This window comes from Solanum lycopersicum, chromosome 11 (genome assembly GCF_036512215.1).
Source record: "Solanum lycopersicum chromosome 11, SLM_r2.1".
Classification (NCBI taxonomy): domain Eukaryota; kingdom Viridiplantae; phylum Streptophyta; class Magnoliopsida; order Solanales; family Solanaceae; genus Solanum; species Solanum lycopersicum.
In genome coordinates this window covers 11,306,223-11,378,311 of record NC_090810.1, presented here as the reverse complement: position 1 = coordinate 11,378,311, position 72,089 = coordinate 11,306,223, and the positions used below count along the sequence as shown (strand labels likewise).

Here is a 72,089-nt window from a genome sequence, read left to right as displayed (position 1 = left end):
TATCTTTCATAGAGTTCATGGGGAGTCGGACTATCTGAATTAATATTTATAGGACCGGAACGGGAAAAACTAGTTTCATTCACATGCGTAAATTCATCTGTATTTATTCTAACAAGAGGAATTTTAGATTTAGACGAACTAGCACCTTTGTTAGTTTTTTTAACTAATTTTTTTACTGATTCTACTAGACCTTTTTTACTTCCACTTTTTTTAGAAGACTCCATGATATAAAATTATAAATTATAAAATACGAAACTTAACAAGAACAACTTACAAGTTAAATAATAAATACAAAAAATAAATATAAGATTAGAGAGTGGAACGAAGTTACCAAACGTTTGTATAAGAACAAACAATTATAATGAAAATTAAAATATTGATGTCGAAACTTGAAATTTGAAGAAGATTCCTCCTCCGAAATACACCAAATGACCAAATGATATAAGTTATACTTATAAATATGAATGTAATTTGGAAATATATATTCTCTCAAATACTCAGATTATATTTGTAAGTTGTAAACTTGTAAATAAAAAGTTTTTACACACAACTCTAATTTATACAACAAAAAAACTAGCCGTTTTAATTTTTCCGTTTAAAATTTAAAGCCGTTCTTGGGAAAAGGGTAGGGGGCGGGGGGGGGGGGGCCTGCACTGCAGCTGCAGTGCTGCTTTATGCAGACTGCAGTCTGCAGGCGCGGGCAGGGCGGGCAGGCGCGAGATTTTTGAAAAAAATTTAAATTTTAAAATATAATTTATAAAAAATATAAATATAAATTATATAAAATATAAAAAAATTAATATATATTAAATAAATCGGACCGGAACCGGAACGGACCGGACCGGAACCGGAATGAACCGGGATGAACCGGTACCGATACACCGGTACGAAACTACGGTTCCGTCCCGTTCCGTGTACCGGTTTAGAATATCCCGGCCCGTCCCGTAGGCAACCGAAACGGGACGAACCGGAACGAACCGGAACGGTACCGGTACGTCCCGTTCCATTGCCCAGTCTTAAGTGGTGATATAGCGTCTCGCCCACGCTGCCAGAACTGTCCTATACTTTACCGTCACATAGGACATCCCCAACTTAGTCATCCACTGCTAAACTTACGTAATCATTTAAAAAGTATGACCCGTAAATATCCATGATGGCTACATGGTTTACATGGAGTCATTAGTTAATACGATTCTCATCCCCACATGGATGCTCAATACTATTCTCAAAATATGTTTTAGCTCATGCTTTTAAAATAACCTTTTTCCTATGGGTTGAGATATTTTTCTCAACCCTTTTTAGCTTTAAAAAGCCCTCTTTAAACAATGTTCCCCTTTTTCTTGTTCAAATCTCTTTTGGGAAAAATCATAGTTTCTTTTTAACTTAAATGTAGAAACATTTATAGACTCTCTAGGGAATACTTGGTGCCCTTATATATTTTGAAAAATGAACTCAACTCTTTACTTTTTTTTAATTCAAAACTCGAGTCTTGAAACGAAGTTAAAACGTCTAGACAAGACTCTTGGAAACTTCAAGAAATTTTATTTTAACTTACTTCATAGCTTTAGACTTAACTTCTTAACTCCCTTGACTTTGATCTTAACTTTCTTGAGTGGATTATTAATTCAAGGTTTTAATTTGAGTTCTTTGATGATTTCTAGATATTTACAAATCATTTGAAGTAATTGAAATAATTGGAAGATGTTAATGTACCTATGAAGGACTTAAAAGGACTAAACTACGAAGACCGGAAGAAAAACGCCGGTTTGGCGTACTAGTGGCGTGCCGCGTCAGTCTCAGTTGACTGAGGCCTGATTCTAGTGCACTAGTGGCGCACCACACCAGGACTTGGTTGACTGAGGCCACTTTCTGGCGCGCTGCGCTTGCCCCTACCCAGGTACGTCTGACGAGTTTTTTAAGTACATTTTTCATCGATCTCCAAACTCTCCCAAACCTTCCTAGTTATTTCACCAAACGATTGGGACTATCAATAACTATTGAATTCAACCCAAAATAACTCGAAGAAACAAGAATCTAACCAACTATGGCAACCAACAATCAAATCAACAAAAAATCAAAACTTTCCTCTAAGAACTTAACTCCTAACATGAAATCAATCCATAAATTCGCCGAATTGTAAAAAATTGGTGTTTGGGTGAACTATTCCAACAAGAAAGATCTCACATACTTAGAGGGATCACCCCTGATAAAACTCACTCAATGATCTTGGCGAAACCTTGGTCGTTTCTCTTTTCTCCTTCTTCTCTTCTCTTCTCTCCTAAGCCCTAAGGGTAATCAATCTTCTAAAACTGGCTTTAGGCTTAATTTTACCCTTAATAAACCCTTAAAACAAATTAGGAAATACTAGGGTGAAAAGACTAGTTTACCTTTACTAAAATCCATATTGGACTTTCCTTAGTCCAACAATCCAACTTCCGAAAGGCATATCTCCCTCATACGACATCAAAAATGAGAAAACTCAGTGCCATTGGAAAGATCTTACCAAGTCCTTTCCATCCATATAAAGAATTGCTCCTAACTCCTTCTGAGATAGAAGTTATGACCTTTGAAAATGGTCAAAACTTACTTTCTAAAAATAGAAAATTTCCAGATCTTTCCTATTCTTTCCAAAAATAACTATCCTTAGTTTTTTTTTGTTTAATCCTAGCTAAGGATAACGAGATGTTACAATATCTTCCCCTTAGAAACATTCCTCCTCGAATGAGAACTCTTTCACTAAGCTAAGGATAATGACATCACTTCAGCACTCAACCAATAAAAACGAGTAATAGCATGCTTAGACATAGTCATTATAAAACGCTAAAAGAGAATTTAATACCTTGATCTGCATTCTCCTCAGATTCAAAGAGATGTGGATATCTCTTCTTCATATCCTCTTTAGCTTTTCAAGTCACTTTTTCAATGAATAAGTTCCTCCAAAGGACCTTGAGTGATGCAACTTCCTTTGTTCTAAACTTGCGAACTTGACGATCCAAAATTTGAACCGGAACTTCTTCGTAGGATAAGTTATCCTTAATCCCAACATCCTCAGTTAGTACAAACACTGAAGGATCGCCCAAGCACTTCTTCAACATAGAAATATGGGATACTGGATGAACCACCGCTAATTATTGGGGTAGCTCTGACTCATAAGCAACATTTCCCACTCTCTTAGAGATTCTGTAAGGAACAATATACCGGGGACTAGGTTTCCCTTTCTTATCAAACCTCATAACATATTTAATGGGTGAAACTTTCAAAAACATCCAATCATCCACCTCTAACTCTAATTACCTTCTCCTAACATCTGTGTAGGACCTTTGGCGACTATGTGTCGTCTTCAATCTTTCGTGAATCACTTTCACCTTCTCCATAACTTGGTGGATGGGGAGGTCGACGATAGGGGTGAAAAAAAATGAAATTTTGAAGTTGAAAATATTTTTAAAAATAAACTTAAATATTTTTTGAATGGGTGTGGGGGTAAAACAAATAAAAAATTGAAATTATAAATATTTTTTAAAAACAAATTTTAATATTTTTTTTTGTGGGGGAGGGTGGTAGAGGTCTGGGGGTAGGGGTGAGGGTGGGGTAAAAAATTGAAGTTCAAAATATTTTTTTAAAAATAAGCTTTATTTTTTATTTTTTTATTTTTTTGGAGGGGGGTGGGTGGTTGGGGGGTTGGAATAGATTTTGAAAAATATTTTCTTAAATTTTAAAGAAAAATCATTTTCTTAAATTTGAGGAAAACGAATTGATTTAAAAATGATTTTCCAGAACATTTAAACCAACCAAATATAAAAATATTAGAAAATATTTTTCAATTTTATTTTCATTATACCAAATACACCTTAAAAAGAAACTATGACAACTAAATATGACCACTAAAGTATTCGGTAAATCACCTCAATAACATCCGGGGGGGGGGGGGGTAAATAGGGTGTTATTGGAGTCACTCCTAGGGAAACCTGGGTTACACCGGACCCAGGTTCATGACCGAAAATAGGGTGTTACCGCACAGCGCGGGAGAAACTCAGAGAAAATAGAAAAGGAATCTTTTTTGTATTTCTTAGGAGACACTCTAGGGATTCATCCTACGATGAGTTATCCGACTCCAATAAAAAAATAAATAAAAAAAGTATTTGGTAAATCCAATTATGATACGACGGTGGAAGCTAATTTCTGCCACGAATAGTTGATAAATTTAAAACTCATTTTGAATTGTTACAAAACTTATTTCAGTATAAGGATTAAGTCTACTGAAACTAATAATTAAAATAGAGAAACTCATCGGTCGATTGATTACATTCAGCATCTTCTTTAATTATTATTAATGTTTTTAGTAGCTTTTTTCTTGGACAGCAAATCGCAACGTAATTGTCTACGTCATACGAAACACCGACAAATTTGAAAATGGAACTTATAAAAGAAAATGTTTGTTAGGAAAAGTAGAAAATAAGTACAAGAAATATAATCAAATAATGAAAAGCATAAAGGAACTCCAATTGTGCATGTTACAAATAAACTAGATACAAACGCTGGTGCTGGTATATTTTAATTTTTATCTCAATTTATGTCATAGAAATTAGAGAGTTAAATTAAAATTTTATATGATTTTAAAATATGAAATATTTTAAATTGTTAATTAATTTATAATTTTTTAATATAAATTTTACATAATATATGATACTTTCTGTATCTCAATTTATATAATATTGATAAATTTCTTAGAGTTGAACAAATTTTCTACATGTGCTAAAATTTTTAAGTTATGGTTCATGTTACATTTTGGTAATACTCTCTCCGTCTTAATTTATTTTCTTTTTCCTAATTCATATGTCACTATTGATTTGAAGAGTCAATTAAATCTTTTATATGTTTTGAATATGGAGAGGCGTCTGATTTTTTTTATATAATTTTGTTAGTTGTTAATTATTGTGAGTCATATTATTATTTTTATATATTTTTAAATAATATATATTACTTTTATTATCTAAATATATGCAGTACAGGTAAAATTTTTGAGAGTCAATAATTTTTTTCAATATTTCAAATTGTTATTTTTGAAAGACGTATACTCCCTTTGTTCAACAACAATAGTTGTCCATTATAATATTTTAGGAAATCTAATGATACTTGTCTACTTTATGAAATCAATTGATTATTTTATACTTAGTTTCTAATTTACCCTTATTATTAATCATAGTCATTCCTCCATATATTTTTCAAGACATTGTATTTATTATATTCAAAAGATAATATATTAAAATTACCCTTCTATTTATAAATTCTTAAAAGGTATGCAAAATCAATAATGGACAAGTATTGTTGGACAAAGAGAGTGCTTCTTACTTTGTTTCCAAATAATAATTGTTACGCTAAATTAAATATGTTTGCTTTAAGGTTTACTGGTTCAAAGGAAAAGGAACTCTTTTTAATGTACCAAACAAAAAGGCATAAGGCACAACGTTCTAAAGCAAATTAATTATTTTACTAATATATATATATATATGTGTGTGTGTTGATTTATTGTTTCAGTTTGATAAAATATAGAGTTAATAAAATTTTAATATAATTTTTACATATTAAATTATTTATTATTGTAATTTGCGCTGCTTTTTCATAATTTTTAAATAATTTTTTTTGTTTCAGTTTATGTGACAGTAATATTTGAATTATTCATTATTGTAATTTATAGTGCTTTTTCATAATTTTAAAATAATTTATTTTAGTTTTTTTATTTTAATTTATGTGACAGTAATAGAATTTCGAGAGTCGAGTAAAATTTGTTTTTGTTTTTAAATATTAGAAGTTATTAATATTGTGATTAATAGTACCTTTTCACGTCATTATTTTAAAGAACAAATGTTAGTCTTTGGAAATAACTTCCCATTTTTTAAAAAGCAAAAGGAATATCAAGGAAGTCTTATTTGAAGACGAAATTAATTGACAATTTTTTACGATAAATATTTCGAGTATAATTTATGTTAGAATATATTTTTATCATAACATGAAGTATAATATACATTTCACAATTTATGTATTTTATTTTTTAAAAAAATCTTTTTAGTTTTAATTTATGTGACATAAATAAAATTCGGAGAGTTTATTAATTTTTATTTTGAGATATATAAAGTTATTAATTATTATAATATTTCTACGTAATTTTTTTATATGTCTTCTAAACATGTAAGTTGTTGATTATTATGATTTATAGCGCTTCTTATGTCATTTTCAATAGTATATTACCTGTTTTATTTAATTTATGTAGCGTTGATGAAATTTGGAGGGTCAATCAAATTTTTTATATAATTTTTAAATATTTAAGTTGTTAATTGTTGTGATTCTTGTTACTCCTATTTAATATTATATTGTTAATTATTATGATTTATATTGTTTTATGACATTTCAAATAATATATATTATTTTCTTTATTCTAATATATGTAGTACTAATAAAAGTTTTACAATGCATTATATTTTTTAGGCCTTTTAAATATATTTTTAGTTGCTAATTATTATTATAAGTAATAATTTTTCATGTAATAATGCATAGTGCAATAGAAATTTAATTTGCCTTTTCAAGTAATCTTTCTTAGAATATACGTGACTGACAATTAAAAAAAATTAAAGACAGAGGCAGGCAAAAGCTACATAAGATGTGATGAGCAATTTTGCCATTACACTCAAAAGTATGCCATTAATAGACAATATTAGTTTCTGTAGACCAATGATATGATTCCATGTTTTTGAAATTACAAAATTATCCTCTAAAGTTGTTAGGCAGGCATGTTGGCCTCCAGCCTGGTTAAGCTGGCTCAATCCCCTTTTAGGCCTAAGTCATCTTTAGTCACTCAAAGTTGTCCGCATAATTTATTTAGACACCTCAATTAATTCTTGTGCCAATTGAACACTTGATTTGTTCCAAAAAGTCATTCCTATTAGACACAAAATACTGACATGGCAAAAAACGTGTAATTCACTTTTCTTGAGCGCGTTAATTTATTAAAAATAATATTATTTTTTTCTTAATATTTACCCCTAAGTTAATTTTTAAAAAAATAATTAACAAAAAAGAAGAAGAAAAGTTGTCTTCTTCTTTCTTATTTCTATCAATCCCACCCCACCCCACCCCAACCCCATACCCATGCACCAGTGGTTATCTTCTTCCCCCACCATTCTAATGATTCAAAATTCTTAGCATCAGTGGTTATCTTCTTCCCCCACCATTCTAATGGTTTCAAAATTCTTAGCATTTTGTTTCACTTATAAATTTTTCGGAGAGATTTTTTTCCCCATCTTTCTCTACCTAAAAAACGAGATAAAGTAAAAAGTTATAATTAATAAAAAAACTGATGAAAAAAAAATTATCGGGTTAAAGATGGAACTGTACAGGGAGGGGAGGGTCGCCATTAATGGAGTTAGAGGGAAATGTATGTTTTGAATTCCAGTTGAAGGCAGGGAAGTGGGTGTTTAAGTTTTACTCTTTTTTTTCATTTTTTTTACTTTAAAATAATTTTTTATTTTTTTTCTTTATAATATATTGTTTAAATAATTTTTTGGATTAAAAAATAACACATGTCATTATTTAATTGGTCAAATTGACATGTCAGCGCGAGTGTATTTCACACATCTTCTATTTTTTGTTTATTCTCAAAAAAATGTTCAAATGGTTCAAATTCAGAATGGTTGAAGTGTTCAATAGGTAGTACGTCTAGTTGAGGTGTCTAAATGAATAATCGGGACAAGTTTGAGTGGCCGCATATGACTTTGGCCTTCCCTTTTATTATATAAGAGATTAAGAATATATATCAAACAAAAAATATATATTTAAATATGTTTGCTTTAAGGTTTACTCGTTCAAAGGAAAAAGAACTCTTTTTAATGTACAAAACAAAAGGCACAAGGCACAACATTCTAAAGCAAATCAATTACTTTGCTATAATATCTTTTTTTCTACTTCATTCAAGTAGGAAAAGGCGGGCAATTCATAATTATCATACCAAAATCAAATAAAAATCACAATGGGCAATGAAATATGATCTTTGAAGGGCTAAATATATCTCTATAGTAGAAAAAAATAAAACATCAATAATATTAATCAATTAGAAAAAAGAAGTCAGCTCAAATGACTACACTACCTTCAACAGGCAAGCAGGCATGTTGACTTGTTACCTGCTTAGGCTAGTGAAACTCGACATTTGATACTGATGGAATTCAATTTTCTTCTCCACCATCTTCTCAGCCACTGATAACATGTTCTAATTTCACCAAAGAGAAGATGAAGATGTCTAATGATGTCTTTGTTGAGAAAAGCAAATAGGCCTAAAGTGATATTTGATTGCTGAAGATGACTCGGCCTGAAATTAAACAAATAATGTATAGGTTAAGATTTATTTAACTTTCCACCTTTGTATAAATATAGGATCCTTTACGTAGAAAATACACGAGAAAATTTTCTATATGAGCTTTAATTTTTACAGGGTATCAGAGCGGTTAGAATTTTTCATCATTCTAACTCAAATCAGTGGAAGACAATTAAACCCTAGTTGCTACTACTGCTAGAGCATACCTTCAATTGATTCAAATCATCCTCTTTATATTCATGCTTCTTATAATCCTTGACTGACCTTGTTCAATAATCTATTTGATGGTAAAGGCTATCGTGGGTGGGGGAAGATCAATAATCATAGCACTATGGACAAAGAATAAAACAGGTTTGATCAACAGTACTCTTGTCATTCCAACAACAGGTTCTTCGGATCTGCAACCCTGGCATAAAGCCAACAACATGGTGACTTCCTGGCTCTTGAATTCTCTGTCAAAAAAATTGTTGATAGTGTCACCTATTCAAGAACGTCTCATGAACTGTGGACTAACTTGAAGCACAGGTTTGGCCAAACCAATGGAGCAAAGTTGTTTCAAATGCATAAGGAATTGAGTAGGACATCATAAGGAATAGACTATATTGTTGCATACCTTACCAAACTTAAGAAGTTGTTGGATGGGCTTTATTCCATCAACTCGAATGTTAAGTGTATTTGTGTGTGCTCTTGTGAAGGAAAACAAGAACTCCAAAAATCTTTGAAAGATGAGAGATTTATATAGTTTCTCATGAGTTTAAATGACACACATGCATAGGCTGGGGGGGGGGATTTGATGGTAAACCCCATACCAAGTATCAACCTTTTGCAAGATGATAATGACAGAGAGAGACTTATCTCAGTACTCATCTTTCATTTGATTCTTCTTCTTCTTCTTTCATGGTGGGTAATACCAATCAATACAAATATGAAAAGCAAACAAAAAAGTCATTTGCACCTTCACAAAAATCTAGGATGTCACAATAAAGAGACATCACTTCCCAGGAGGCACAAAGATTCCAGAAACAACAAAATCAATTTTAAAAATTCAAAGGAAAAAAGTTTAAGTATGATCCTAATGTTACCGACACATATTGTAGAAAAACAAGCCACGGAGAGGATAATTGTTTTAGAAAAATAGTTTTCCAAAAAAACTTTGTGTTCACAAATGATAAAGGAGTGCAGGGATTGATAGAGGAAATAGAGCATTTACTGAAGAAAATGAAAGACGAAACAATGATCAAACATATGTCACAAATATCGCTCACAATTATAACAAAGAGTAGTACAATCAACTACTTCAAATGTTTAGACAAATGAAATAGAGGAGGCATCACAGACTCTGAGAGCAACGGTAATGTTGTGGATGTTACAATTTCAAACTATTTTGGATTTATTTTTTTGTTATTCATTCTAGCACGTGGATCATCGATTCAGGTGTATCTGAATACATGTGTTATAATCCCCAATGTTTTACCTCCATGTCCCCTCTTAAATTTCCCTTGACCATTAATCTTTCTAATTATTAAACCATTCCAGTCACTTATACAGAAAATGTGCTAATATTCTTTGATATCATTTTACAAAACGTTTAGTATATTCCCAATAGAAGTTCAATCTCATGTCTGTTCATAAATTTGTGTTCAATTTTCTTACACATTATTTCTTACATCATATGTATGTTGCAGGACCTTCAATAAGTAGGGGTCAAGTTTTTGTGGAGCCAACGAGGGTCTCTACTTGCTAACCCAGTGCTCAGAAGTCTAGTTTTTTTAGCAATAATGTTTTAGTTTCACCACATACTATATTTAGTGGATCTAGTCCTTTATCTTTACCTATATTAGTTCCTATTTAATTAGTTTCAGTTTCTCACTCTGTAGGTACAAGTGCAACTTCAATTGTAAAATTGTGGCACATTAGATTGGGCATTTGTCTTACTCATCAATGAAAAATATCAGTTTTCTTTCTTTTTCAAGTAATTACGACTGTGTTTGTGATGTGTGTCCTAAAGCTAGGCAATCCAGACTATCCTTTTCCATTAGTCAAATTTCTAGCAAATTCGTTTTTTATCTTATCCATGCTGATACTTGGGGACCTTATAAAGTAGCCACTGAAAATCATTATAGGTATTTCTCTTAACTATTTCTGATGATTTTAGTAGAGCTACTTGGACTTACTTGTTGGCTACACAGAGTAATGCATTCACAATCTTGCAAAGTTATTTACAAATGGTGGAAAGATAGTTTAATGCGAAGGTTAAAATAATTAGATCGGATAATGCCTTAGAACTAGGAAAGAGTGAAGGGGGTTCTCAATTCTTTAGTTCTCATGGAATTGTGCATCATACCTCTTGTGTGGCCACTCCACAACAAAATGGGATAGTGGAGAGAAAACACTGACACTTACAAGATATTGCAAGGGTTTTAATATTTCAATCTCAGGTTCTTATCATTTATTGGTAAGAGTCCATCGTTGCAATTGCTTATTTAACAGGTTACCTTTTAAGGGGATCAAAGGAAAAACACCTTATGACGTAATATTCGGGAAGTCACCTTCTTATCAGACTTTGAAGTGTTTTGGATGTTTATTCTATGCTAACATTTTAGCTCATGGCAGTGATAAGTTTCAATCTAGAGCTATGAACTGTGTTTTCCCAGTGATAAAAAAGGGTACAAGTTATTGTATCTTGAAAATAAAAGAATATTTGTATCTAGAGATGTTCATTTCTTTGAGCATATTTTTTCCTTTGTGGATAAATTTAATGACATTCCTTCATCTATATTTTTAGACTATCACAATTTATCTACTGATCACCCTGATTCTCAAATTGATCCTATTCATCATACCATTTCATTTACTAGTTCATTTTCTACACCAGATTATCCATTCACTTCACCATCACATGATTCAACTTATACTCAAATTTCCTCCCTTGGTTTAGCCCACTCTCATATCTGATCTTCCCATTAATAATCCTAAAAGATCTTATAGACAGAACAAAGGAACTTTACCTTCATATCTTCAAGATTTTTATCCAACACCATTTTTAGTGATGTGACAAACTTTTGTTTTGACACTCCTTCTAAACCTAGTGTTGTGTAATTTCATGCTTTTTCTCCTTTTAATAAATCTATCATACAATCAGTTTCTACTATCACTAAGTCCACTAGTTATAAAGAAACTTTTACTCATCCAGGTTGAAGAAAGGCTATGGATGATGAAATGGAGGTTTTACAAGCAAATCATACATGTGACTTAGTTATTTTACCTCCGGGTAGATAAGCTTTACCTTAAAAGTGGATTACAAGGTGAAGCAATATGCTGATGAGACACTTAACAGACTGAAAGCAAGTTTAGTGATCAGGGATGGTATAATGAAAAAGGGTATACATTTCAATGAGACTTTTTCCACAGTGATCAAAATGACCACTATCAAATGTTTGCTAGCCATTGCAGCCAAGAAGAATTGCGAGATTTCTCAATTTGATGTAAACAATGCCTTCTCACTGAGAGATTTGCGAGAAGAAGTTAACATGAAGTTGTCAAGTGTTGATACTCCTAAAGCTATTCTAGTTTGAAGTTACAGAAATTTTTATATGGTCTCAAGTAAGCCTCTAGGCAATGGTATGCCTGACTTGCAGGGCCCTCAGTTTCAAAGGTTTTATTGCCTCTCAAAATGATTATTCTCTTTTGTTTAAGAAAGTAGGTTATACTACGCTATTGTGGTTGTTTATGTTGATGATATACTGATAACTGGAGATATTTACACAATGATAGAGTACCTAAAGATCTTTCTTAATTCAGAATTTATGATCAAGAGTTTTGGTCCTTGTATTACTTTCTTGGTATGAAAATCTTAAGGGACAATCATGGGATATACCAGTGATTTTTTGTGCGAATTAGATGTCTCTTATCTTTTTCCAGTTTTCTCTCCATTTGTCACAGAATCATTAGCGTATATGAAATACCCAACCTTAATTCTCGAGGCTCATTTCCCTATCTTTCGTTCCTTCCAAAGAGCAACTCGCTGACATATTCACGAAGCCTCTTCATGGCCTGCAACATCATGGTTTTCTATGCATGTTGGGTCTCACTCCAGTCCCCTCCACCTTGAGAAGGCATGTTGGAATTCAACCTTCTTCTCCACTATCTTCTCAACCATTGATAGGATATTCTAGTTTCACCAAAGAGAAGATGAAGATATTTGATGATGTCTTGTTCGAGAAAAGCAAATAGGACAAGAGTGATATTGGGTTGCAGAAGAAGACCAGGCTGGGCTCGACTTGGAATTAGACAATTAATGTATAAGTTAAGATTTATTTAATTTTCCATATTTGTATAAATTCAGGACTCTTTACGCTATAAACACACACGAGAAAATTATCTATACCACCTTCAATTTTTACAGGTACAAAAATTAAAAACACAAAAATTAATAATGCATGGATTAATAATGCATATATTAATTTTTAACAAGTTTTTGGGTCAATCTTTTTCACTTAGTTTTGTGTTTGGACTAAAACTCTAGCTACAAATAGCTTTTATCCAATTATACTCTTGAATTACCATGAGATTTCTAATTTATGCAATTAGTTAAGGTAGATAAGTGTCAGACAATATTTTTTTTTGTGACATTCTAACTAGCTAAAAGAAGAACAATTTTATGGTCGTATTTGCTATTTTCTTACTTAAATTATTTGAGGATAAATAGTTGTCATCTTCATAAATTGATTACTCACAAAACATCATTTTTCAATTTAAACAAGATAGACTACCTCTTTTAAAACCGAAAAGACAGTAAATGAAAATCAAATCAATCATATACGTTTACACATAAGAATTTCTAGTTGTAGTTTCAATATGTATCCAATTTATAAATTGTTCAAAATACAATTAATTAGAAAAAAACATATGTATCAACAAATAGCGCATTTCAATTAAGATCATAAAGGTCATGTAATGATATATTTGCCTTTTTAATTAGTAGATGTTAAACAAGTCACATTTCAAATATTGTATTGATCTGTGTTGAATTTATTTAGCAAAAAATAACTCTTTAAATAATAAAATTTGTAAGCTAATTTATTTAAATAAATTACTAGTATAAAATATAAAACATAAAATCAAGAAATATATATATATATATATATATATATATATATATATATATATATATATATATATATATATATATATATATATATATATATATATATATATAATGATTAAAAAGAAACTTACAGTGCAGTTCTTTAAAAAGAAAAATATAAGCAACTTTTTTCTCTCTTTAAAATATTTGCAGCGCAACTTTCTTCTTCTTCTTTTTTTTCTTTTAAAAAAACTTCAAAGCAACCTTCTGCACCTTCTCTTCATCTTTTTTAGTCATATTGGTCTTTTCTTCTTCATCTTTTTATATTATACTTTTTCTTGATTGTAGCATTTTAATTTAGAGAGCATGACTTCAAATGAGTTTTTTTTAGTTCAAGACAATTTTGGTAATATTGATTTTCCACTACATATATAAATTGCATTGTCTTTTTAGAAATAAGTCTTCTAACAACGAAATGAGTTTTTTTAAGTCCTCTTTCAATTGTTCTATGACTTGCTTAATTTAATTCACAGTAGTCTTTTTATCAATTTTTCATGTACTATGAATTTGTGTCTATCGAGAAACATATGCCCTCTACACACTATATACTTTTAAACCAAAATAATCAAAAAAAATTGAACCAAACCGAACCAAACCAACAATAACCAAACCAATGGTTATTTTTTTGATTTGGTTTTAGAAATTTAAAAATCGATTACTTTTTGTTTGGTTTTGATTTTAATCAATGACTGATTCAAACCGAACTATGAACACCCCTAATTATGAGGGTAGGAAAAAAATTAGTTCTCACGATAATATGACCATCAGGATTTACACTAAACATATTTTGTATCTACTAGACTATATAGGCAGGTTGTGGATAAAAAAATTCCATTTTATGAGAATTTCTAATGATCAGTAACGTAAGTTATGATTGTCATAGATTTATTTTTGCTAATTTTTTTTGGTAAATTTCTAAATCACTAGTATTTTTTATTAAATACTACATTAGGTCAGAACCAGACTTTCGTTCTAGTTATAGACCTGATTTATAAAATTATTGACTAAGAAATACTTATGTGAGACATTCTTTTGTGAGTAAAGCTCATGTTTACCCCCACCCACCCACCCCCACCCAATATTTTGATTTGACAAACAATACCATCCGGGGGTTCATTCATTATGAACTAAAAAGTGGTTGGCTGATTAGCTTGAAATTTTGAATGTGATAATGAATCATCTTAATCTTAAATTAATGACTAACAATGAGTTGATCTAGTACAAATATTTTTAAAATGTCAAAAATGACCTTCAATTGATATGAAATATAACATATACTAATTCTCTAAGTGGTCACCCGAGTTAAGAGAATTGTCTTGAAATATCATTTATATTTCATTTAAGACCAAAATATCACTCAACTATCACTATTTTCCTCCAAATATACTTGACATTTCAAAATCATCACTATCTCCTAATTGGCATGACATGTCATTAAATTTCTTTTTTAATAATAAACTAATTTAATTCATTGAACCCATTTAACTAAAATAATGATTAATTGATTATATTATTTTTTAATTTTTTAGTTTATTAAGAATAAAATTTCATACTTATAATCTTTAACATAATTAAACTTTTTATTTTTTTATGTTATGAAGAATACATTTTAAAAATGTACTATAAATACTTATAAGAACTTATATTTAAAAAAATATTGATATACAAATCACTCATGAACGCTAATTTTACATCAATTAATTATAAGTTGTATGATAAATCAATAATATTAAAGGTCGATTAATTATTAAAAAATAATTATTTGGATGCTTTGAAATTCATATATACTTACAATATCATTTTTAAAAAGAAAATAGTAACTGAATTTTACAATAATATTATTTAGATAATTTTATAATTCCTAATTAAATTACTTGAAAATTTTAAGCAATTTGTTCTGTAAAATCATTTAGATAAAATTATCCACTTACTATTTTCTTTTTAAAAACAATATTGTAAGTATATATGGATTTCAAAGCATCCAAACAATTATTTTTTTTAAAATATTTAATCGACTTTTAATATTATTGATTCATTATATAATTTATGATTAATTAAAGTAAATTAGCATTCATGAGTTATTTGTAAATCAATATTTTTTTGAATGTATGTGTTTATAAGTATTCAAAATTTATAAGATTATAGTACGTTTTAAAAATGTATTCTGCATAACATAAAAAAATAAAAGTTTAATTATGATAAAAGATTTTAAATATGAAAATTTATTCCTAATAAATTAATAAAAATTAAAAATAATATGATCATTATTATAATTAAATGAGTTTAATGAATTAAATTAGTCGATTTATTAAAAAAAGATTTTAATGACATGTCATGCCAACTAGGAGAGAGTGATGTTTTTGAAGTGTCAAGTATATTTGAAGGAAAATGGTTATAGTTATTTGATATTTTTGTCATAAATGATATTTCAAGGCAATTTTCTCAACTTGTGTGACCATTTTGAAAATTGACTCTCTAAATTATTATCTTTTTAAAAAGCAACCAATGCATAAAAATTAACTACGTACCTCTTATTTTTTTTTTCCACGAGAGGCCTTGCACACAACTTCACTAAACATTATTATAGAGGATTCCCTTTGTACATTGACATATTTGGAATACATTACATTTTTTTATTATTATTATAACCTTGATAGTTTGAAAATGATTGATTTTGTATACATACATGATACATTGACATACAGAACAAATGTTACTTATTTAGATATATAATTCAAAAAATAAAGAAGAATTATATCCACCTTGCTCCGTCACCTCCTCTAATGAAAAACCAATGCCATCATCAAAAAAAATTTAAACTTTCTGAAAAGTAGAGTGGAAAATAATATAGTATATTATTTTTCATGTATGAAGAAATATATAAGAGCAAAATTTGAGTACTAAATAAGAGTAATTAATATAGTGAGGATAAAGTTACAATTGATGGTGCAGTCAGAAGTCAGAACCAAATAGACCGAAAATATCGTTACGGAAGCTGTCAACTTAGCTAACCATTTTATATATACGTAGAATAGTAAGCTATATTGACCAAATTCGTCTATCATTTCTATTTTTAACCTTCAACCAGAGGTCATCACCCCACCCCCCCACCCCCACATCCTCTCCCTTTTAAGAAAAAAATAATAATTTGAATCTTCAAAGGTACTAAAATCAATAATCGTTTAATAATAAAGAAAATAATTTTTTAAAAGAAAGTAAAGAAAATAAGTTGATAAATGGTATTCCAAATTTATTGTCTTTTTCCTATTCACTTAATTCTCCCAAACCCCAATCCTTTGCCAACCTTGAACTCCCACTATCTATTTCATCCTGTCTCCATACAGTTTTAGTAGATAATATATAAATGGTCTTCAAGTAATATTTACTTGCTTATTCATCCAACGCTAAAAAATAAGTAAGAAATGTATTTGTTTCTAACTTAACATTTTCAAGGAAATATTTACTTCATACCAAATACATCAAATTATGGAGAGAAAAGTATTTAAAACACTCTTTAATTCCGTGCGAATTATTAATTTGAACTTTGAATTATTAACAACCTTAAAAAATATCTTTTTTTACTTGACTAACTGAATTTAAATACATCTATTTTGCAACTTGAGTGAAATACACCTTTAAATTTTTGTTAAGTTTAGAGATATTTTGGATACTACTTCTGCAAGCTTTTTATTACACTTGTTATATCATATGTGATAGTGTATTTAAATTTAATAAATATGCTATTAGGTCGAACATGAAATTAATAATTTATACATGATGTTCAGAGGTGTTGAGTGAAGATTTTCAAGAAGGCATATGGGCCCTTTGCCCATTAATTTTCCAAATTTCGTATGAAGGGACTTGGTCTTTGGTCCTCAGTCCTCACTATATGCCATTTCTAAATCCGCGTTTTCCTTTACTTTGATTCTTCTTCCAAATCATCTCTTCTTAAACCTTGTACTTCGAACATCTCATTGACAAAAATCCCCTTTTTTTCTAAAAACACCATGAAAGCATCTTTCATCTCACCATTTCTATGGCCATTCTTGCTCAAAAAACTCACTTTTTCTTTTCTTTAATTTTCATTTTTTCCCTTTCTTTCCAACCCATTTCTTCACTTTCCACTATTGCCATTTCCAAAACTTCTAATCAAACATTAGTTTGTGCATTGATTTCTTCTTCCTTATATCCCCAACAATCATCTCTCAATTGTACTAGTTTCCCTCAGGGTATTCAAATCCCTTTAAACCCTTCTGTTTCCTTCACTGGAATTGTGGGTGGAAATGGTTTCCTTTGTGGGTTAACCTCTTCTTCTAATTCAATCATGGTGTGTTGGAGGTTTTCAGATAATGGGACTGATTTGAATTATAAAAGGGTTTATATTGGTCCATTGCTTACAAATCTTGATTCTGGAAATTCCCATGTTTGTGGAATTGTTAATGGAACTAATAGGCTTCAATGTTGGCAGTGGCGTGAATTTAGTTCATCAAATAACAGTTTGATAACTTCAAATCTTGCTGTTGGAGAAGATTTCGTTTGTGGGTTGTTGCCATTGAGACAAATTCAATGTCTAGGAAGCTATAGAAATGTTACTGATGCTGTTCCTGTAGGTAATTACAGTGAAATTGCAGCTGGTTCTCAATATGCTTGTGCCATCTCCATGAATGGTAGTTTGGATTGTTGGGGAAATATGGTAGGAGAAAAGCCTGTTGACCAATTCAAATCTCTTGCTTTAGGTGATGATAGGGGTTGTGGTTTGAAGGTTGATGGGAAAGTTGTTTGTTGGGGTGAAAATGGTTTTAGTCTACCTTCAAATTTGAGTGATATATCTTTTGAAACATTAGAAGCAAAACAAGATATTTTTTGTGGCATTGAGACCTCAAATTATTCATTGTTCTGTTGGGGAAATGAGATTTTCAATTCAAATCCAGTAGTCTATGATGGTGTACAAGTTGTTCCAGGACCATGTACCACTTCATGTCCTTGTGCACCTTTAGGTAACTATGCTAGGTTTTGTGGTCAAGAACTAATGATATGTGAACATTGTGTTTGGCCAGGATTTGGTCAGAATCCCCCAATTGTTAACGGGTCAGGTCCTTCGCCATCGCCATTATCCCCACAGCCAACGCCAGCGCCATCTCAGTGGAGCACGAGAAATGTGGTGTTTCTAGTGGTAGGTTGTGTTGGGTCCTTAATGATGTTGAGTGTTCTTGTTATACTGTTTCTCAAGTATTGCAAGAGTAGAGGATGCAGAGTACACGACTCTGGCCGTCTTGATGAGGCTGGGACACCTCCACAGCAAGGCAGCCAGACATCTCAAGTTCAAGATCAATTAGGTCCTCAGCCATCAATCTTGGAGAAAAGACCAAGTAAATTCCTTAGTATGGGAAATGGGGGTCACTTGGAAGAATTTTCCTTGCAATTGTTACTTCAAGTGACAAATAACTTCTCTGAAGAGCACAAAATCGGGACAGGAAGTTTTGGTTCTGTTTATCATGCTACACTAGATGATGGTCGAGAAGTAGCCATAAAAAGGGCAGAAGCTTCAGCCTCATCTTCCTATGCTGGTGGTTCAAAGTATAGACAAGAGGACAAAGACAGTGCATTCCTCAATGAGCTAGAGTTTCTGTCTCGACTCAATCACAAGAACCTCGTTACCCTATATGGCTATTGTGAAGACAACAACGAACGTGTCTTGGTTTTCGAGTACATGAACAATGGCACTCTCCATGACCATCTTCACAAGCTTGAGACCTCATCACTAATATCATGGACTGCTAGGATCAAGGTAGCTTTGGACGCAGCCCGTGGGATCGAGTACCTCCATGAGTACGCAGTCCCAGCTGTCATCCACCGAGACATCAAGTCATCCAACATATTACTCGACACCAATGGGAACGCCAAGGTGTCTGACTTTGGACTGTCCCTAATGGGACCACAAGAGGACGAATCACACCTTTCTTTGCGTGCAGCAGGGACGGTGGGTTACATGGACCCTGAGTACTACAGATTGCAACAACTGACAACAAAGAGTGATGTGTATAGTTTTGGAGTAATGATGCTAGAGTTGTTGTCAGGTTACAAGGCGATTCACAAGAACGAGAATGGTGTACCGAGGAATGTGGTTGATTTTGTGGTGCCATATATAGTACAAGATGAGATTCATAGAGTGTTGGATGGTAGAGTACCACCACCAACACCATTTGAGATAGAGGCAGTGTCCTATGTAGGTTATCTTGCAGCTGATTGTACTACATTAGAAGGTAGAGATAGACCAACAATGACTGAAATTGTAAATAACCTCGAAAGGGCGTTGCAAGCATGTTTGACAACTCCAAATTTCTCTCGATCCAACACCGATTCATCGACATAATCATATCATTATTTGGCTTTGGTCTGTGTATATTGTAATTACAACATTTTTCTTATTTGTATTTAAATCATTTTCTCATACTTTACACACCATTTCACTCCTTTGGTTTCGATTCATGGCACTTTTTAGCTTGCTAATTAGCGCTAAATTGGATAATTAGATTCATTTTTATAGAAAAAATGGTCATTCTGACTGTAAAATTTGTAAAAGAAATATGGTTTATAGGCTAGTTTAATTTGACTTGAGAATGATTGTTGATTATATCTATCCAATGATCATGCATTACGAGGGTCCTCCATCTATAAAGTCCCCTATATAGAGGGGGTCTACCGGCTATCTGGTTACGAAGCAGCCTGGGTTATCCTGAGGCAGCACCAGTCTAAACCATCCACCCAAATTTTCTTAAGCTTCTCATCGATTCTCATTTATCCACATGTCATGAACTGACCCATCCTTTTTCTACACATGTTTTTCACCCATACAATTGATTCATTAAAATATTGATCTTGAACAATTACATCAAATGTAATGTTAACTATAGTTTTCCTCAACAAAAATAGTAAAACAATATACTACGTTTTGTTGTAAGTCAAAATTTACATTACTTTGAATCTAGGGAAGTAAAAAAAAAACAAACATTTTATGGAATAAATACCTACCACCAAGCGAACGTAAGAAATGTGGATGACAGAATTGGTTAATTCAAATTTTTCTATACACTTTTATTACAATATCAAAGTCGGTATTGGCAATTAATACCTAGAGTCAAAGAGGCAAACATTGAAAAACAAATAAACTATAGAGTTTACCAACTAGTTTGGCCCCTTTTTTGGTTTTATAGAGTGATTAGGTTACATAATAGAGAAAATGTGCATAGAAATATGAAATAATCTTTCAATTGACCTATCTTTTCTTGTTTTGTATGCTTGAACTAGCCTTTGGTTATTTTATAGTTTAACTATCATTAAAAGGTCTAAGCATTAGTGTGTACTTGAAGAAATTTTGTCTATAAAGTTTCTAGATATTAAAAGAGCATGTAATTTGGTTCCAAATTATTGAAAAAGTATTGATGAAGAAAAAGTCAACTCGGTATGACAAAGGCAGATAGTAAGGTCACCTTCTTCTCTTTTTAGTTTAATATTTTTGGCCAAGCCAAAATTGCAAATTCAATTATTTGATGGACGCTTAACGCGCCAAGTTTTTCTACTTAACCGCACCCCAATGGAGCTCCGGCTAAAGTTTATCGTGCATTGCAACCTACATATATCATTTTTAGATGACACTTTTAACATGATTTTCTTCATATTCATAGCTCAAACTCGAGACATTTAATTAATAATGAAGCAGCCTAATTACTTATATGTGTAAAAATTAGTAAATTCATATAAATAATAAATTAAATCATTAAATTAAAAGGATTGTTATAAAACCAAAACACATTCTTAAAATCATGAATAAGCCTCCGCAACCTACAGGAACCATTTTGGGCACTCCCAATATGATTTTATTTATATTCAGAGCTCAAACTCGAGATATTTAATTAATAATGGAGCAATCTCATTACTTATATGTATGAAAACTATTAAATTAATATAAATAATAAATTTAAATTCGTTAAATCAAAACACAAATCCTTAAAATTATGACTAAGCCTTAATTTTCAAAGCATTCAGCACGTAAAAGAAAAGAGCCTAACCTATTCAATAATAAATATTTTACATGTTTTAAATAATACAAACGTCTTCTAGGTATACAATTTTGATGGTTGCAAGTTTCTTCCCCCCTAAATGAGCTAGTCTATAATATGTCACATTTACAGGGAAACAATATTTTATACTAGTAGTCTTTTTGTTGCATATTTATCTCAAATAATAATGTATTTATTATATTTTTCATACGATCAACATATTTTACAAGTTTAGAAATTGATATTGTGCGTGATAAGAAACTTCTTGTAATGAATATAAGAAATTCTTACTAAACAAATATAATAAACTTTATCACATATAATTATAATTATATCTTGTTGTGCGATTATTAAAGAAGAGACTTTGAATTCAATAATTGAATACTACAATTTATTATAATTTATATCATGTTGTCCAATATTGTCTTTATTTATACTCCCTCTGTATATATTAGATGTCATCCAAATTATTAATTTAAATTAAGTATTATAGTCATAGTTTATTTCTATTGTAATTCATAGCAAATATTTCATTTTTTTGCCATTTGGTTTGATATATCATTAGTCATTTTTGCTATACAAATGTATAAAATGTGTTTGTGTTTATACAAAGCGAGAGAAAAGTACAAATATAAATATATATATTTCATCCTATACACTTATGATTATACAATTATAAATCTTATTATACAAATTACAACATATAAATGAATTTATACAAAACTGAACAATTTGTATAAAATTGAATGTATCTAGCGAATGATACAAATCAAAAGCTCCATAACAACATAAAATTTGTTGTGGAACGCAATTATGCAAACTATAACTATAACATACAAATATGATTTTTATGTTTGCTATGTGTGAAAGTTGTTTTTAAAAGAAAATAGATGTTCTTTAATACTTATGATCATTTCACAAAATCAATACATAAATAATACAGAATAATAATTTTTTTTTCTAATTTACCTTTGAGAGTTATTAATCCTGAAAACATGAATTAAGAAAACTAAATGATTAATTTATGTTCGTTAGTCAAATAAATTAATTTATGATCATTCATTGAAAATTTGATTTCAAATAAACACTAAATAAGAGTATAATGATAAACTTACCTAATTTCTTAAGGGACGTAAAATCTAAAATAATGTCATATAAATAGGAACATAGGGAGTAAGTTGCAAGACCAACTTTTTCCTTCATTAAATATGAGAAAATGAACTGATAAGTGTTTCATAATTTGATTTGTAGAAATGAAAGGTCTTAAAACCATGATCTATTTATTTTCATCTATCTTGATATATATTTTTCTCATTTAATTGCATTTAAAAGTTTATTCAGCTTTTGACTTAACACCTTCTCATTAGTATTTAGTATAATATATAGGAAAAATGATTAAAAATATCCTTAATGTATTTCAAATGGTTCAAAAATGTCCTCCCTTCTTTTTTGGTTTAACAATGCCCTTAACATTTTTTAAGATTTTAAAATTGTCCTTTTTAACAGCCTACTGACATGGCAAATGTGAAATGAATTTTCTTTACACATTCAAAATATATGACCTACTTTGTCTAAAAACCAATTTCGAAAAATTTAACTCGGTAGGCTGATGTTTTTGGATCTTTTGTTTCCATTAGCTCTAGTTTTCTTCTTTATTCTCCTTCAATTTATATGTTCTACATTCTCTAGTTAATTGTAAAAAGAAAAAGATCGAAGAACTACAATGTTTGAAACAATCAATTTCTTCTCTATGTTTTTGCACATGACTGCACTAAAAAATTGATTGTAATAAATATCGAATGGAGATTCTGCAGGTTTCCTAGCTTTATTGTAAGCAAGTTTTTGAATTCAATTCATTAGGCATATATTGAAGAAGTTATTTTGAAAGTTTAGTCGTTTAAAATTCAAATTCCTCATTAGAAACTTGAATGGAGGGCATCATGGTAAGGCAGAGTTGTAGCTAAAAGAGGATTTCAAGCATATAACCCTTGAAATGTTTGTGTCGGATATCAATAAACACATAGCTTAATTATTTCTATAATAAGATAGTTAAAGTTATTAACAATGCAAGAAGTTGTTATGTTGATGACTTTACTGACAAGTACAACAATCATGAATTTGCCATAATGATGCTTATTGAGCTCAACACAGTGGATAGGTATAACAAAATCAAAACCACCAGGCACCATCTTGGAAAAGGTTGACGTTATCCATCCTCGGCGGCTTCTTAAAAAAAAGCTAAGAATCGTGCTAAAATGGAGTTCAAGAATATGTTAGGTTAATTTTTAAATGAGTTTGTGGGTGGGTTTGAGTTTTTGTAGCATAGATGAGTTGGGTCATTGGGCTGGATTTTCAAAAATTAGGCGGACCAATAAGATGAAGATATTTGTCCAATTTAATGACTCATCATTTGTCAGGTTAGCAGGTTGTTAAAAAGGGACAATTTAAAACCTTAAAAAAATGTTGAGGCCATTTTAAAATCAAAAAGAGGATGGAGGACATTTTTAAACCATTTGTGATACGTTAAAGACATTTTAACCCTTTTCCCTAATATATATGATACTCCCTTCATCCTATATTAGTTGATTGCTTTTCGTTTTACACGGTTCTTAAGAAATAATAAATAAGAAGTTAATTTTACTAATTCACCACTTTAAAAACTTCTTGAAAATTTTAAAAATAAATGTGAATACTTTCAAAAGAATTTATTGCAAGGTAATATAGAAAATACTTAATTAATGCTTCTTTACCCCACCCCACCCCACCCCACCCCACCCCACCCCTAATGTGGGAATTTTGGAAGCAAATTCAAATTTAGTTGGGCTCCAATGTGGGTACCAGACATCGGTTGAGAAACCAAAAAAATTAATTAATGCTTCCTTGATCAATTGGTAACGTGAACAACTAATACATGACATCTATTTTTAGTATAATTGTTAAATAATATGAGACGGAGGGAGTTTTATTTAATACTCCATTTAACTAATTAGATATTTAATTTAGTACTCCATTTAATAAAATGATAATTCAACTTTACACTTTGGAGCTTCATACTTTCAATAATACTAGTAGTTAGAAACGTGTATTGCACATTTATCCAAACAATAGTGTATTCATCACATCTCCTATACAATAAAAAAAATTCAAAAGCTCAAAAATTGATATCGTACAATTTTATTAAAACATTGTTGAGAAGAAATAAGAAATTTTGTTAAATCGGAGTTTCAAAAAAACAAATAAAAAACGAGCAAAGGAAAGAGGTTCTCCAAAGAAACGGAAGAGGAGGAAGGGAAAAACAATTCGAACATCTTCAGAATCTGATTCTGACTTTGTTGATGAAATAAAAAATAAAAAATTAAAAAAATCAATAGATGTTGAACTTGGTCGACCAACAAGACGTCATCAAAAGAGGAGTCAGAGATACAAGCAACAAAGAAAGCCAAAAAAGTTGTTAAGGTCAGTAAAACAATTAATTTAAAATTTGGTTAAACTGTTATATGTAGGTGAGTTTAATTTTTGATTTTGTTTGACAATCGTATATTATATGAAATTTGTATGAGTTTTGTATGAATTGATTTTTTAGTATAGTATATGAGTTTAATTTTTGATTTATTTGTAGTTTGAAAGTCACAAAGTAGATTTTTAACAATCGTAGTATGTATCAATATTGTATAATTTATGTGTGAATTGATGTATTAGTTTGTATGACTTGTGTATAAATGTTGTATGAACTAAGATATGCATTGATGTATTAGTGTTGTATGAACTATGTATTAAAGTACCTTACAATTTCATTTATGTTTTGTGTATGAATTGATTTGGTTGTCCCTTGATATGACAGTGTATGAATGATATTTGTATGAAAATATAAATTTCGTTAAACGTCTTAATTTAGTATTTCCAAATTTTTAGGAGAAGAAGGTACACAAACATTGTTCTTCATGTAATAACATGAACGTGTTCTCTGATCTGTTGAACTTCTTCGGTCAAGATAGGTCCCAACAATTTCTGCAAGAAACACCACTTGATTTTTTTTATGAATTACATAACATAAAAGTTCAATGTCAATTATTGCGTCATATTTTTCTTCTTGAATCTGAAAACGTTAGAGATGACATGTTTGTTATTAACGTAAATGGTACAGAATTACACTTTGGATTAAAAGAATTTGTCGCTATAACCAGTCTCAAATTTGGACCACTTTCTTATTTTATTTCGGATTCGTCTATGTCAATTATATCTACTGATTTCATTAAAAATTACAACTTGATTTAGTTATTATAATATATCTTCTTTTATTTTTTACAGTGATTGTGATATGTACACATCTCTGTTTGCTGAATACATCAGTAATGGCGTTTTTGATATATCTGCTGTTGATATTGATGCAACATACCATCGACAAAAGTATGCAACAATATTATGGCACTACGTAAATCAAAAAATGAAGAGGAAGCAATAAGTGATAGTGAAGTTACTGGTACGGTCGCTAGCAAATATGGTGGACCACGTACACTAAAAGAACATGTTCCGGACACCACCAATTATTTGACACCAAGACCATGGACAAGAATATAGAAATAGTTTATTGCACTTTCACTCTTTTTTTTGGACTACATTTTTTTAAAAACTCTTGAACAATTTGTTTATGTTTAAGTTTTTCATTTTTTATAATATCATATGGCTTTTTTTCCAGTTATACCATCTTCATATGAACTACAGATTGGATTATACATAAATCATACCATATGCATTCAATAGTTCAAAGTAAAAGTTTCATTTCAAAATGTAACATTTTCATTAAATAAAATATGTATAAACTATGTATTAATCTTTTATCTAATTTTTTATTATTTCCATTTCATGATACTGTATATCAATGGTTTGTCAATATACCATTATTAAATGAAATATGTATGAAGTCTGATTACTAATTTTATGGGCATGATATTAAATTTCTAATTTGTTGGCTTTTTTTATGTATCTTTCTTCAATTATTGTATAGTCTGATTACTATCTGGATGAAATATGTATGAAGTGTGATTACTACTAGTGTGAACATGATATCACATTTTTAATTTATTATCGCTTTAGTATGACAAATATCATACATTTTTTTATCCATATGTATGAATTTTGTACGAAATATGTATGATCTATTTATGAACTAGTTTAACAAGAGTTTCATTGTACAATTACATGTTTAAAAAGTTCTTCCATATATATGATTTTTTTATGAACTCCATATGAACTTTGTCCAAAGTATGTATGATCTATGTATGAACTATTTTAACAAGAGTTTCATTGTACAATTATATGTTTGAAAAGTTCTCTCATATATATGATTTTTGTATGAACTCTATATGAACTATGTATGATTCTTGTATAATTGGTATACAGTGTGTTTCAATATCATTTATAGTTGGACAATATTAATTAGAAACCACAATTGCTCAAATATTAACAATGCCAAATCAATTCCATAAAACAAAACATGTTGCGTAACAAAAAGTAAAAATCAAGAGTCATTTTTTTTTAAATACTAACAGGTGGACACTTATCACTAACTTTATATTTTATCTCAATATCGTTTATATTAACATCTACCTTAATTTGCCATGTTATTGCACTAACTAGACCACTATAAAGACTAGACACATCGTATATGGTCCCCTCCATCTGAAAATCGACATATCTCCCTATTTAATTACAATAAAATAACAATTAGTATAACCATTACAAAACAATTAATAAAAATCATAATTTCATACAACCCAAATCAGAAATCATACATACATAATAATATTTCATATTTCATACAAAATTAATACACAATTCATACAACAAAATAAAAATATTTCATACCAAAATAATACCCATTTCATACAATAAATGTCAAAAAATACAAACATTGCATTACAAATCAGAAACAACAAAACAAACTGACATTTCATATTTCATACAATCTTAATACGCAATTCAGACAACTAACATCATTTTTATCAATTTTATATGCTTTTCTCACTAGCAATTCTATTAATATTGCATATATACATAAATAACAAAATATTAATTACCAAATAGAAAAATAAATATTATACATTCTTACAACACTTTTAATACAATATTTTTGAAATACAAAATAGCACACTGTAATATCATTTGTTTTATATTTTCAGAAAACAATTTTTACTCATATTTTTAATTTTAATAAATGTATATAATGTAACATGTTGTTGCAAGTATGATACCTACCAAAATGTGTTATGAAACAAAAACATCAAAAACTATATTATTAACAGAGATTACTAAAAACAAATCAGAAAACTATAATAAAATACCAACCTGGCGGATTCCAACTTCCACCATGTTTAATTAATATTGATAAATTGTTGTTCATCACAACAAATTACATTTTTTTTTTCACAACAAAAAAAATACTTTAAATAGTAAAAAAAAGAGGAGATTACGTTCTGTAAAAAATGGAGGGTGAGAAACGCGACCGAGAGAAAAAAAGAGAAAAAAAATCTTATTTTGATTTGATTACAACTAATTTGAGCGTTTTAAGGAAAATGAATAATTTTAATCTTTTTTGAATTCCTTAATAAGTGCTAATTTGTTAATTATCCATTATTAATTCAAATTATTTTAAATCCCACAAATTGCTCTACTTACCAATTAATACATAAACGTTTTTTTCCTCTTTATTTTATTTAAAAACAAATGTTTTCAATTATTTTAAACAACATTTTTTTTAATAGTATGTTATAACTTGAGATATTAAATATCATATATTGAAACTCAAATCTAATGCTATATCTTGAAAATATTACTATAAGAAATGCTATATACAAAATTCATACAAATATAACCCACACATATTTCTTATTAAAAAAAACTAAATTTTATGTTTAGTAAACATATAAATCATATTTGTATATTTTAGCTATAGTTTTCATAATTCCACTCCATAGCAAATTTTATGTTTGCTATGGAGATTTTGATTTGTAATTCGCTAGGTACATTCAATTTATATACAAATTGTTCAGTTATGTATAAATTTATTTATATACAATTGGACAATTTGTATATAAAACGTTTCAGTTTTTCCTATGCGTATATGTATACAATCATGTTCGTCTTTAATTATGATAATTACGTTTGTATATTCAATGTTATTTGTATATGTAGATGTGCTTTTTGTTACACTTGTCCATTGTATATGTATATATAGTTGTAATCAAATTTTCTTTTTTATACACAGTTATGCCTGAAGTAGACCGCCATTTTCTTGTATACTCTATTTGTCACGCCAGGAGCCTACACCCTAGACGTGGCCGACACCCAACGACCATTGCTGGCCTTGAGCGAACCCTTGACCTTGCTTACTTAACCCAGCGAAGATTATGATATACTCAGATAATGAATTAAAGACATTCTCATAAGAAAACTTAATAACTTGTCGTGGCCAAAATGTCACTTAAATTTCAATACTGCAACATACGAAGTATAAGATAAGTGAGAGTCTAAAATTGAACTATTACAATGTCTATGATGCCTCTAAACTGACTAAGATAGATGTTGGGACAGACCCCACAACATCCTAATGAATTAGGCTAGAAAATCAATAAAAGGGATGTCCTCTAGAATGCAAGGAGGCTCACCAAGTGACTATAGAATGCTCCATTGGATCAACGGTGCGCTGCGTGTTGATCCTGGTTACGTGTGTGTGCATCATGAAATGATGCAGGCCAACTGGCATCAATATATTGAATGTACGAGTATACAAGTTGGAATGCTAAACAACACTTAAGTTTGAAGAGGAGTAAGAAAGAACACTTACCTTGACTCTGCTCAACTCATGATCTACTGATTCTTATTCAATATACGCAGTTTAAAAGTAATTACAATATAAAGAAATGTTGATCGAAAACATGCTAAAAACTCTGAATGTATACAAGTATACAAATATTATCTGTGATGTATGCAAATTACAAATAACTGATGTATATGAAAATACAATACTTCTATGGGAGCTTCTCTAACCGACAACCATTACTTAAGAGTTATAGTGATGATACAACGTTACTCGGTCCAGGCTTCCCGACCATCCTAACCTTGCAAGAGCATAGGACCTGACCTGTGAAAAAGAGTCATATAAAACGTATGACCCTTTCAGAGATAGATTTTGCCCAGCTGTTGTTAGATCAATTCCCATTCATTTGGTTAACTAATGGACGGGCTGCGGGAATAGTGGAAGCCAGTCCATGATGGCTACATGGTTTTCACGGAGACTTGAGTTAGTCTGAAACTCGCATCCCCTCATCAGTTCTCAATACTACTCCCATATATATATATATATATATATATATATATATATATATATATATATATATATATATATATATATATATATATATATATTGGAGATTATGTGATTTGAGATTTGTGCTCATAACTTAGCTTTTAAGGAATATGACTTTCCTAAAATTAAGGAAAACATTTTCCAAAACTTTCCTCCAGTTTCAAATTACATTTTTTAAATTAAAAACATCAATTTTTAAAAAATATTTTCAATTTTAAAATTTTATTTTTTCACCCGATCCCTGACTCCACCCACCCACCCGCCAGCCCCCCAACCCTACCCCCCCCCCCCAAAAAAAATTTGCTTTATTTAAATATTTTTAACTTCAAATTTCTATTTTTAAACTCCTACCTCCCCCCCATCAGCCCCCACCCACCCACAACCCCCCAAAAAATTAAATTTGTTTTTTTTAAAAATACTATCAACTTCAAATTTTTAGTTTTTCACTCCTATCCCCCCCATCCACTCCCCCCCCCCCAAAAAAAATTTGTTTTTAAAAAATATTTTCAATTTCATAAATTATTTTGTACTCTAATAAAAATAAAAGATGTCAATATGGGCTAGGCCTGTTGGTCCGGCCTGGCCTAATCCGGGAGTGAATAGGTCTGGGCTATGATTTTGGAGTCCATTTGAAAAAGGGTTTTTCAGCTCGACCTGAATAAGTCTGCTGATTTGGGGAGCTTGAGAAATATCGATAGGGCAGACCAGTGGGCCAATAAAAATTAATGAAAATATATGATATAATATTAAGTTTAAAATTAAAGAGAGTCTAAACTCAAAACAATTAGGTTAATATTTCCATTTAGATATTTATACTTTTACTTCAAAAAGAACTTAATAAATATTATGAAGATAATTTTATTTGTGGATTTAATTAAAAGGTAGTAACATTAACATCATGAAATATTTTTTTGTTGATATTTATGATGATATTTTTAGATTATAATTTATAATTTAATTTAATAATTCTAAAAATACTATAACTTTTATAAAAGTGGGCTGGCCCGGCAAACCTATAGCCCATGTATTTGTGGGTTAGGCCGGTCGTTTTTCTAGCCCACACAAAAAATGGCTATCTCGGTCTGACCTGTAAAATGTCGAAACCTTTATGGGTTAGCCCGGATGGGTTGGGCTAGCCCATATTGACAGCTCTACTTTTAAGAATGAACTCAACTCTTTACTCTTGCTTAACCTTTAACTTGAGCCTTAAAACAATTTAAAATTTTATGTTAAAGACTCTTGGTACTTCATGGTTTAATGTTTATGGATTATTTCATGATGTTTAGATGTAATTTAGAATGTTGGAATCAACTAGGAATGATAGGTACATCACTTAGGAACTAGTACAGAAAGATAGAGAAAGAATAGGATCTCCAAGTGACCTTGGCGCTCTGAGAGGTGCGGAGCGCCAGAGCCTAACGGATAGACCCTAGTCTGAGGCACTCTGGCTTGTGCGGCGCGCCAAGTCCAGTCAGACAGAGCCTGCCCTGTGGAGCTATGGCAGGCGCGGCACGCCAGGGGTTGTTTGATGGGATTTTTGACTTTTCTTCTCCAATTTCCAATTCTAAGTCTTCTAATCTTCCATGGATCTTTTTCCAAACACTTCGGATCACTAAATACTTCATTAACCAATATTTTAGACTTGTAAAACAGCCCGAAAATACTAATCAACTCCACTAGAACATACTACAACCTATTCAATCAAGAATTCAATAATTGTTTATTAAAATATCAATGTTCATCATTCAATCTACTCCAACTTACTGAATTGAATCAAATTGGAGTGTGGGTTGAAGAACCAAACACAGAAAGATCTCACATACCTCGATAGGGATTAGCCCCGACGAAATAAATGCAAGGATCTTTGCGTTCTTGGACAATTCTTGATCTTCCTATTTTTTTCTCTTTTCTCCCTAACCCTAAGCCTTCTTAATTTTTGTTAAACTTAATTGGGACTTGATTTTTACCCCTAAATAACCCTTGAAACAAATTAGGAAGTACTAGGGTGAAAACACAACTTTGCCCTTACTGAAATCTAAATTGGACTTTCCTCAGTCTAACAACCCTACTTCCGAAAGACATATCTCCCTCATACGACCTTGAGTTTGCGCAAACTCGGCGGCGTTGGAAAGATTTTCCCAAGGGTTTTCCAACCTTATAGAGAAAGCATCCAAACTCCTCTTGAGATGGGAGTTATGGCTGTTTGAAAATGATCAAAAACTCATTTTGAAAGCTGGAAATTTTCCAGATTTCTCTTTTTATTTTAAAAAATGATTGTCCTTGGTTTCCTAGATTATTCTTAGTTACTTTAAGTTACGAGATGTTAAACTATTTCTGAATCCCAACAGTTTTACTATGCCTGAAGCAAACCACCCTTGTAATTTTTTTTTAATATACAACTAACATAACTTAGCAACAACAGGCGAAGAAGCAGACTGCCATTTCCTTGTCATTTAAGGAACATGTAATTTGATTGAGTTAAAAATGTAGCTCAGAGAAATTGCTATAGCAAATTATATGAAACAGTATATCTGAATTGAAAATAAAGTAAACTATATCTATATAATTTAATTTGAATTAATAGTTTGCTATTATATTTAAAATGGTAAAAAAAAATCCTCCAATCTGTATTTGAGTTTCGAACTACACACTTTAACTTCACTAGAGTACTTTCACCCCCTGTAGTATTTTAAACTGACTTTTTGACCTCTCCGAATGCTTAGTTGACATATTGAGTGCATATCACTCTCTTAGAGAGAGTGAACACAAAAAACAAATATTAAAACTTTATTTTTAATATCTCGTTTTAGAAATATATGTTTTTTGTATTATTTGTTATCTTTCTTCTCAATAGCAACAAAAGCAAAATTCCTGCATTATTCACCATATCTAAGACATTCATCTTCACCACCATCTTCACTGAATTCATTATAGTTGAATTCACACAAACTTTTAAACTCTCATATAAAAACTTTTAAAAACCAATCAAATAAAATGACATATTTATAGTACCCTAAAAAAGATTTTGGATATTTGAAAAATAAAATCAAAATGGGTTTATATTATATTAAATCCAATTAAACTCCCAAATTAGAATGTTTTCGAATTTATTTATAGATTCTTTAGTTTATTTTCCAGTTTACCTCTCTATGTTGTTGGACTAGCCGGTGAAATGATGCCGCAGCCACCACTACCCCCCACCTCTGGCGAAACTTAAACCACCAGCAAAATTCTTTCTCTCCCCCCTCGCACTGATTCAAGACCAGCAAACTCCACCGAATCAAGTAAAACCTCTACAAAGCAACTATATGCATAAATTTTTTTAGTTTATTTTTCGTGTTTTTTGACGAACAAAGCTCAAATATCACTTGACGAGCTCCGCTATCATAGTTCATTTTTATTCTTCACAATCTAATTCCAATGGATTTTGGTGTTTAAAGTTATAGTAATGTTACTTTAAGAATTTGATGGAGATGGAAGAAGAAGTTACTTTAGGATTTGAAGAAAATGGAAGAGTATAGGAGAAAGGGGAAAGGAATTATAAAAAAAAATGAAAAAATATTAAACTAATCAAATTTCCAGGTGTCAAGCGCGTGAAATTCACATATCAACACAGATGTGGTTGTGGCTTTTTAAGGGTGTAATTGTTTCAATTTTAAATAGTTTGAGGGGGTGATAGGACTCCCGTAAAGTTAAAGTGTGTAGTTGAAAATCTGAATATAGATTAGGAAGACTTTTGACCATTTTCTCTTAATTTTTCCTTTAAAAAAATAACACTCCTAAAAAAATAAGTTATATGTTACTATATGTAGCCCTTTTCCGCTTTTGCTTTACGAAAATTGGCCTGTCTTGGCTTCTTCTTCTCGCTTCTTCTAGTTCTTCTTCTTGTTGCTTCTTGCAAATGCTGATAAAAAAAATTGACACATAGTAAATATGAGTTTTTTCAAAGTGAATTATTTATTAAAAGATTCAAAATATTAAGAGAATTTCATATCTAAAATTTTTGAGACTATTTAGAGGTTTTGAGTTGATCGAGATTAAATAGGTCATTGTATACTTCATGTATAATTGAGCTATATTCATTTTTTTTGAGTGTATCATAATGTATAGTTAGTGTATATTCATGATAGAACTATCAATATGGGTTAGCCCATCCCATAGGCTAACCCATATAGGCTTCGACATTTTACGGGTCAGGCCGGGCTAGCCCATTTTTGGTGTTGGCCAGAAAATGGCCGGCCCAACCAACAAGTACGTGGGCTACATGCTTGCCGGGGCAGTCCACTTTTTTTTTTCAAAGTATATTTTTTAGAATTATTAAATTAAATTATAAATTATAATTTTAAAATATTATCATAAATATCAACAAAACAACATTACATGATGTTAATGTTACTACTTTTTAATCAAATTCACAGTTAAATTTATTTTTATAATACTTATTGAGTTTGGACTCTCTTTAATTTTAAATTTTAATATTATATTATATTTTAAATTAATTTTTATTGGCTCACAGGTCGGCCCTATCGATATTTCTCAAGCCCCACAAATCAGCATACTTATTCTGGTCGGGCTAAAAAGCCGTTTTTCCAAATGGGCTCCAAAAATTGTAGCCCAGACCTATTAAATCTCGGGTTAGGCCAGGTCGGCCCAACAGACCTCTAGCCCATATTGACGTCTCTAATTCATGAGTAGGTAAACTATATTGTATAGTCAGTTTATATTATCTATGACTTTTGATAAGCTATAATTGTATAGTCAGTGTATACCTGTATGACTTTTTGACTATTTCTTTAGGAAAATTTAGCTAATTAGTAAAAAAAACCAACTTATTTAGTGATAATATCAATACTTTAATAATATTAGTAAACATGTCAAAAATGTCATTATTTTAAAAATAAATAAGTATTATGATATTATTAATATTTTCTCTCTCATTATTTACAGTTTTTTTCTCTCTCATAGATTACACATTTTCCTATATTTATGTAATTGGATAAATATTAATGTCATTTGAATTTTTTTCTTTCTTTTCTTAAGTTTATCAATTTTTCTTTCTTACTTTCTTCCGAACCAAATTTCCAGATTTTTCTCTCTTTTCTTATTCTTCTTTTAATTTTTCTCTCTAACATTCTTCCAAATCAATTCCACAGATTTTCGATTCAATATATTAATATTTTCTACTATTCTCATTTAATTTCGTTGCAAGATTTGATTTGAAGATTAACATTGATTTGGGTATAATGTTTTTCAGATTCCTTATTTATTTACTTACTGATTTTAGTGTTTTTTTTTAATTTTGTTGTTGTCCTTAAAATATTTTTTAGGGTTTGAGACTACATAATTTTCTTTTCAATTGACGTTTTCAAGAGAGTTACTAGAGTTATTAGACAAAATAATCAAAATTCTTCCGATTTTCCATCATTTTTTTTTTCACTCAAGAATTAAACAACAATGTAGGTTCCGCTTCTAAGGAGGATATACGACGGAGAAAAATGCCTGAATCCGTCGATGTGCAAAATCCCACACAAATTCATAACCATGAAGTTGAAGAAGACCAATTTGTTGGAGAAGAGGTTTTTTTTTTTACATGTTCTGTGTCTTGCATGTTAATTTAATTTGTTTAGTAATTTTTAAGATTAAAAAAAATTCATGTTACAATGCGTTTGGAAGTGTATATAGAATTTTTATCGTGTTATAGTTAGTATTTATTTTTATCTTTCATATATTTATTGTATTTTGTGTTGTATTTTTTTTTTTTGTGTGTTAGTTATGTCAATATAACACATTATATGAGTTTGATTGTGTATATTTAATAGTTTTGATGTTTTTTGTATTCATAGATTTGGAAGTGTATATTGAATTTTGTTGTTGTTTTACATGACGTATGTATTTTTGTATTTAATTATTTTATTGTATTTTATATCCATAGATTTGGAATCGTATTTCATATATTTAATTCATTTTGTATTATGTTTTTTTATAGTTATGTCAATGTACCACAATTAATATTTATTTTTGTATTTCATAGTTTTATTATTTTTTGTATTCATAAATTTGAAAGTATATATTGAATTTTGATACTATTTTAGTTAGTATGTATTTTTACAATTAACAGTTGTATTCATTCAAAAATTATGTTGCATTGTTTCTGAATTTGACATTTTTTTCTAATTTGTATTTATTCTAAATGTATGTCAACTAGTTATGTATTTTATTTAAGAATGAGTACACCAAATATTCAATTATTTCTTTTCAATTTTATATTTCATTCACTTTTTCATCATACTAATTTTTTGTATTTTATATATTATTATACAAAATTCTAAATAAAAACTAGAATAAATAGAAATACAAATAAAATACATATTGAAATGAATACATACAAGATTTTTGATGAAAAATTAACTATATAGGGAAAAAAATATATGAAAATACAAATATATTTCTTAAATGACTATATAGATAAATTCGGCATACCTATTGGAATGAATACAAACTAATAAAAAACTATAATAAATATAAATAGAATATATTGTGAAATGAATATAATTTTAAAAAGGTAAAAATTCTGGAGAAAAAAAAAGAATAATTTGAATTTTATTTGAAAATGTAACTGATGAGAAAATTAAGGATCCTTACTTTTTTTGAAATATTCTCTCCCTTGATTTTCTCCCTTTTGTTATTAAATAATTATACTCTTTAAATAAAAACAAATAATAAAAACATAAATAAGATACATAACAAACTAAAATTTGACATTTTTACTAAATATTAAAAGTGTTGCTAATGAGCCCTCTTAAATGCTAAAATATTGACATTTTGAAAAATTTCCCTAATAATAATAATTTAGCTAACTAGTCAAAAAAACTAACTTATTTAGTGATAATATCCATACTTTAATAATATTAGTAAACATGTAAAAAATGTCATTATTTTAAAAATAATTAATTATTCCGATATTATTAATATTTTTTCTATCTCATTATTTATACCATTTTTCTCTCTATCATAGATTACACATTTTCCTATATTTATGTAATTGGATAGATATTAATGTCATTTTAATTTTTCTCTCAACTTTTCTTAATATTATCAATTTCTCTCTCTTACTTTCTTCCTAATCAAATCTACAGATTTTTCTCTCTTTTCTTACACTTCTTTTCAATTTCTCTCTCTAACATATTTGATTTGAAGATTAACATTGATTTGAGTATTATGTTTTTCAGATTCCTTATTTATTTACTTACTGATTTTAGTGTTTTTTTATTTTTTTTGTTTTGTTGTTGTTCTTAAAATATTTTTTTAGGGTTTGAGACTACATAATTGTTTCTTCAATGGACGTTTTCAAGAGAGTTACTAGAGGTATTGGACAAAATAATCAAAGTTCTTTAGATTTTTCATCATTTATTTTTTTTTTCACTCGAGAATTAAACAATAATGTAGGTTCCGCTTCTAATCTAAAGAGGATATACGACGGGGAAAAATGCCTGACATCGATGTGCAAAATCCCACACAAATTCATAACCATGAAGTTGAAGAAGACCAATTTGTTGGAGAAGAGGTATTTTTTTTGCATTTTCTGTGTCGTGCATGTTTAGTTTAATTTGTTTAGTAATTTTTAAGATTCAAAAAAATTAATGTTACAATGCGTTTGGAAGTGTATATGGAATTTTTCTTATGTTATAATTAGTATTTATTTTTGTATTTCATATATTTATTGTATTTTGTGTTCTGTTTTTTTTTGTGTTAGTTATGTCAATGTAACACATTATATGAGTTTGATTGTGTATATTTCATAGTTTTAATGTTTTTTGTATTCATAAATTTGGAAGCGTATATTGAATTTTGTTGCTGTTTTAGTCAGTATGTATTTTTGTATTTCATTGTTTTATTGTATTTTGTATCCATAGATTTTGAATTGTATTTCCTATATTTAATTCATTTTGTATTCTGTTTTTTTTGTGATAGTTATGTCAATGTACCACAGTTTTGTATTTCATAGTTTTATTGTTTTTTGTATTCATAAATTTGGAAGTATATATTGAATTTTGATACTATTTTAGTCAGTATGTATTTTTACAATTAATTGTTGTATTCATTCAAAGATTATGTTGCATTGTTTCTGAATTTGACATTTTTTCCTAATTTGTATTTATCCTAAAGGTATGTCAACTTGTTATGTATTTTATTTAAGAATGAGTACACCAAATATTCAATTATTTCTTTTCAATTTTATATTTCATTCACTTTTTCATCATACTAATTTTTGTATTTTATAATACAAAATTCTAAATAAAAACTAGAATAAATAGAAATACAAATAATATACATATTGAAATGAATACATACAAGATTTTTGTAGAAAAAAATAACTATATAGGGAAAAAAAATATGAATACAAATATATTTCTTAAATGACTATATAGATACATTCGGCATACCTATTGGAATGAATACAAACTAATAAAAGACTATAATAAATATAAATAGAATATATTGTGGGATGAATATAATTTAAAAAAGGTAAAAATTCTGGAGAAGAAAAGAACAAAGTTTGAATTTTATTTGAAAATGTAACTGATGAGAAAATTAAGTGATCCTTACCTTTTTTTTGAAATATTCTCTCACTTGATTTTCTCCCTTTTGTTATTAAATAATTATATTCTTTAAATAAAAATAAATAATAAAAACATAAATAAGATACATAACAAACTAAAATTTGACATTTTCACTAAATATTGAAACTGTTGCTAATGAGCTCTCTTAGATGTTAAAATATTGACATTTTGAAAAATTTCTCTCTATATATATATATCCAAATCGAAGAGAAAACTCACATCGAGTATAACTAAGAAATTAAGACAACAGTATACATATGAAATCATGACAAAAACGAATAATATTTAATTGTCAGAATATAATTAAAATATGTCAGATAATACCTATATACCTTATTCAGAAAGAACTTTATTTAATAGTTGAGAAAACATAGACGTTAAGCATATAAACATGACCTTAGCTCTCGCTGATATCAACAACTTACTTGTTCCAATAAACAAAATAAACACAATCCAAAGAAATGAATTTTGGTTAGAACCTCGTGCTGATAACGTGTTATATAAAATCAAGCTCAAAGCAATATAAATATATACTTGAATAAGAAGAAAAGTTCTCTCTTTTATCTACTTTTCTTGTTTTCTTCTCTTATACTTATATTGCTTTGAGCTTGATTTTGTAACAGAATCATACTTATCTTAAATTAAAAAAAGAGTCACAATAATTCACTTCACTTAATATAAATCGTTAGGTATCTAATAGATGGACATGACCCAAGCTTTAAATAAAAAAATATCGTTAGGTAGAGGGAGTTACAGGTGTTCACGATTTGGATAAAAATTGATCCAAATCAAAAAATTGAACCAAATCAATTCTATTTGGGTTTGATTTGGTTTGATTTTAGATTTTTAAAAAGGAAAACAAAGCAAATACCTCATAAATGCAAAAAAAAAATTGCAATATATATCTCCTAGTTAATTTCGCTTAATTTATACTAAATCAGTATCATGCACTGATTATTGTATTGGTATCATTAAACCTGATAATTTTTCTTAAAAACTAATACATAAGGTTGGGGAGTTTAATTTTTACCTTTACCGATGAATTCCGCGAAAAACAGGTGCCAACGTCCCAAAATCATTGCTCCCTTGTCCAAGAACTCAAAATGTAGAAATAGGAGTTTTGGAATTATTTGTACAAACGCAATTCGTTCTGCTATAGTGGTGCCGCCATCGGAACTTATCTCGCTATAACGGTCTGCACTAGCTGGATGCCTTCTTTTATATCGAGCTCAATGAAAGTTCAAAAGCATAAATGTCTGAAAAAGAATATTTTTACAACACAACCTCTTTCCTTGACATCCTGACATATACCTTTCATGCCAAGATCAATTTCGAGAGTTCTACTTATCCTGATTCAATTTGGAAAGCTCTATAGTTAATTTTATGTTAAGTTGTTATGTTTAAACATCCGTTTTTGAGGGTATAGATTGTAATTGATGGAGATTGGGATTTTATGAATAAAATGTGTTTGTTCAACGACAACAAAAAAAAGAATCTATGGACTCCTTATGTCTTGGTTTCAAGAATATATGAACCCAACCACAAAAATTGACCCCACCCATATCCGGATGACATTAGACCTCCTTGCCTACATTCCATTCAAGGCTAGCTTTAAGGATAGGTGTAGGGGTAGAACTTTTCTTTTCTTTTGGAATAAATAGTGATTTGTTTTTTTTTTTTTAAAATATAATTTAGGAGTGGGGTAAGAGTAGTAGAGGTGGGGTATCAACAATTTAGCTTTGATTCAATATTTTTTGATTTTAGGAGATTAAAGTAAGTTAAAATAATTTTATTCAAATCATATTTGATCAAATTCATATCTACCCATATTTTATATGGATGAATTATAATCCAGTCCATTTTAACTCAATACATATTCAATTCATCCAAATTCAATTTATTCCAACCATTTGACACCCTATTTATAACTAAAGTGATGAATCTAGTCGAATTATGATGTCATTTTCTTTTCTATATAATTTTCAATAAACTATAAATTCATTTTGCGATTAAAAAATTACTTCATGATAACAAATGAGATACTCAAACACAATAATCCACTTATATATGATAAAAAATGAAGTCACCTGAAAACCTAGATCTTCTTTTCTCTAGGTTTTTTTTTTCTCTCTTTAGGGCACCGATCGTTCCCTCTCTTCTCTTGGGCGGCGGCAGCCATGACAATCGAGGTGGATCCTCTCGATTCACTTTCTTCTGGTGTTAAACTCCTTCTCAGGCATCTTCATGCCCTGATTCCCGAAAAACTATCAGACATAATTTACCCTACATGGAAAATCACTGTTCTTACAGCCCTTGAGGCCAATTACCTTCTCAAATACGTCGATGGACGCACAGAACCGCCGCCGGCAGTCATCACCGCCACGGACAAATCAGAAAAAACCAATCCGGCCCATACCGCCTGGAAAGCCGTAGATGGCCAGATCCGATCATCTTTGATTGCGGTCATCTCTCCCACAGTTCAGAAACACGTACGATCCTACACAACTGCTTCAGCCCTATGGACGGACCTCGCAACACGCTATGCATCAATTTCCCACTCTCATATTTTTCAATTGAGTGATCGTCTCCACACAATTACCAAAGGCACGAAAACTATGTCGGAGTATTTAGACGAGGTCTCCACCATCATCACAGCCCTCGACACCGTGAACGAAATCATTCCCGAAAAAGATCTCATCATGTGCGTCGTTCGGGGGCTCCCATCAGCTTACTCCTCCATTAAACAGGCGGTTCGCATCAGTCCAACGCCCGTTAACCTGGCTCTGATACCATGAAGGAATATTGATTGTATTAAAGTGTTAAGGGAATACATGGGAGATATATATAGGAGATATAGGAACGAGTACTAATCCTAATAGGACTAGGATTAAGGAGTACTAATCCTAATAGGACTAGGATTAGTACACAGTAAATACTAATATTATTTTATACTATTTATTTAATACTATCTGTTATTAGAAAAACTTCTAGATCTTGAAATTACTAAACCTTAGGTAAGCATTCCTTTTTAGTGTTTTAAAAGGTGGAGTGCGAGGCGAGACATTTTATACAGTAGAGGGCGAGACGTAAGTCTCGAGACACGAGACGTAAGTCCCACGGATCTACCAGGCGTAGTCTTATGTATATTCAATTTTATAGTTTTATTACTAATGAAATAAGTAAAAGTAAATCTTTCAATGATTTATGATTTTTATTTGAGATAAATATTAATAATCAACGAAGAAAAAATATTATAACTACTATTTGAGAAATATCATTACACCAATGATAAAAATATGATCTAAAGAAAAAAGTTTACAAAAAAAAATTAAACATTCGGGTGTGTTTTTACTTCTAGGACTTGCATTTTATGTTCGAGACTTATGCCTCAAATTTTAAGATTTACGCCTTATGGATCTACGCCTTTCATTTACACCTCATAGCGTTTTTGGTACGCCTCGTCCTGAGACTCACCCCAAAAATGTTTTTAAAAACATTGTTCCTTTCTTTATCATAAATAAGAATCATTCAATGTGAATTATACATAAGCCACATATCTTCACTAGTTTGGTCATATCATATCACATTCACAACTTTCATGATGAAAATGATCTCTACAATAAGCCACATATCTTCACTAGTTTGGCATTCCTATTCCCATCTTATCATATGAATTATTATGTTTTTCAACCTCCAAAGATTTCACTATTTGGTTGAAATCACATAAACTAAGCAAACATAACAGCCTCAATAGGTCTCACTTCATAGCATACTATTGTTGAAGGGGATATATCGTAAGGATATTTGCCATTGTGATAAATTGTATATCATATTAGTAGATGTTGTGTTACCTCTTTTTTTTTCTTTTTTTTTTGTGTGTTATTTGAAATCCTTAGACTTTTGTACGTGCAGGGTTACTTAAAATTCTTTATGCAATATAGTTAATACTTAAGTTTGATCGACCTATAATGCCTATTGAGCATTTGTGATTTTATATTCATATTATGCTTGTTAAATATCTTTTATGCAAATACCGAGAATACTGATCTCTAGAGCATTTCTTGACTCGTTTCTAGTAATTGTTTATCGAATTGGTAATGAGCTCCTTGCATTTAGAGTCTTGACATGTTGTCTTCTTTATATTTTGTTCTGTCTTTATAAATAGGCATAATACATAAATATGACCCTTAACTTGGTGTCAGTTGACAAATATGATCCTTAACTTGGTGTCAGTTGACAACTATGACCCTTAACTTTAGATGTGCATAAGTAGGCACTTAAACTTGTATAAAATTGAACAAATTGACAAATTCGTCCTACATGACACCCTACATAGAAATTTTGTGTCCTACATGGTGTCCTACGTGTATCATGCCATGTAGGACACATGTGTCTACTCGTTCAATTTTATACAAGTTTAAGTGTCTACTTGACATCTAAAGTTAAGAGTGATAATTGTCAACTGACGCCAAGTAAAGGTTCATATTTATGCATTATGCCTTATAAATATTGGTCGGTAATGTACTAGATTCAACATTTTTTTACCTTTCTATTTTAGAAATATCTTGTACACGTGATATTGAATTTCAGAACAATTTTGTATTGCACTTCTACTTTATTTTATGAAGTTTAGAAGGTTTAGTATATACTTACAATCATTTAACTTATTTTTGCATATCTTTTTGTTTATATTTGTTAGGTTCATCAGTCTCACGATTACAAAAAGGGTCTAACTGAGTCTAGCAAATCGATATGATGACATTTGTATCTATGTTCAAAGGCTATGAGAATGTTAGGAAATTTAGTTTTTTTCCTCGTTATGTGTAATAATCAAATATCTATTGGGTTTTCTAAACTCCGTGTTTTATCTTCTTACATATGGTGCGGATGGGATTAGCTATGATCGGAGATTAGAAAAAACATATTCTCTCTATTTTAAAAAAAATGACTTGATTTGACTTTCAAAGGAGTTTAAGAAAAGAAAGAAAACTTTTAAATCTTGTGGTTCTAAATTAAAGTTATGTCAAATGTATCAAAATATCTTTTAATCTTGTAACCTTAAACATGTCATGTGAAAAGTTGAAGTTAAAGTGTTGCCAAAAAAAGAATATAGGTCATTCTTTTTGAAATAGAATAAAAAGAAAACTAGGGTATTTTTTCATAAAGTGAAATTGCACAAGTATCCCCTAGACTATGACCGAAATCCCAGACACACACTTTAAGTAAATTACGGTTATTGAAGGAATATTGATTGTATTGAAGTGTTAACCTAATAAGGGAATACATGAGAGATATATATAGGAGATATAGGAAGGAGTACTAATCCTAATAGGACTAGGATTAAGGAGTACTAATCCTAATAGGACTAGAATTAAGGAGTACTAATCCTAATGGGACTAGGATTAGTACACAGTAAATACTAATATTATTTAATACTATTATTTAATACTATCTGTTATTATCCCCCCTCAAGCTGAGCTGAGCTGAAGCGAACGGAAGCTTGGAACTGAGGTAATCGTGCTGTCGGCTCGGGAGAGGCTTGGTGAGAATATCAGCTGGTTGTTCTTCAGTGGGTACATACTGCACAGTGATGGTGCCGGCCTGAACTTCATCGCGAACAAAGAGACAATCGGTATCAACATGCTTCATTCTGGTGTAGGACGGAATTCTTGGTCACACAGATGGTTGATTTGTTATCACAATAGAGAGCAGGAACAGTGTGAGTGGCGCGGAGTTCGCGAAGAATATATGTGACCCACATGGTTTCAGCAGCAAGAAGAGCAAGGGCGCGGTATTCAGCTTCAGTCGAGGATCGAGAGACCTTGGGTTATTTTTTTGTACACCAGGAGATCAGGTTCGGCCTCAAAAAAACGAGAAACCCCGATGTAGATTTTCTGTCATTTTTATCATTCGCCCAATCTGAATCTGAGAAACCCCGAAGCTCCAAGTCCCTGGGTCGAATGAGTAAACCACGACCAAGAGTGCCAAAAATGTACCTGAGAATGCGTTTTAGACAATGGTAATCATGTTCACTTGATTGATGCATGCGCTGAGCAACTCAGTTGACAGCAAACTGGATGTCAGGACGGGTAATGGCCAGATACTGTAGAGCCCCAATGAGGCTGCGGAAGTGGGTGATATCGGCAAAGGGGGTGTCGGCTCCATTCGTAGACGAAGAGACTGCCATCGGTGTTGGTTGACTGGTGCATTTTTCCAGTCCAGCTTTCTGCAACAGATCTCGAGCATATTTTGACTGATGAAGAAACAAGCTGCTGCCTGTCCGAGAAACCTCCATTCCCAGAAAATAATGTAATGGGCCAAGGTCCTTCATTTTGAAGGTAGTATGCATAGCTCGAGTGACATCCTGAATGAAAGCTGCAGTAGAGCCTGTAATAATGATATCATCTACATAGACAAGAAGAATAACTATACCGTGTGCTGAATATCGAGTAAACAGACTCGTGTCGTGTACGCAACACGTGAAGTCGAGTCCCTGGAGGAACGTTTTCAGACATGTGTACCAAGCACGGGGGGCTTGCTTGAGCCCATACAGAGACTTCTGGAGTTTGCAAACATGTTGAGGGAAGAGGGGATCAACATAGCCCGGTGGTTGCGTCATGTAGATAGTTTCATCAAGCATGCCATGAAGAAAAGCATTGGAAACATCCAACTAATTGATGAGCCAATTGTTGCGCACGCCGAGTGACAGTACCAGGCGAATGGTTTCCTGCCGAATAACAGGACTGAATGTCTCAGAGTAATCAAGCCCATACTCCTGATTGTAGCCTTTAGCAACCAAACGAGCCTTGTACCTGGAAATACTGCCATCCGCATTGTGTTTAATTTTGTACACCCATTTACAGCCCACTGGGTGCCGACCATGGGGCTTAGGTACAAGAACCCAAGTTTTCTGATCAGTCAAAGCCTTAAACTCGTCATCCATAGCATGACACCAATAAGCATTTTTTGAGGCAACAGAGTAGGTTGTTGGTTCACTATCTGGAAGGGGTGTATTTGGTAGTATGGTAGCCTGAAAGGTTTTGGGTTTAAAGATACCGGCTTTGCCACTGGTTAACATGGGATGAGTATTGGGGAGTGGCACGGGCGGTGGTGATTCGGGGGTGGCCGGGAAGGACCTAACATGGATCGGGCTGGAGATGTTGTGGGTATGGGGTGGTTCGGGTTGGTTGTGGGTGTGGGTGATGGTTGCGGGTGTATTGTGGGTGACGGTCGAAGGGGTGATGAGGGGTGGTTGGGTAGTGGGTGGAGGTGTGGGGGAAGGTGGTGAGGGACCCTGTGAGTATGTTGGAAAAAGGGGAAGGAAGCCAATGAATGATGTATTTGTGGAGGAGGAAATAGACTTGTAGGGAAACTCATTTTCGACAAATTTGACATGACGAGATATGTAGACTTTATGAGTTTGTGGGTCAAGACAGCGATAATCCTTGGAGGTAGGATGATAGCCCAAAAAAATACAAGGACGGGATCGGGGTTGTAATTTGCGAGTAATATGAGGGAGTAGCCAAGGGTAGGCAAGACACCCAAAGACGCGGAGATTGGTATAATTGGGAAGTTCTTGGTAAAGGAGTTGATAGGGTGATTTGTTGGAGAGAGTGTGACTGGGCATTCTGTTAATGAGGTAGTTTGCGGTGGCTAGAGCTTCTATCCAAAAGGAGATAAGGAGATGAGATTGATGTAGAAGAGTAACCACCGTTTCAATGAGATGGCGATGCTTACGCTCAGCCACCCCATTCTGTTCGGGAGTGTATGGACAGGAGGTTTGATGTATAATTCCCAGGGATTGCAGAAACTGGCCAAAGATGTTATTGATATATTCCTTTCCATTGTCACTTCGAAAAAGTTTAACATGAGAATTGAATTGTGTTTTGACCATTTTTTCAAAAGTGACAAAGATGGTGTATGGCTGTGATTTATGTTTTAGTGGGTACAATCAAGTGTATTTTGTAAAATCATCCACAAAACAAATATAATAGCGAAAACCAGCAAATGAAGGAATAGCAGTAGGACCCCATAGGTCAGAATGAATAAGTTGAAAAGGTGCGTTGTACGCTTCTCAGATAAAGTAAAAGGTAATTTATAAGATTTAGCAGTTGAACAGGAGTCACAATTGTTTACATGAATGGAAGAAAAACCTAATTGAGACATTAAAGAATTTATTATTTGAGTAGACGGGTGACCCAGACGACTGTGCCACAACAGACTATGGCCATCAGCCGAAATAGCCACTGGAGCCACATGAACGCTTTCTGAAACTGGGTTGGCAGATGAACTTATGTCAGGAAGAACGTACAGACCATGCTCACAGGGGCCCTGAAAAATCACCCTCTTGGTAGTATTGTCTAGGATCTGAAAATCATTAGAGGTGAACAAGAGTGAGCAATTATTGTCTTTTGTGAATTGGTGAACTGAAAGGAGATTGGATTTAATAGAAGGGACGTGGGTAAGGTTACCTAGGTGAAAGATAGCGGTGGGGGTTTTTAATGGTACCCGTGCCAGTGTGAGAAATATTAAGGGACTCACTGTTGCCAACAGTAATACCATTGGAGCCATGAAATAGATTTGGAGCGTTAAGCTTGGATAGATCAGAAGTAACGTGCATGTTGGCCCCAGTATCCAACAACCATTCAGAGGAAGGGCCGACTTGAGATGCACAATTGGCACGGTTATCACTATTTCGGCTCTCCTCATACCGAAACCAGCAACGAGCAGCGGTGAGTCCTGTTTTCTGACAGATTTGACAAGTTGGACGATCCCGCTCGTAAGTGCCCTGCCCGCCGCTGGAAGATGATTGCGCGCCGCTGCCGAAGGAGTGCAGGCTGTTGTTGCTGCCGTGCTGCTGACCGTCGTACGGCGGACGACTGCCCTGCGACCGCCGCGCCCGCAGCCTCCGCTGTTTCTGCCGTAGCCGCCGCGGCTCCACTGCCGGCTGCCACCACGCCCCCCGCGATAGTTCTGGCTTGTGGTGAGGGCGGTGGCCGGCTCCATAACAGCGACTTCTCGGAGAAGAAGTTTGCTCTCCAGATCCATGTTGATTTCTTCACTTTTTAGCCATGAGGAGAGAGTAGCCAGGTCAACGGGCGTTGAACTGATGCGAACCGCCTGTTTAATAGAGGAGTAAGCTGATGGGAGCCCCTGAACGACGCACATGACGAGATCTTTTTCGGGAATGATTTCGTTCACGGTGTCGAGGGTTATGATGATGGTGGAGACCTCGTCTAAATACTCCGCCATAGTTTTCGTGCCTTTGGTAATTGTGTGGAGACGATCACGCAATTGAAAAATATGAGAGTGGGAAATTGATGCATAGCATGTTGCGAGGGCCGTCCACAGGGCTGAAGCAGTTGTGTAGGATCGGACGTGTTTCTGAACCGTGGGAGAGATGACCGCAATCAAACATGATCGGATCTGGTCATCCACGGCTTTCCAGGCGGCATGGGCCGGATTAGTTTTTTCTGATTTGTCCGTGGCGGTGATGACTGCCGGTGGCGGTTCTGTGCTTCCATCGACGTATTTGAGAAGGTAATTGGCCTCAAGGGCTGTAAGAACGGTGATTTTCCATGTAGGGTAATTTATGTCTGATAATTTTTCGGAAATCAGGGCATGAAAATGCCTGAGAAGGAGTTTAACGCCAGAAGAAAGTGAATCGAGAGGATCCACCTCGGTTGTCATGGCTGCCGCCGCCCAAGAGAAGAGAGGGAACGATCGGTGCCCTAAAGAGAGAAAAAAAAACCTAGAGAAAAGAAGATCTAGGTTTTCTGGCTCCTGATACCATGAAGGAATATTGATTGTATTGAAGTGTTAACCTAATAAGGGAATACATGAGAGATATATATAGGAGATATAGGAAAGAGTACTAATCCTAATAGGACTAGGATTAAGGAGTACTAATCCTAATAGGACTAGAATTAAAGAGTACTAATCCTAATAGGACTAGGATTATTACACAGTAAAGACTAATATTATTTAATACTATTATTTAATACTATCTGTTATTAGTTATATTACCCCCCTGAACTTATTTTTTTGATAATTTTGTGCATCTTTTTGGCTTAGGTGGCATCCAAATATCCCCTACGCGCCTCAATTACATGGAGTCACGGAGTGTGCCACGTAAGACAAAAGGTGCACAAAATTATTAAAAAATAAATTCAGGGGGATAATAGAACCTTAGTTTAGTTAAGTTGTGTCTCTGAAATTTTGATCATAGTCTAAAACCTAGAGAGGTACTTGTGTATTTTCCCTTTTTCAAACGGGGATTAACATATTAAGCGTAGAGTAACTAACATAAACCTAGGCAAAGAGTAAGTGTTATATTGTCAAGTTGACCTTTAACATGGTAAAAACAAAGTAAAAGAAACATCAAGTTTAAATAAAGAAATATCATCTTTTCCTTTTATGTATACTCGTTTTAGTATGTTGACACATTTGTTTGAGACACAAATTCTCCTATTTTCTAAGAAACATATTTTATATGTTCTATATTATATTATGCTTGTTTCAAAATTTCTGTCCTTACCTTAGTGATTTTTAGCTGGGCCAATATATGTCTTTGTCAAAATAATTATTGATTCTAAACATATATTTTAGTTAAAACAATTACTTCATAATTGGCAGGTATTAATAATGTCAATCCTTCATTAAAATATCATTTTATTATTTGTGCTTGCTCAATTAGTATTATTTGAAATTTTATAAGAGTAATTTGGAAAGATGTTTGTAACTAATAGAATTTTTAGTGATGAATAAGGGTTGAAATAAAATAATGAAGCTAGTTGAATTATATATGATAAATATGATAGGAAATATTTGTGTTGTATATATATGCTAAGAAATAAAATAAAATAGAAAAACTTCCAATGTTGAAATTACTAGATCTTATGTAAGCATTCTTTCTTATCATAAATAAAAATCATTCAATGTGAATTATACATAAGCATTAGGAGGGTGGTAAAGAAGCAATGCAACAACAAAGTTTGCTCACATCACATCCACAACTTTCATAATTAAAATGATCTCTACAATAGGCCACACAATCTTCACCAGTTTCACATTCAAAGTTCATCATATGAATAATTATGTTTTTCATCCTCCAAAGATTTCACCATTTAGCTGAAATCACATAAAATTAAGCAAAACATAATAAGAAAAATCAATTTAGTCTTTGCCATCACAAGTTTGAAGCAAGTGTATGTATTTTTCTTCTGTAATAAACTTTAAGTGAACATGTATTTATACACTCCAAAAAGATGGCAACATACACACTATCAAATAATTTACCTAAAATGGGTCATAATTGTGCTATGCTAATATATGGTATATTGTATTTACTTTATGTAATGGTTTTAATGGCAGCCTATTTGATTTAACCGCTAAATATAGTTTATTTTTAAATTACCTTTTTAAAATGGCTTTTTAGAAAGTGCTTTTGAAAAAAAAAATTGTGTTTGACTAATTTATTTGAAAAGTGTATCTTCATAATCAAATTGTGTTTTACTGATCTTTTTTTTAAAAAGGAGAGTCAAATTATAAAAAAGAACAACTATTAATGTATTTTTATTATTAAGATTATTTGATACATAAAAACAATTGTAAATATCTATTATAAGAAAATAAATCAAATTTTATTTTTATTAAATTAAAATGTACATATTTAAATTTTCAATTAATATTATACTTTTTTGGGAGGCTAAAATCTATAATGTTGCAAAAATATTGTTATTATCCTTTTTTCAATTCTACAACTGCCTTCCTACGATCCGTAGATGGCTTCCTAGAATACTGCCTCAGTGCTAAAAACACAACTTTTTCTTTCCAATTCAACTTTCAATTTTTAACGCGTGGCATATATGTTGGATTGTGGATGGAGGTACAAAGATCATAAGATCATTCTTATCCTTAAATCTCAACAGTCAAATTTAAGAACAATATTGAAAGGGATTTTAGGGAATGTTCGAGGTAAGGCCCTTGATTAATTACTATAGTTTGAGGATTAATTGAAATTTTGTAGACTATTGAAAGACATTATTGTAAAGGAATTAAACAAATGTATTAATGTGCGTTAATCATGATTAGTTAAAACTGTAATTATACACTTTTTAGTTAATTAGAATCAAGTACAGTTAGTTACAAATTTGTTAGAGCTGAATCAGTTTCTATATAAGTAGGTTCCATTGTACAGAAGAAGAGAATAAGAAATTAGTTCATTCTTTTCTCATGAATATTTTCCAATTCTCTTAGCTGCATGTCAATGTTCTTATTTTTTGCATAATTCAATCAACAAATTCTTCATGGTATCAGAGCAAGGTTTGATCATTGCTACAATCGATTAAACAATCTCTGCTTAATTTTTCAAATTATTTTTATCAATGCTGAAGCAGTAGTCGGTACTCAGTTGAGTTCATCTATATCGATCGATCATCTACATCCTCTCTATCTACATCCCTCAGATGCACCTGGTTCTCTTAATGTCGGGATCATGCTCACTGGAACTGACAATTATACTTTGTGGAGCAAGGCGATGCAATTGGCTTTGCTTGGGAAGAACAAATTAGGCTTCATTGACGGATCAGTGATGAGGAATCACTTTTCAGGAAATTTAGCTTGACTTTGGGACAGATGCAATGCGATAGTTGTTTCATGGATTCTCTGCAATGTAATGAAGATTTGCATAGTGGAGTTCTTTTCTGTTTAGATGCGCAATTGATATAGGCAGATCTTAAGGAGAGATTTAACAAGGTTAACAATTCTAGGATTTTTCAACTTTACAAAGAAATTTTTACTTTAGTTCAAGGTGTCTCTTCTATTTCTGTTTACTATTCGAAGCTTGAAGATCTTTGGGATAAATATGATTCCATTATGCCTCCTCCTTTGCGTAATTGCCCCAAATCAAGAGAGTTTTATGATCATTTACAATATCAAAGGATGCTGCAGTTTCTCATGGGCCTAAATGACAATTATAGTCAGGCTAGAAGTCAAATTTTACTAATTCCTCAACTTCCTAATGTTAATCAAGCCTATGCCCTGGTTAATCAAGATGAGAGTCAGAAGTTGGTTGCTGGATCAAGTAGGTTGATACCTGAGAATATGGCTCCCACTGCTATGTTTACTTCTAGATCTGGATATCAGAGACCGAAAAACCTTATGCTCCCAATGCAGTTTGTGATTACTGTCACATAAAAGGTCATTTGAGATCTGATTGTAACAAGTTACTGAAATGTGAGCATTGTCATAAAACTGGACATCTCATGGTTAATTGTTTTCGTTTAATTGGATATCCACCTGATTACAAGGGTAAAAGAGAGGTTGTAGTGGCTGGAAATTTCATTTATGATACAGGATCTGTGAATCTTTCCAATTATGGGAATCCTCCCATTTATGGGATGATGCCGATGTCAATGCTCACTCCAAGACAACATCAACAGTTATTGAGAATGTTAGAGAAGACTTCTATTGCTGAGATTACTGGCAGTGCTAATACTTCTATTGTTGAGACTACTGGCAGTGCTAATATTGCAGGTACATCTTCTTTGCCTATTTTGAAATGGATAATAGACACAGGTGCTTCACATCATATGATACATGATTCTAGATATTTACAACACAAAGACTTGATAGAAAATGCATGGAAAGTTCAATTTCCAATAGGGGATTCTGCAAATGTTACACATATTGGAGATTGTCACATAGGTGGAGGTGATGTTCTTTGAAGAGTCTTATGTGTACCTGCATTCAAGTTTAACCTTATGTCTGTTTCCCAAGTGACTAAGGATTTGAATTGTAGTGTTATTTTTTTCTCTAAATAGTGTGTTTTTCAGGATATCTCATCTGGGAAGGTGAGGGTGATTGGTGAGAAGGAAGATGGTCTTTACACAATGAGTTCTTAGAGCAGTGATGAGAAAGTAACACCACAGAGATGTTTGGCTGCAACTCAAGATGTAGATGTTAATGTCTAGCATCAAAGGTTCTGTCACGTGCCTATGGCTGTAATAAGGAAAATTCCTTTCTTCCAAAAATTTGGTAGCACTTTTACATTACATAATTGTGAGAACTGTCCCTTGGCTAGACAAACAAGGGTGCCATTTCCACATAGTATCAGTATGTCTACTTGTACCTTACAGTTAATTCACATGGATGTTTGGGGTCCCTATAGAGTTGAAACTTTTGATGGAATGAGATATTTCTTGACAGTTGTTGATGATTTTTCAAGGTGGACATGGATTTTTTTTGATGAGGCTTAAATCCGATGTCAGTAGTTTGTTGAAATATTTTTTTACTGAAGTAGAGACTCAATTTGGTAAGAAGATACAGAGAGTAAGATTAGATAATGGTTTTGAGTTTTTCAATTCTACCTGCAATGAATTATTCAAATCACATGGTGTTATACATGAGAGTTCTTGTCCACATACACCTCAACGAAATGGTGTTGTGGAAAAGAAACATAGGCACATTCTTGAAACTGCTAGAGAAATCAAGTTTCAAGCTGGTTTTCCAGATAAGTTTTGGGGTTGTTGTGTTCAAGCTGTTGTGTATATACTGAATAGAGTTCCTTCTACTGTCTTAGGAAATGTGTCACCTTTTGAGGAATTGTACAACAAACCTCCCTCTTTTGATCATATGAGAGTTATAGGTTGCTTGTGCTTTGCCACTAACCTCATGAAACAAGATAAGTTCAGTCCTAGAGCAATAAAGGCTACAGAAAGGATATAAACTTTATAATCTGGAGAGTAGGACTTTTTTTGTGAGTAGGGGTGTGGTATTCTTGGAAACAAATTTTACTTTTGAAAGTGATAATACAACTGATCAAAGGCACACTTTTACCACAGAGATGTTTGGTTTTGATGATATTGTTCCTACTACAACTCACATTGTATCATCACCTGATTCAATTCCTGCTCAGGTGATGAATACTCCTTCCCTAAACTCACCACTCATACCCTCTCCTGATTCATACTCACCTCCATCTAATGTCATTACTGCACCACAACCAAGAAGATCTACTAGAGGTGTTAAGCCTCCCATATGGCACAAAGATTATGTCACAAAAACTAGTTCAAATAGTTGCCTTTACTCCATAGCTTCAGTATTAGATTACACAGGATTGTCATGCAAATATTAGAGTTTTGTTTCAAAGGTTTCAGTTGATACTGGACCTGTTAGTTATTCTGAGGCTGCAAAAGATAGTAGATGGGTAGAGGCAATGCAGACTGAAATAAAGGCACTAGAAGACAACAAAACTTGGGAACTAGTGGATTTGCCTAGAGGAAAGAAAGTTATTGGATGAAAGTGGGTTTACAAGATTAAATATAATGCACATGGAGGTGTAGAGAGGTTCAAAGCCAGGCTGGTAGCTAAAGGTTATAATCAAAAGGAGGGTTTTGATTATCAAGAAACCTTTTCTCCAGTGGTTAAAATGGCAACTGCTCGATCTGTTATCTCTATTGCAGCTGCAAATAAATGGAGAATTCAACAAATGGATGTGTATAATGCTTTTTACAAGGTGATTTGTATGAGGAAGTATTTATGACTCTGCCTGAAGGTTTTGGTAGGAAAACAACCAACACTGAAGCTTGTAGATTGTTGAAATCTCTTTATGATTTGAAGCAAGCCTCAAGGCACTGGAACATAAAATGAACTACCACCTTGACATCATAAGGTTTCATTCAAACACAAGAGATTACTCTTTGTTCACTAAGAGAAAAGGTGACAGAATTATGATAGTACTCATCTATGTGGATAACTTATTATTGACAGGGAATGATATAGTTATGATCAAAGAGACTAAGAAAGCACTGCAGCATGCTTTCAAAATAACAGATCTCGGGGAACTTAGATATTTTCTTGGTTTAGAATTTGCCAGATATGAGGATGGTATACTCATGCACCAGAGAAAATACACACTAGAGTTAATAGCAGATATAGGACTAGCAGGAGCTAAGCCAGTCACAACTCCAATGGAGTTAAATCAAAAACTCACTTCTGTTGAGTTTAATGCCATCATACCTCTTGCCACACAGATCCACTATTGGAAGATCCTGCAAGTTATGAAAGGCTGATTGGGTGGTTGTTGTACCTCACTACTACCATGCTTGATATATCATTTGTTGTGCAGTGTTTAAGCCAGTTCATGCATTGTCCAAAGTCTTCACATATGGATGCTGCACTTAGGCTGGTTAGATATCTCAAGTCAGCACCAGGTTTGGGAATATTGATGTCATCCACAGGAAGTAACAGTTTATAAGTATTCTGTGATGCAGATTGGGGCTCATGTATCAATAGTAGGAGGTCCATTACTGGATATTTAGTCAAGTTTGGAGATTCACCTATTTCTTGGAAGTCCAAGAAACAATCCACAGTATCTCGCAGTTCAGCAGAAGCTGAAGACAGAACTATGGCTTCAACAGTGGCTAAAGTAGTATGGCTGGTTGGCTTATTTCAGGAACTTGGTGTTCATATTTCACTGCCAATATCTTTGCATTCAGACAGTACCTAAGCTCTTCAAATTGCAGCCAATCCTGTTTTTCATGAAAGGACAAAGCATATCGATATTGACTGTCATTTTATTAGGGAGAAGATTCAAGGTGGACTGATTATAACAAGATATTTGTCTACTTTAGAGCAACCTGCTGATGTTTATACAAAGGCACTTGGGAAAGGCTCTAACAATCATATTATGTCCAACCTAGGAATGAAGAATATCTTCATAGCTCCTAGTTTGAAGGAGGGTGTAAAGGAATTAAACAAATGTATTAATGTGCCTTAATCATGATTAGTTAAAACTGTAATTATACACTTTCTAGTTAGTTATACAGATTAGCTTCTAGAATCAAGTACAGTTAGTTACAAATTTGTTAGAGCTGAATCAGTTTCTTTATAAGTAGGTTCCATTGTACAGAAGAAGAGAATAAGAAATTAGTTCATTCTTTTCTCATGAATATTTTCCAGTTCTCTTAGCTGCATGTCAATGTTCTTATTTTCTGCATAATTCAATCAACAAATTCTTCAGTTATTAGCAATGTGTGATTCTTGAATTTGCAAAAAAAAACATGAATTTTTCTTAGATCCTAATTTTTGTTTAAAAAAAGGGTGGGCATATTTCATGGAATTTTATCAAAGTTCTAAACTTTGGTGCTTGTCCGTTTAAATATGAGAATTAAGTTAGCTTATATTCTTACAATATTCCAAAGGATAGATGTTAGGGACTTAAATGATCTTCTTTAGGAAGTAGTTATAATGATCTAAGCTAATCGGACTCGGGTTCGGATATTTGATACGTGTATGGAACAAGAGGTTGAATCTTTCATGATTTAATTTTAAAATTTGAGGGTATATATTCATATATGGATACGAGTGTGGGGATTCAACGAAAAATAATTTAAATATCTAAAAATAGAGTTATATATTTAAATTATGAGACATAACTGGAAACCTAACAAGGGATATTTCTTAGGAGAAATATTGATCAAGAAGAGAATCATAGAGATATTTGGAAAGCAACTTACAAAAAAAAAAAAATTGATACAAGTATTTCATTTTATTCAATTTCACTTTAGCTTTTGTTTTGATAACAAAAATCATTATATTTGTCCTGAATTTCTCCGTTGATTTTGATCGAAGTACTAAAAATTAGTTGACCTAATTCGGTAGGGATTTCATATCTACACCCACACCTACACCTATCTTTGTGTCGACCTAGGTGCAACACCAAAAGAGAATAATCCAAAATACTTAGGTAATGATATTATTTATATGAGTGAATACCTTAGGGGAATAAATACTCACACACTACGTTATTGTTCATCACTGAATAATTCTCAAAGGGGTGTTACGGATCAATTTGGATCGGTTATTGGTTAAAATTAAAACCAAACTAATTTAATTGATTTTAAAATTATCAAAACCAAACCAAATATTCGTCGATTATGTTGTAATTAATTCCTGGTTTGGTTATTCGGTTATTCACCATAGACAAAAAAAATTCATTCAAAACGTTAAAAAAGTGACAACAATCCATTCAAAACGAAAATAGTTAGAATGACTGATATTACAAACATATGATCACTAAATTTACTAAGAATAAAATTTCAAAATTCACTATTTTGGCTTAGAAGGAAGAGACGGTGAAATTTTCAATCTCATAAAGAATTGTCAAAGACACTCATATACGTGAAACCAATAAGATAAATATTATCACCTTGAGCATTTTTACTTTCATAAGTAAATTATAAATAAATTTTGACGAAAACACATATAAGATCTTTAAAATTGTTTATAAAAATAATAATAATAATATAATAGTAATAATAATAATAATAATTAAAATAGTAATAATAATAATAATAATAATAATAATGAAACTTTCACATATACCACTTAAAAATAATTAATTACTCTCCATAGCTATGGTTTGATAATTTCAATTTGTAGCTACATGTTATATGGAGGAGAAAAGCGAGCGAGACTGACAAAGAGAGAGAGAGAGAGGAGAGAGGCGAGAGAGGGGGGAAAAGAGTGGGAGAAACATGAATTGTATATGTACAGTGGTTAGATAATTGTACATTATACATATGTATTTGTATATATGGCAAGAGAGATTGAGAAAGGGAGGAGAGATGCGAGCGAGACTGAGAGAGGAAGGAGAAAGGCGAATGAAATCGAGAGAGGGAGGAGAGACGCGAGCTAGATAGGGGGGAGAGTTGGAGAGAGGTGAATTGTATATGTATATTATACATATACATTTGTATATAGGGTAAGCGAGATTGAGGGAGGGAGGAGAGAGGAGAGAGGTGAGCGAGAGAGGGCGGAGAGTGGGAGAGAGGTGAATTGTATATGTACATAATTGTATATAATACATACATATTTGTATATACGCAAAGCGAGATTAGGGGAGGAAGGAGAAAGGGAGAGAGGCGAGAGAGATTGGAGAGGGAAGAGAGAGGCGAGCGAGAGAGGAGAGAGAGAAGGGCAGAGGTGAATTGTACATGTATATAGGTTAAATAATTGTATATTATACATATACAAATTTGACTAGTTATACAAACTCGAAGTCAACTCACGTAATTAATGTATAATGTTAGTTGCGAGTGGTAATTATAGCAAATTATAGCTATGATAAGTAATTAAATAGTATATATTTGTTTTGTTGCATAATTTTCACATAATAATATAATATATGTCTATAAATTGTTAGTTTGGTTCGATTTTTTTAAACAAAACCATAATCATGCCTAAATACTATCGATTTTAAAAAAAATTTGAAACCGAACCACGCCTAACTCAAATAAATCAATTTATTGGTTCAACTTTTTCTGTTTGAATCGATTCTTAACCAAATCATGAACACCCCTTAATCTTGAATTATCTTTTTATATAAAATACATGACTAATAACACGTTTGAAATTTTTAACTGTACTTTGAAAAGCTTATCCAAAGACTTAGAGCCCGTTTGGATGGGCTTAAAAAGTAACTTTTAGAAAGTACTTTTGAAAATGCTGAAACTTATTTTTAAAATAAGTAGTTATGGGGGACTCACGAGGTCCATATACCGACACGGACGATCTCCACATGTCTGTGCAGACGATCTCAACTCACTATCATAAATTCAACATATTTCGCACGGACGATCTCCATGTGCCCAAATTGTAATCATAACTTCTCCATCGCACGGGCGATCTCCATGTGCCCAAATAATCATAACTCCATCTCAACACGGATGATCTCCACGTGTTAGCCTTTACTCATACCTAATCTCATGTTTATACATGTGCACAATATTATATCAAACAAAAGGGATAGTGTAACATCTCAACAAAATCAAATGTCTCTATGACATATAATCACCTCAATTATCACAATTATATGGGTTCAGTAAAGAACAGAATTACACATAATAAATCAAGTCAATAATATATCAACTAATATTCATATGCTTTGACATTCTCGGATTACAATCCACATCCTATTGTTATAAGTCTTACCTTTATAACACCGGTACTCGTACCATTCTCAATCCATCACAATCTAACAATTAATCACAATGTCTTTTATTATCCGTTTTCATCATTAGAATTAATAAAGGTGGACAAGTCAATCCACCAAATCCCATTACTCCTAACACATACCACAAAGAAATACACGAATTTCATACACTTAACAAGGGTTTAGAAATCCACTTGCATTAAATAATCAAACAATTACTCCAGAACTTGAGCCTTCCTTTTTCATTATTCTTCCACATCAATACAATCTATTCCAATAAATGACCACAATAAGATTTCAAAACTAAAATAACGCTCATTTTACTATAGGTTTAGGTTAGACCGAAAAACTCCCCCAAATTTATAATCAAGTTCCTAGATCTTGATGTCAATAGTCAATTAACATGTCCAAAAGAAAATTCTAAATTTTCAAGCCTAGGATAAGTCTCAATTTCTTTAGTATTACCACTTTAATGATATTCAAATAACTCAATACACCAAATACCTATCTCAATATATTAAAATATAACTTATAATGTAATAATAAAAATAGAAATCAAATTAAGTTAACTACGAAATATAGTATGCAGAATGTTAACTATTTAAAAAATATATCGATCCTCATTTCTACGATTGAATCCTCAAAAAGGCAATCATTACCAATCATTACATACCCACCACAAATTGTCTATCATAGCTTTTTAAGAACCAATATTTCCTATTGTTTTCTAACCATACATTAAATATTATATATTTATATGTTAGCAGCAATTACCCAGAAACAAAAAAGAAAAGAGAAAGGTTTGAGGTTTTACCTGTAGCGCGAATGTTTTCTCTTATGGCGCCGAATTATGCCCTCTTCCCCTATTATAAATATTTTTCTTTTATTTGTAGGTAGAAAAAAACCTAACCATATTCTATTATAACTTTATTATTATTATTATTATTATTATTATTATTATTATTATTATTATCATCATCATCATCATCATCATCAATTAATAAGAAATGTGTATTGCACGTTTGTCTCATACTATTTTATAAAATTTGTATAAACATAATTTTATATTAACAGTTATTTATCTTATAATTTTTATAGATATGTCAAAATTTGTATAGATTAGTATATACGTATATAAAACTTACATGTGCATCCAAAAGGAATAAATAGAGATTTGAAATATAGTCTTCTAGACTAAGACATATTCTAGTAAAATATATAGATGTTTCTCTATTCACACACAACCATTTAGGTTAAATAATATTATAATTTTATTTTTACTTATTTGTTTGACAACTAAGAAACACTCAATATGTAAAATCAATCAAGATTATATAACACCTAATCTAATAAGATGAATATTAGCTTTAAATTTAAGAATAAAATATACAACATTATCGAATTTTACCTTCTATAAATATTATAAGAATAAGAGTATATCATCATTTTTATTTTTATCTCGTTGTCTACTTTCATTTTCATTTTCCTCTCTTACTACATACATATATGAATACTTCCCACTTTGTGTATACATTCACAGATTCTTCACTTCTCAAGTATATGAAAATCTGGAAAATAACCCTAAATTATTTTTTAAACTAAAACTCTTACTATTTTAATTTTTAATATAAATTTAAAAGGCTCCAATACAAAAAGGAAAATGAGAGTTTCAGATCAGAATTATTTACGATTCTTATTTTCCTCCTCCTCCTCCTTCTTCTTCTTATTTCACCACATGATAAGCTTTAACTGAAATTACAAACTTATCTTGTATTGTTAATGCCTATGTCACATCCTTACATTATACTTATTTCTATAAAATCAGACTATGAAGAATTTGGACTTGGGATTGGAATTATGAGATGGTGAATGCATATGATGATGTGTCTGTTCGTTCATAGTATTTGCAAAATTTAAGAGAAAAAAGCTTAACTCATCGGTGGCCCCCTAAAGTTGCCATCAATTTTCACTTAGACACCTTAACTAAGCTTTGTTCATTTTAGACACCTCATGTCATGCCTCGTTGTGTCACTTCGACACTTTTTATTGACATGGCATAGTGAGTGTAATACACTCAATACCAGCGCATGAAAGACTCATTTAATCATTTTTTTTTCATTTCTTCCTCATTTTTCAGCCACCATCTCTCAAACTTGAACTCCTTCAATGGAGAAATAGTTTTGATGATACTACAGACATAAAAGATCGAATTTCAACACAAAGAGATTTCACAAAAAGATAAATTTCAACCCATTAGAAAAGCCACGATTCATGTTGTTGCAAAGAAGAAGATCAGCGGAAAAACTTGAAAAAGACAATGGGTGAGGTGGGAGAGGGGTGGAGAAGACGATGTAGGTGGGGAAGGGGTTGGGGTTAGGGTGGGCAAAGGTGTAGTTTACGTTTGATGGGTGGGGAATAGCGAAGAAGACGATCTGGGTGGGTGCGAGGGGTACGGGTTGGGGTGGGTGGGGTGGAGAACATGACCTTGGTGGGGTTGAGTTCTTTTTTGAATTTTTTGCGTAAAAAATTTCACATGTCATTAAGTCATTGGCTACTTCTTCATTCTACTAAAATACCATTATATAAAAATTATTTTTAATATATATGCCACGTGTTCTTATTTAATTTACCACGTTGATACGTCATTGGGCGAGTGTGTCACACACACCTTATATATTTGACTGATTGTTTAAAAACTGCTAAAATGACACAATTCAGTATGACCCGAGGTGTCTAAAATGGACAAAACTTAGTTAATGAGTCTAAGTGAAAGTTAGTGCCAACTTTAAGAGGCCACCGATGGATTAGGCCCGAAAAAAAAGTCATTTTACTTTTTTTATGAAGCTATACCTAGGAATTTTTGAGGATTTCGATATTGGCATGTGTAATTGAAAAACAAAAAAGAGTGTACTGATATAATGGAAGAAAAAAACTGTTAATAATTTAGCGACTAAGTTCAATACCTTAAATGTATTAAAGGAAATTAAATAGAAGAAAATGTCACTTAACTTTTATAGAGCCCTTTTATAATCCAACTTTCAACTATTAGATTATCGTATTACACGTGCAATACTCTAATATTTAATATTTAATATTTAATAGACGTTCCTTCGAAATTTGACTCGTCATTTATTGTTTGACATGACCATTTATGATGAAAAACATCTTTCTTCTTACCCCATTCATGAACCCTCAAAGAAGTCCAGACGCAACAATCAATGAATGAACACCTTATATTGACGTCAAAATGAATAACTATATATATACTAGATAATTTAAGATATATGATATGAGCCCAATATAATGAAAGACCTATTTACAGGCTCAATATTACAATATTATGTATACTTATAATCGAAATTTAATTAGTTTTTAAAAAGAAAAAAATATTATGACATTTTCAAATAAAAAATAATAATAAAATATCACATGCTCCAGTATTATTTTAACGTCGTGTCAAACAATATATTTGAATTAAATAATTAATTTAATGATATTCTTTTTCTATTTTATTTGAAAATCATCAAGAGAATTACTTAAAGTTGTGAGTCTATTGATCCATCTATAGATCAATTCTGAATACATTTCAAATTTGTTTTTATAGGTGTTATTTAAAATAATGACCTACTTTTAAAATATATTTTTTAAATATTGAAGCTTAATTTTAGTTATATTTTAATTTCATTTTAATATATATTATTAATTTATGATCACACTTATTTCTTTTCAGGTATATTAATTAGAGCCAAAATAAAAGTGACAATAATTAATTATATTTTAAGTAATATTTTTTTTATTAAAATAGACATTTTTAGTAAGTAAATGAATATAAAAATATCAAGAATTAAATTAAAGTAATAGTAACATAGAGTAATGAATAGATAAACAATAACTCATAAATAAAAGTTAAGTTATAAAAAATGAGTTAATAGTAATAACAATAACTAAAGATGTTTCTAAAACTATTTAGTTTTCTTGTTATTATTCTTGTTAGATTTTTGTTAGCGTGAAGTTACATTTTTACCTTCGATTATCATTCAGTTCATATATAGAAAAATATTTCTATAATTATTTGTATTTCTTGCTATATCTCTTAATATATTTTTGTTAGAATGAAATTATATATATATATATATATATATATATATATATATATATATTCTTGATTGTCTTAAATGTAAATATATCATCCTATTCATTTTTATTTTTTAAGTTACTTTACATTCTTTTCTTTAATTTCAATCTAATATATATCATTAATTTCATCACACTTAGTTCTTTTCAAGTATATTAATTACAACCAAAATAAAGGTGAAAATAATTAATTCATAATAAATTTATATATTTAAAGTAGGCATTTTTTATAAGTATAAGAAATATAAAAAATATTAAAAATTAAATCAAAGTAAACAAAATAGAGTAATAAATATCTATCACAATAATTCACAAACCAAAAGAAAGTGAAATAATAAAAACATAATAGTTCCATTGATATAGTTGTTTTTTCAATGGACTTACTTCATAAAAGAACACGACTCTTATGGAGAGTCATCTCCTAAGTTCTATAAATTTAAGACTCTAAAAGTAGCCTAAGAAAAATCTATTTGTATAATAAAAAACGATTTGTTGTATCCTTGTAGTGAATTGTTTGTATTTATCTCAATATGTATATGAGCAATAGCTCTTTAATGAAAGTGATTACACACCTCAAAGACATCTTCTTCTTCTACAGTGAAACCTCACTAAATTAATATTAGGTTTAACAATAATCTTTCCTCTGGTCTCGACTTGGGTCAATGGGAAAAATTACTCACTTCGATAAGATAATAAAATAATATATTTTCAGAAGACCCCTGTATAAATATATGATCTAGTTAATATTATAAAATACTAATTCTTTAAAAGTACAAATATATCTAAAAAAATTTAGTGAAAAATAATTTTACTACGCTTATGAAAATTCAAGTTGAGAGGTTCAAGAAAGCACATACAAATCAATTAAACACTAAAATATGCTTAACTAGAAATTCAATACACACTATACCAATATGAAATTAAATTTATCTATTATAACCAAAAATTAATACATAAGTAGGAGTAATTAATCAGCTATAGTGTCAAACAAAAATTGTGTTGTGAAATTTTCACTGTTCCATCCTTTTGTGCTTCCACCTTAATTTTCTGAGTCATTATTGAGGCATATGTTTGTTTTTAATGATGATTGATTTCAACTTGATCTTCTCCATGAAAAACTGAAGTTTCAAAAATGTCATTTTCATTACTAGTACCAGAAAAACCTTGATGACTCAATTCTTTAATAAACTTGTCAACAAAATCTCCGGTAGCCAAATTCTTGAAATTATTATTAGTCAAACACATTCTGTAACATCCTTTAGGACCCCATTGTTGAATATTGTTGCATGTGAAGATGGAGGCACAATTGATTTCTCACAACTTGAATTTTATTATATATATGAACCCGCTTCGATCTTACAATCTTCGTTACACTTGTTGCTTGCTTCAGCAACACTCTTGACTTAGCAATCGCTATTGTTTCCTCTTTTACTTTCTTTCTTGCTTTATTACTTTGTTTATTGCTTGGTTACAATTCAAATGGACCGCCTCTATTTATAGGTGGTGATGGAAGAAATCTAGCTATGGGTTTTGCTACTATATTCTAGCAAGTTTTTCTAACTTCCTATTTCTAGAACATCTCTAGACTATTCTCTCTAGAATCCTTCAATTCTCTATAACTCCAGAATATTCTAGATTTTTCTTGACTTATCTTAAGTATATAATAAGTTGGTGATGAATTCTTAACCCCCCCCCCCCCCCCACCAACACCAACTTAATTTTTCCTTCACGTCCGTTGTGAGCGATTGTTGCTCTGCAAGCATCATGACGTCCATGCCCACTGAGAATCTCCTCCGTCATCGGATTATTCCGATCCTTACTCTTTGAAGCTTCTTTAAAGATAGTAGCATATTTATTGTTAACCATCTCTGCTAATTTTGATCGTGTCTTCCTTCATAGTTGAGGTTGCAGAACTTCTTGGACTTTTTCTTCCAACAGTTCTGGAGTTTCATGTACTCTTGTTTTCCATGATTCTTATTTTCTCCTCTTGAAAATATCTCCTCCGTATGTAAGTTATATTTTTTCACATACCTCGTGTTCCTGTTCAGCCTCACTTCTTTGTCCTTCTTCTTCAAGTTTATATTGTAGCTCCTGCGCCAATTTCCTTGAATCTGGCAAGGAGACTTCGTTGTACCACCATGTTGGTGCTTCATCAAGTACCACATAAGTTGTCTCGGTTGGCATGACTGTCGCGCCCCATTTTCGCAGAAAACGGGTTTTGTGCACGAACTAACAACTCTTTTGGGATTTCGAGTTCAAGGAGTCGCCACCTAACGAATTAAGGCGCGTTAGGGCGCCTATCTAACCTAACTAAGTCTAGCTAAGGTCAGCGAGCCAGAGATTAGGGTAAGGGTTCAAATTACCTCGAGGGTAAGGTGTTAGGCATCCCTCGAGGTCCACAAATGTGGGTCCCGGCCGTATCTCATGCAATCTATGTGGGGGTTACAATTAGAAATCAAGGTCACTTCATTTATTAATTTATTTAATCTTGCTAAGTGAAATAAAACAATTAATACTATTTTATTATTTTTCATTAATTTGAGCATGCAAGGCTAAGTGATAGCAATAAATAAACAATCAAGTTTTATTTTTATTTAAGCATATGAGACTAAGTTATAAACAAAATTTGTAAATATTAAGCAATTAATATGTGATGAAAGTAAAGTTTTGTTTCTTTATAGGGATGATGCCACGATATTGTTGATCACGCTCTTCCACCATTGAAACAATTTTGATTTGAGGTCGGTCTAAAAATAGTTTATGTTTTTGAAAATGATTTAAAAGATTTAGTTTACATGTAGGCACATAAATATTTACACATAAATACACATAATTCCTTTTGAAATTCATGGGTATGTGGTACTTCCGGGGACGCGTCGGTTTAATTTAAAAATTAGAACTAGATCTCGTAGTTCCTTTGACTTTCCCACTAACTATAGGTTAGGAGATAGTGCTTATAGTTTATTTTCAAAAATAACAATGTCACAATCAATCCAAAGTTTTAAAGGAAGATTGAATAATGACTTTTAAGAAAACTATGTTGCAAAACTTTGTAAGTACGAGAAAAAAAAATTTAAAAAAATAGTAGAACATTAAGGTGGTAAATTTATTAAATGCAAAAGTTTTACTATGAAATATATTTAAAAGCCAAGTAATTTATTAAATACATGAAATGATTCTAATTTAATATCATTATTATTTTAAGAAAACTACATATTGCATCATGAGTGCGGAAATCTTAAAAGGACAAATAAGATTATTAATTAAATAATATTAACTAATTTTAGGGGGAGGGCACAAATATGCGCAACAAATTTTATTTTTTATGGATATGTTAAAAGTTATTTACAAGCCTATAGACATGAACTTCTAGGTGTTCCAAAAAAAAGTAACACACATATGCATAATTTTGTGAATCTAAATGATATGAACAAATTAATCCTTAGGCATGGTTTCTACGTGACAAGACAATGCTAAAAGTTAAAACATTTTTAAAACACCTAATCAGCCTACTAAATTATTACGATTTGATTTAAAAAATTAATGGAATCTAGTTATTTATTTATTATTTTTTTTAGACTTATTAACAAAAGCGTCAAGCAAATTGAAAATTGGTTAGATTATAACACCTACAAACAATAATTCTATGTGGTTAAAGATAAGCCTATAGGCATGATTTCTAACTTTTTTAAAAAAAAAAAAATTTACAATGAACAAGTAGCATGTAAATCCCCCTTCCCCTAGACGATCCCCTAAATAAATTTATATGTATGATCTTTAGAGTTACAAATGTTACAACATTCGAATAAATAAAATAAGAAAGAAAAAATATAGATTCAAATAAGCAAATAAATCTTTCTTCATGGTTAATCTTCAACTTGAACTTCAAGTTTGAAACCTGTCAAAGCAATCAAATAACTACACAAGTAATCACACTTATTAGTCAAGGTGAGACATTATGCAATTGTTTAATGACGAATTCTACATATATAAAAGAACAGACAATAGCTTACACAAATGTGTGAATGTAAAGATAGTGTAAATGTTAAGAATACTAACCAGTTAAGCAAAACAAATTGATTCAACTTTTAATCGAACAAAGTAGCAAAATAGCGTAGAAGAACACTTGAATGTTTACCGGAATCTTAATGTATTTGAAGAGTAGCAAGAGAGCAATGAGAGTGTAAGGAGTGATGAGAGAACTTGTAATTGAGAGTGAATGTGTTTATGAGTTTCTGAAATAATGAAGGGAGGGGGTCTTATTTATATAGCAAAGAAGGGTGCACTTAATAAGGGAAATAAATAAATTAAGGAATCAATTATTATACTATTTTCCTTAATTTAGAGGGGAGTTAAAATCAGAAAATTATAAGAATATTTTATTACCAAAAATAAAATAAGTACAAATAATCTTTTCTGAATAAAGAAGAGACAAAACAATATTATTTTACCATATATAAATAAGTAAGCAATCTGTTTTAAATTTGTAAAGACCTGTTTAGTCGTTTTGAGCAGTAGAGTTTATTCTGGTAATAACTGTTAGGGTCGACGGATCCCACGACGGACCGTCGTGGGCACGACGGACCGTCGAGGGGGTCTCGTTCCAAAACACTTAGATTCTGAAAATTTGGGTACTGAGATCGACTGTCTGAACTTCACGACGGAATGGCAGGACGGACCGTCGTTGGCACGACGGACCGTCACAAATCTCTCCACAGAATTAACTCTCTGAACTTTGTGACGGACCTGCAGGACGGACCGTCACAGTCATGACGGACCGTCACAGGCTGCGTAACCCTGACTGGGTTGGAATTCTGCTAAAGTTTTTAAGGGGCGTTTTGGACTATTCATGCTTATAATTATAAAGTTAGTGGGTTAATGTTAATAATTCAATTACTTGGGGGTTAAAGGAGATAACCTTGAAATAAATAGTGGGTTATTTTTATCATCTTTTATACTTAATTATATGACAATTAGGGTAAAAGAAAAAGGGTTTGAATAAGAAAAATAGAAAGAACAGAGAGAGAGGGAGAAACGAACGAGAGAAGGGAGAACGAAGAGGAAAACAAAAAGGCTTGGGAAATAGATTGCTTGATCACGATTCTTCGGTGGAGGTAGGTTATGGTTTATGCTATTTCATATAGTAAACTCTTAATAGCGAATGATATGTATTGGGTAGTATTGTAAAGTCTCCTATATGCTTAATTGTGTGCATGCATGATGTGATTATATAATTGTGATGAATTAGCATGATGAGGCTGTTGAATCTTAAACCTTAAAACCTCTTTGTTAATGATGATGTCTTGGCATGAAAGAAGGATTGATGAACTAAAAGAATGAGGTTAATGGATTGGGTGTCACGTTCCGACACCAGGATAGTAGTGGATCGGAGTGTCACGTTCCGACACCAGGATAGTAGTGGATCAGAGTGTCATGTTCCAACACCAGGATAGTAGTGGATCGGAGTGTCACGTTCCGACACCAGGATAGTAGATGGATCGGAGTGTCACGTTCCGAAACCAGGATAGTAGATGGATCGGAGTGTCACGTTCCGACACCAGAATAGTAGTGGATCGGAGTGTCACGTTCCGACACCAGGATAGTAGTGGATCGGAGTGTCACGTTCCGACACCAGGATAGTAGTGGATCGGAGTGTCACGTTCCGACACCAGGATAGGAGAGGATCAGAGTGTCACGTTCCGACACCAGGATAGTAGAGGATCGGAATGTCACGTTCCGACACAAGAAGAACAAAGAGAATGAATCTTGAATTATGCTAACATACTCAGATTTTAAAGAAACCTATTTCCCAAAAGAGTATGGTGTGGAGGCTTGAGTCCTCATAGATGTGTTTGGTGTTGTTGTAAATGATTCTTATACTTGTTGCTATAACCTGTTAAGCATTTGGTTGGTTTTATGTATTAGTCGATATATATTGCTTTCTATTTTGAGTTGGCCGATGATACCTACTCAGTACTTGTGTTTTGTACTGACCCCTACTTGTATTTGTTTTTCTTTGTTATTTGTGGAGTGCAGCAAACGTGCCATCGTCTTCAACTCGCCCTCAACTCTAGCCAGTCTTCATCACGTCAGATTTCAGGGTGAGCTATTGTTCCTAGCTCGGACTGGATTCTCTCTCATTTACGTCTTGATGCCTTGAAGTTCTTGCATGGACTAGCCGTTCATTTATTTTAGCTTCTTAGATACTCTTAGATTTAGTAATTTGAGGATAGATGTTCTTGTGGTGATGACTTCCAGATTTTGGGAATAATAAGTATTAAATTTTAGAAGTTATTTATTGGTTATATTAATGAGTTTTAAGTCTTCCGCATTATATTTTGTTTATTATGGTTGAAATGTTGGGGTTTAGATTGGTTGGTTCGCTCACATAGTAGGATAAGTGTGGGTGCCACTCGCGGCTCGTTTTGGGTCGTGAAAAACTTGGTATCAGAGCATTAGGTTCGTTGGTCTCATCACACAAGAACGAGTCTAGTAGAGTCTTAAGGAACGGTAGGGGGACGCCTTTACTTTTCTTTGAGAGGCTATAGGACTTCAGGAAAATTCCATTCTTTCTTTCTTTCGTGCTATTACTTGGATCCAATTGGTATCTAGGTGATACAAATTGGTATCTGACCATCTTCACTCTATTTCGCAGATGGTTAGAACTAGAGCAACGACTGTGCCAACACCAACACCGGCAAGACAAGATGCGTCTGAGCCAGCCACTGAGGCTGTAGCTCGAAGAGGAGCAGTGGCAAGAGGCCGTAGTAGAGGTCGCGGGAGGACGTCCTCTAGAGGAAGGGGACAAGCACCTGGCCCCGCTAGTACTAGGGCGGTGACTCCTCCACCGACTGATGAGGTAGAAAGAGAGGGTGAGGAAGGGGAAAATGAACAAGTGCAGAATGAGGAATTACCACCCCAACCTATCCCAGAGATGATTAACCAGGTTCTTGCTTATCTTAGCGGGTTATCTGATCAAGGCCAGACACCTCCAGTGTTTTCTGCACCAGCACCTCAGGTTCAGGGAGTACAACATGCAACTGCTGTGGCTCCCCGCATGGATGCCTTATTGGAAATAGGCACGTTTCCTTGGCTGACTACAAGGCCTATAATGACGAGTGATCAGCACAAACTTTTCACTAAGTTCTTGAAATTGAAACCTCCAGTTTTCAAGGGTGCTGAATCTGAGAATGCCTATGATTTTCTAGTTGATTGTCATGAGTTGCTACATAAGATGGGCATAGTCTTACGATTTGGTGTTGAGTTTGTGACCTATCAGTTTCAAGGGAACGCCAAAATGTGGTGGCGGTCATATGTTTAGTGTCAACCAGCATAGGCCCCACCTATGACTTGGGCATCATTCTCTAGCTTGTATATAGAGAAGTATATACCCCGGACTTTGAGGGATAGGAGGAGAGATGAGTTCCTAATCCTAGAGCAAGGCAGGATGTCGGTTACTACTTATGAGGCTAAGTTCCGCGAGCTATCCAAGTATGCCACACAACTTTGCTTCAGTCCATAAGAGCGGATTCGCCGTTTCGTGAAGGGATTGAGGTCAAATTTGCAGATTTCAGCCTTATAGGTAGCTGCTGCGGCAAAATCCTTTCAGGAGGTGGTAGATTTTGTGATAGAAGTGGAGGGGGTGAAGCCAGACAACTTCACCATGGCATCGACATCTAAGAAGTTTCGTAAGGGAGGTGAGTTTAATGGTTCTTACTCTAGAGGGCAGGGTTCAGGAGGTTACCCAGTCCGACCTATTCAGTCTTCACTGCAGGCTGTAGCTGGGGGTCCATCGCAGACCAGCCAACATTCCTCTGAGTTTGGAGGTTACCCCCAGACTTCGTCGTTCTCACAGAGACCTATGCTTGAATCCAGGGAGTGTTATGGATGTGGGGAGACTGGACATATTAGGAGGTATTGTCCAAAACAGAGTTACCGACCCCCAATAGTCAGAGGTAGAGGTGGTCATGGAAGAGGCCGTCATTCTGGAGGACGTGGTGGCCGAGGTAATGGTGGTCACCAAAACGGCCAGGGTGACGGGCAAACTGGAACTACTACAACACAACATGGTAGGGGCAACGGGCAGACAGGTGATAGGGCCCATTGTTACGCTTTCCCTGGGCGGTCGGAAGCGGAGACATCTGATGTTGTTATCACAGGTAATCTTTTGGTTTGTGATTGCATGACTTCTGTATTATTTGATCCTGGCTCCACATTTTCATACGTATCTTCCTCATTTGCTACCGGTCTTAATTTACATTGTGAATTGCTTGACATGCCTATTCGTGTTTCTACTCCGGTGGGTGAGTCTGTGATAGTTGAAAAGGTATATAGGTCTTGTCTGGTGACTTTTGTGGGGAGCAATACTCATGTAGACTTGGTTATCTTAGAAATGGTTGATTTCGATGTAATTCTGGCTATGACTTGGCTTTCTCCAAATTTTGCAATCTTAGATTGTAATGCTAAAACTGTAACGTTGGCCAAGCCTGGGAAAGATCCGTTAGTGTGGGAGGGTGACTACACTTCTACTCCAGTTCGTATCATCTCCTTTCTTCATGCTAAGAGAATGGTTAGTAAAGGGTGTTTAGCTTTCTTGGCACACCTCAGGGATGATACTACCCAAGTACCTTCAATTGAGTCGGTTTCGATAGTCCGTGAGTTTGTGGATGTGTTTCCTGCAGACCTTCCTGGTATGCCACCGAATAGAGATATTGACTTTTGCATTGATATGGAGCCGTGTACTCGCCCCATTTCCATACCCCCTTAAAGAATGGCTCCCGCTGAGGTAAGGGAGTTAAAGGCCCAACTTCAAGAGTTGTTAGGAAAAGGCTTCATTAGACCAAGCGCTTCCCCTTGGGGTGCTCCGGTTTTATTTGTGAAGAAGAAAGATGGGAGTTTTCGGATGTGCATAGACTACAGGCAACTAAATAAAGTAACTGTTAAGAACAAGTATCCTCTTCCTCGCATTGATGATTTGTTCGATCAGTTACAAGGTACTTGTACCTTCTCAAAAATCGATTTGAGGTCTGGTTATCATCAATTGAAAATACGGGCAATGGATGTGCCAAAGACTGCTTTTCGGACCAGATATGGGCATTATGAATTCTTGCTAATGTCCTTTGGACTAACGAATGCCCCTGCTGCGTTCATGAGCCTGATGAACGAGATTTTTAAGCCATATCTGGACCTCTTTGTTATTGTGTTTATTGACGATATACTAGTATACTCAAAGAGCAAGAAAGAACATGAGGAGCACTTGAGGATTGTGTTGGAAATGTTGAGGGAGAAAAGACTTTATGCCAAATTCTCCAAGTGTGAGTTTTGGCTAGATTCAGTGTCCTTCTTGGGGCACGTAGTTTCTAAGGATGGAGTGATGGTGGATCCTTCCAAGATCGAAGCGATGAT

General features: G+C 32.2%; 2 protein-coding genes and 1 pseudogene across 2 annotated transcripts; all 3 read left to right on the top strand.

The window, feature by feature from the left end:
* The first annotated feature begins 17,282 nt into the window (after positions 1–17,282).
* LOC101250181 (serine/threonine-protein kinase-like protein CCR4) lies at positions 17,283–19,973 on the top strand. The gene has a single exon (XM_004250362.5). The coding sequence runs from the start codon at positions 17,545–17,547 to the stop codon at positions 19,879–19,881; it is 2,337 nt and encodes a 778-aa protein (XP_004250410.2). The 5' UTR covers positions 17,283–17,544; the 3' UTR covers positions 19,882–19,973.
* Positions 19,974–50,862: 30,889 nt separating this feature from the next.
* On the top strand, positions 50,863–53,281 carry LOC138339216 (uncharacterized). Its single transcript, XM_069290798.1, has 5 exons — positions 50,863–50,878; positions 50,950–51,143; positions 51,284–51,638; positions 51,701–52,090; positions 52,782–53,281. Exons 1-5 carry the CDS (start codon positions 50,863–50,865, stop codon positions 53,279–53,281), a joined length of 1,455 nt encoding a protein of 484 aa, XP_069146899.1.
* Positions 53,282–53,940: 659 nt separating this feature from the next.
* LOC138339649 (uncharacterized mitochondrial protein AtMg00810-like) lies at positions 53,941–55,334 on the top strand (annotated as a pseudogene).
* Positions 55,335–72,089: the final 16,755 nt, after the last annotated feature.

Coding starts and splice junctions, on each gene's coding strand:
- LOC138339216 (XM_069290798.1), top strand. Junction 51,144..51,283: donor TAGGCTTCATTGACGGATCA/GTGATGAGGAAT, acceptor CAATTGATATAG/GCAGATCTTAAGGAGAGATT. Junction 51,639..51,700: donor GAAGTTGGTTGCTGGATCAA/GTAGGTTGATAC, acceptor TCTGGATATCAG/AGACCGAAAAACCTTATGCT.
- LOC101250181 (XM_004250362.5), top strand. CDS start 17,545: ATGGCCATTCTTGCTCAAAAAACTCACTTTTTCTTTTCTTTAATTTTC.